Here is a 63636-nt window from a genome sequence, read left to right as displayed (position 1 = left end):
ATTTATTTTGCAATTATATCAGTATTGATACCTTAAAAATATTCTATAAAATAACCTAACACAGTAAAACTCATTATTTACCTTTTGTAGATAAAAGACTCAGGAAATTTTCCAGGATCTTGCTATTTTCATCTAGATTTCTCAATATAGCTTAGAAATCCTACAATTCGACTGTAACTAACTTACATTTCAATTCTTATATAGTTCTCAATATATCCATTTTCAATACCTATATCCCATGATGATACTCTTCACTTTCAAATGTTTCAAAGGCCATAAATATTTCTATTATGAATTTCCTGAATAATTTACTCCAAATTCAGCAATGATATTACTACCTATTACTTCCTTGCATGTAATCTCTATCAAAACTTACTCCTTTTTTTCTTATGCCCTTTCTACTTTTCATTATAAATTCCTAAGAAGTGTTCTTAATTCCTTCACTTCTTTTCTACATTGTAGCCATGCTACAGTAATTAATCTTCAGTAAGCAAACTAGCCCTCTCCCTTATTATACCAATATACAATAGTTTATCCACCATTCAACTTCATTATCCTTTCAGAGTAATTTCTCCTTGAATTTACCACCATACTCTAAGCAAAAAGTATAATTATTTACTCCTCTTCCTTGTCTCCCACTTTTCCTCCAGTTTATACTGTCTTCATCATTAATCCTAAATCAATTCAACAAAGTTTTAGCAATGATTTCTTTTACATGCAAAATACTGTTATCTTTTAAGTTCTTACATTACTCAAATTCTGCGTCTGATATCAGAGAGTTGACCAATCTGTCCTTGGTACATTTTGTTGCCTTGTGTGAATGACGCTGATTTGATTCTCTTTCCCTTTTCTATCAATTTGGTCTTAATCGGACTTCCTGTTTTACTCCCTTTCTCTATCTATGCCTTAAGTGTATGATTCTTTAAAAGCTATTTCCCTGTCTCTCTTTGCTCTCCTTAAAGAACACATTCCTTCTGAAATCTAATTTACTTCCATTTCTTTAATTATAGCTGCTTTGATAGTGGGATTAAAATTTATCCTTTTGCCCAACCACTCACTGGTGCTTCAGGCATGAATTCCATTTGTTTGCATGATTTTACGCTGTATTCTCTTGCTTGTTCCTCAAACACAGTATTCCAAAATGAGTTCCTTATTTCCAAATAAGTTCCTATGCCACCCCAGATACTGCCTTTTCTTGGCTTCTGCTTAGTGACAGTCCACTATAGCTTAAAGTCACACTCAGGTATTTATTCCTCAGTAAATGTTTTCTCCCAGGTATTAATAAATGGATCATGAATGTACATGAAGGAAAAGATACTTAATGTTTATCAAGATAAAAACTGCAATAATTAATTGTAATAAACTCTATGCTCTAGAGTAGATGCATGAACAAAGAACTACTGCAATAAAGCAAAGTATTCTGAATACGTTCATGTGAAGTAGAAACAGACTCTCTTCTATTCAATTGTGCTAGACATGCTATCTTACCAGCCATATAGTCCTTATCTTGCATTTAAGAAATATTAGCTTATTAACATAAATATTGATGATTAATGCACTCTATTTAGTATTCACTAAATGACAGGACACTGATAACTGCTTTACAAATAATCTAATTTAATACTCAAAACAACCTGTGGAATAGGTACCATCATTTCTAGTCTATAGATGAGGATTTGGGAAATAGAAATATTAGGTAACATGTTTTAAGATCTCCCAGGTTTTTATTAGTAAAGTTATTAAAAAATCCAAATTAGTCTGACCTCAAACCTATGATCTAGTAGACTAATTTGCCTTCTTAAGTAAATTGTTTCACAGGTTGTTTTTAAAGACTAAATTATAGATATATGTCAAAGAAAAATTCTTTATGCCTTAACTTATAATAAATAAAACAGATTAATATACATAGAAGTTAAATAAAAATAAAGAATATTATTCAAATCACTCGTATAAAAATATATTAAAATGCCATCTGAATTCAGTTCAAAATATTTAAATGAATAAATGTCTGGAAATGCACTGTTAAATATTTATGATTTTAAAATGTTCCATATTGAGACAAGAGCAACTATCAGCAATTGCTGAGTATTGAAAAATTATTTGTACCACACAAGCTGTAAGATGCATTGAAGTCAAAACAAAGGTTTTTCCACTTCATGCTTTTAATATTTCACAAGGGATGTCAGGAAATATACAAGTAAATATGCAAGAAATTATTTGGAAAATAGAGGCTATGTTGATAGTTTTCAAATCTGTAGGAGGATAAAACAGAGTGAAAATTTCTATTTTCACTTAGGGTAAAGAAAATTTCATTGACCATGATCATAGAAATAGTGAAAGAAACACTACTTGGTGAGAGATAACAGTGATCTATATGATTTGGACATAACTGCTAAATATAAAGCATACTGTGTGTTTAATATGGAATTTTATGATAGTTTAGGAAGGATTCTCAAAGTTTAATACAATCAAATGGATTAATATTATTTTATTTACAAATTTAGGACATAAAAAATCAGCTGCCCCAATTAGATTGGTAGAGGTAATACGATCCTAAGTTAGAAAAATTCTAGAAAACCAAGACAACCAACTAACTATAGTATTGATTTTATGTATCAATGTATAACTTCTAGTAAAAAAAAAGAAAAAGAAAAAACTTCTAGTAGAAAATACAAGAATGGATAAATTTGGGCAGCCCAGATGGCCCAGCGGTTTGGCGCCGCCTTCAGCCTAGGGTATGATCCTGGAGACCAGGAATTGAGTCCCACGTCGGGCTCCCTGCATGGAGCCTGCTTCTCCCTATGCCTGTGTCTCTGCCTCTCTCTATGTCTCTCATGAATAAATAAATAAAATCTTAAAAAATAATGGATAAATTGAGTGTAGAATTAAGAGCAAACAAATAAAATCTCAAAAATTATTACACCTCAAAAAAAAAAAGAATATCTTTGAATCAGGCAGGTTTTGTGCAAAGTAGTTAATTTTAATACTTCAGAGAAATTGTTTTTATTGCCTTCTTCTACAAAGGCACAACATTTTCAACACATGTATTCACTAAAAATAGTATATATATTATTTTCCCTTTGATCAATCAATTACCTAAGATCATGTGATTAGAAATCATATTACACTGATAAAGTTCCAGGTTTGTTTTGTTTATTTATTTTATTTTATTTTATTTATTTTATTTTATTTTATTTTATTTTATTTTATTTTATTTTATTATTATTTTATTTTTTTATTATTTTATTTTATTTTTTTATTATTTTATTTTATGGGTAAGTTCTAGTTTTAAATACTGAGACTTATTATGCTCTTAGAAGACATTAAAATATGAAAAATAACTCAATTCTCAGTACAATGTCAACTTCTAAAAGGACAAGCTTGGGCACCTGGGTAGCTCAGTGGTTAAGCATCTGCCTTTGGCTCAGGGTGTGATCCTGGGGTACTGGATCCAGTCCAACATTGGGTTCCCCACAGGGACCCTGCTTCTCCCTCTGCCTATGTCTCTGCCTCTCTCTGTGTCTCTCATGAATAAATAAATAAAATCTTTAAACAAAACAAAACAAAACAAAAAAAGGATGAGCTTTGCAGATGAACAGACTAGTTAAACCAAAGCGCTCAAATTATAAATAAAAAAACAAAGACTTAAAAAAAAAAAAACAAAAAACAAAAAACAAAAAACAAAAAAAAAAAAAAAAAAACCAAAGACTCAAAAATTCTAAATAAACTTTCAAGGTCATGTGGTTAATTTGCTATTGTATTTGTATTGGAGCTTAAACTTTTGAACTCTTAGTAGATTGATCATTACATTATACAACAGTACTCTCTCTTAATGCCTGAGAATCTGAGGGTTTAGGAAGGCATAGTTACACATATCTATGACAAACTTGGGAGGCTTTTCTCTCATAAAAGGCATTTATCATTTGTATGGTAAGAACATTAAATAGAGTAACATATGAGCTTTAATACTAACTCTATTCAAATGCAATGAAAAATTTCTGTACTTGATCTCTCTTGGTACCCATTTTGTTAAGCATACATTGCTTCATCCATTCCATACACTTGAATTTTAATAGGTCTTTCTTTTTTATTTACAGTAAGTTACCCTAGAGATGCCTGGGTGGCTCAGCAGTTTAGTGCCTGCCTTCAGCCCAGGGTGTGATCCTGGAGTTTGGGGATCAAGTCCCACATCAGGCTCCCTGCATGGAGCCTGCTTCTCCCTCTGCCTAAGTCTCTGTCTCTCTCTCTAGGTCTCTTAATAAATAAATAATATGAATAAATAAAATCTTAAAGAAAAAAAATAAAGTAACTACCTTAATGTGTGGCTTTGCTGATAATTATTTCAAAGTGTATCAAGAGTAAAAGATTAGAAAAAAATAAAATACACTGAATATTTACTAAAGATAATATCCAGTTTTTAATTATTATTGTTGTAAGACATATTATTACGTTCAATTTATTGAAAAATGTGTCTTTTATAATGGAGAGGATTTTTTTTTTGTATAGTAGTTTGTAATGAGATTATGAATAGCTACCAAGTCCTCTGCCTAATTTTTCCTTTTATTGTGTCCTCTTCATTGAGAATGAACACTACTGATTTTGTAGATACTGGCATAACTTGCAAAAACAAATGCTATCATGAGGAATTTCCCCTTTGACCTTCAAGAACTTCTCTCACCCCTGCTGTGATATACAGGTCTTGCTTTAAAAAGTTCAAAATTAGGGATGCCTGTGTGGCTCAGCGGTTGAGCATCTGCCTTGGCTCTGGGCCTGATCCTGGTTCAGGGATCAAGTCCCACATTGGGCTTCCTGCGTGGAGCCTGTTTCTCCCTCTGCCTGTGTCTCTGCCTCTCTCTTCTCTCTGTGTCTGTCATGAATAAATAAGATCTAAAAAAAAAGAATGTTCAAAATTACATTTTTGTATCAATCTGAAAAATATATTCATCAAAAGTATAATAGTTGATGAAGCAGCCACCTTACAGAAAGAGACAAATTTATTTCCTAATGCAGGTGGTTAAAGAGAAGTTATTTTTCTCATGTCCAAAACGTCATACTACTTACAAATCTTTGGCTAAATTTCTTTTTAATATATTAACATCATAGTTTATATTCTTTTATATTATTTTTTTAATTCTATATTCTCTTTCCTTCCTCTTCCTTGTTTATCTTTTGTTGGCTGGATTTTTGTTTCTTCATAAAGCCTGTTAATCACCACGGTAACAAAATTTTGAAAGTTTCTTGCTCTTCTTATTTTTAACAATTAGAAGTAAAGGAAAATTTGGGGATCCCTGGGTGGCGCAGCAGTTTGGTGCCTGCCTTTGGCCCAGGGCGTGATCCTGGAGACCCGGGATCTAGTCCCACGTCGGGCTCCCGGTGCATGGAGCCTGCTTCTCCCTCTGCCTGTGTCTCTGCCCCCCTCTCTCTCTCTCTCTGTGACTATCATAAATAAATAAATAAATAAAAATTAAAAAAAAAAGAAGTAAAGGAAAACTATTCACAGTGTCAAGTATAATTACATGAAAACTTCATGACATTCAGAAGAGATCAGGGAATAACTTTAGGTGACGGCACCCCTAAATGAGTTTGCTAGAATTGTTCTGGAGAGGTAATTGGTTTATTCTCAAAATTTGAAAAAAATAATTTCCATCAAAAGTAATACCAAATTGAAATACTGGTCAAAACATGGTGATTCCTGTAAATAAGAAACATTAATGGGGACTGCACAGATAATGAATGTACAAAGGATATTTTTTATTAAAATGAATCTTGAATAAATACATTATGTGTTAGATATTAGGAGAGTTAAACTCATCCATATACTCTACCCCTTTTTAAAATTTAGTTTTAGTTTTTATTTATTTCATTTTCACTTTTGCACTTTAATATTTAGTAGATTTATGTCTGTACATGGTGAGGATGGAAGAGAAATTGCTAATTCAGTTTGTTAACTCTTACTGGTATCTAAAAGAAATAATTAAAAAAAAATTGTTTTCCTGTACTGTCTAAAACTCTTTCAGGTATTCTTTTAGAAGAAAAAAGCTTGAAAACCATAGGGACTTTGCCCTACAATGTCAATTTTCCATTAGATAGAATTAAACATAATAAATGTGTACAATGAATAATGAAATGTCTAAAATTTTGATTGATGATGGAAGCCAGAGCAAATCAGAATGCAAATGGAAATATATATTGTATATATACATGTTTAAATATGTTCATATACATGAGTTTATATATATGTCTATATAGGTATATGTATATAAATAAATTGTATTTACTTACAAAACATCTACACTAAAGTTGGATATTAGAAGCACAACTCATTGTCGTCAAACAGAAATGTTTAGTACTATCGACAACTTATCCTTTCTGTCGGTAACATCCTAGGACTCTTTTATGACCACTCAAATGTCATTATTTGGTGATAACATTTTGATGATTTCCTCCTAACTTTTCTCTCACAAATTATGTCTTTCCTTGACATATTCTGCACCTTGTCTATTAAAATATCAAGCCACATTGTAAACATTTATTTGTGTGCCCATCTCCTCCAAAGCAGTATGGATTATTTCAGTTCTCAGACAGTAATGGTATTCTAGAACATATAAGTAAGAATGCTCTTTATGTAGAGTGGAAAAATAAATATTAGCTAATTAATGATTAAGAAAATAAAAAAATGACTATATAACAAATCAGTTTGCTGGTGAGAAGTTGTACTCAGCCTCCACAAACCCTAATTCCCTGTCCAGTGACCTTTTCCTCTGCATTCAGATGATTAAAATGATTGGAGGAATAAAAGTTCGCTGGTATGAAGGAAAGTGTATCATGCTTTGGACTATGAAAAATTATATGGCTCTTAGATCATTATTTCATACTGGTGAAATTTTGTAAAGAAAAAAATTTCATCTATATTTCTGTTTTTTGTTGATTTCTTTTTTCCTAAATATTTTAATATGTCCTGGTAGCTCATTTTTTAATCTTATCAATTTTCATCATCTTCACACTCTCATTTCTGAAATTAACACTTTCAAATTCATTTTACATATCTTTAACTTTTAAAAACTAGAAAATATTAATTTGGGCAAAATAATATGTAACATATATAGGTTATAACAATGATAAAACAAGTGTAGCATTACAATTTTACCTATGAATCAGCTTTAGGAATACAACATTACAATTCTGATAAATCCCTAGAAAGATCTCCCAGATTGCATTTCTCTCATACATTCACAAAATAATCATCAATCTAGGATCTGAAGGAAAATTCTGCATAGGATTTATACTCATATGTAAACAAATCTGCTTTAGCAGAGTCTTAAATTTTGTAGATTTAAAGTGCGCATGTCTAAGTAACATTAACCTTTTCATAATTTAGTGTTTCAATCAGTTCTCTGCCTTCTGATTTCTCTTTAATTCTCCATTTATAATCTTTCAATCCCAACTAACTGACCCTTTGAAATTAAAATTGTCTGAATATTACTCTTTATTAGTTCACTGACATATTTCACTTAAAAATTGTAATTTGATGTCATTTAACAGTATTTCTCTCTCCCATCTACAAATCATTATCCCACATTACTCAATTTCACTTAATTTTCTAAGCAATCCTATATACTATTATATATTTTTCTCATATCATCATTATCAAAACCATTATTCAACTCTGAAAATTTTACTACTAGAATTTTTTCTATTGTTATTTCTCTGGTCTATATTTCTCCATATTTCCTAAACATGTATTTTAGGGGCACCTGGGTGGCTCGTGGTTGAATGTCTGACTTTGACTCAGGTCGTGACCCTGGGGTCCTCGGATGGAGTCCCACATCAGGCTCCCTGCAAGAAGCCTGCTTCTCCTTCGGCCTATGTCTCTGCCTCTCTGTGTCTCACATAAATAAATAAATAAAATCTTAAAAATAGAATAAATAAAAATAAAGATACATTATAAGAAATAGATTTATCAGAATGAAAAATCCAGATGATAACAAAGAATTTCATGGGGGTAAATTTTTCACATGTGTGGATTATGTATCACATATGTCTGTGTTCATATATGATGCTAGGAAAGCCACTGCTTAAGGAATTCACAAGTAGAGGTACATAAAAATTCTATGAAGATGCAGAAACTTTTGAAACCTCCAAAATTTTATGAGGGAACTCTGACAACTCTTACCAGCACCTAGGGACACCCCAGCTGTGAGCAAATAGAAAATTTAGGATTTGAGTTTCAATAACAGTCCCCTTAATATCACAAGTACAAAATACACATCATCTCCAAAGAAAACCGCCCCATATGGTCTTCATTTAATTTGTGCATCAGAACTTCCAAGGTCAATAAATTAATACCAGCAGTCATTGAATTTCATTAAAAGGTGTAGTTTCAGAAGCAACAGAAAATTTTAAAAAGAAACGCTTTGGCTCTACCCAGTAAGAGATAAAGCAAGACTTGATTTAATGTTCCCATTTAATTAAACACCCTCCATTTGATTTCCCAGGATCAAATTAGAAGAATAATTTGGTTTATGTTAAAATAACTGAAATTAATTGGAATATAAACACTTTCACCCTATATTTAGGGGATAAAATCAAAGTCCAAGCCCAATGCTTCATTCCGCCTTTCAATGTTCTTAATAATATAGCTTAATATAATGGTTTTAGCTTTTCTTTCCACCTTCTCTTCCGTTATTGTCCAGTATTAAACTCTCAGTCTTATCAAACAGAATTCCATATAGTAATTCTAAATTTGGGATTGGCACGCTATGGTCTATTGGCCAAATCTGTCCCACTGACTACTTATGTACAATCCTCCAGGAAACAATCTTTTTTTTCTTTTCCTCTTCTTTTTTTTTTTTTTTCTTCTTCTCTTCTTCTTTTTGTTTTAACTTCTTTGATGGTTGGAGGGAAATATATGACAGAGGCTATATAAGGCAGCCTACAAACCTAACATACATATTCTCTGGCACTTTACCTAACATGCATATCTCTTTACCTTCTTTATTATAGTCCCTAGGAAATCATGGTTCTCTCCCACATCTGCCATGCTCTAATCACAGTCATCCTTTAAGACCAGTCTCCACTCTTATCTTTAATGTTGCATAAAGGGTAAACTATATACATTTGACTCCTCTTGTACCAGTTGCTAGCACTAAAAATAGCCCTTAAGTGTCTCTCCACCATTCAAATATATTAGTCTTGATTCTCAAATAAAATATAAGGTCTACATGAGTTAAGACTGTTCCTGCACCCAGGAAAGCGGCAAGAATTTCTTGAAATTTTACTGATGAGTACTCACTGCCTTTTAAAACCATGCCTTTGGGCAGCCCGGGTGGCTCAGCGGTTTGGTGCCGCCTTCAGCCCAGGGCCTGATCCTGGAGACCTGGGATCGAGTCCCGTGTCGGGCCCCTGCATGGAGCCTGCTTCTCCCTCTGCCTGTGTCTCTGCCCCTCTGTGCCTCTCATGAATAAACAAATAAATAAATAAAATAAAAAAATAAAACCATGCCTTTGCAATCATCATATAGGCTTACTTTATATAGGTTTATCCTGTCTTGTCTACTGAAAAACTAAAAACATCCTCCTTTCTAGCTAGGGGCCCAGAACAGGCCACCCCAAATTGTGCTACAACAGCATATTGATTACTTTTAATCGAAGCTACTTGGGAAAAGCTAGTACAAGGATACTCAGATCCTACTCTGCCCCTCTGAAAACAAGAAATAAATCTTCCATATGAAAAGTACTCTCCTTGTACTAAGAAGTACAGACATCCTTATTACCAGAGATAAGGACTTTAAAGCTGAGAAAGCTGTAGAAACAAACCTTGTTACTTTTGACTAATCTAGGACGTCAGCTCAGATTCTGCTTAGAATTCCTTACTAATATAAGCTCCCAAAGATCTGTTTTCCTTATCTTATCAATTCCTCACAAATTTATTATCTCTTTGTCTAAAATATATAAAAATTGCCTGCCTTGGGAGGTGGGGGGCTGGATTAACTAGGTGATGGGGATTAAGGGCTGCACTTTTGATGAGCACCAGGTGACGTATGGAAGTTAAATTACTATATTGTGCACCCGAAACTAATATAACACTGTGTGTTAACTGGAATCAAATTGAAAGCATTCTGCCCCTCTCTCTCTGTGTGACTATCATGAATAAATAAAAAATTAAAAAAAAAAAAACAAAAAAAAACAAATTGAAAGCATTACCAAAAAGAAAAAAAAAAGGCAAAGAAAAAACATTTTTTATGAGGAAAAAAAATTATTCTAATGCAATGTAGTTTTTTTTTTTAAATCATGAAACTATGCTTAAATACCTTACATTTAAATGATTAAAGCTATTATATAATTGGAAAAAAAAATACCTTCCTTGATCATTTCTTGGTCTCAATTCCGTATTCAGGGAGTGGACAAAGGCTCCCCAGACGGGCCCAGCAGGCCCTGAGGGGACAGTGGCCACGGGCCTCGGCCTGTCCTCAGTCACTGCCAAGAACATTGACCCACTTTGCCCCTGCATCAGCGGGGCCTCCTTCCCTGTCCCTGACCTAGGTCAGTCCTGGGAGGAGTGGAGCCCCAGGAACCCAGCTCTGCGTCCCTGCATTGGTCCCCTGGGGGGCCGAGGTGGTCTACTCTTTGCCAGTAATGCCGGCTTTTAAAGAGTATGCAGTTATGGAAGCCTCGCCGGGCTCTCCCTGTTTTCCCTCACCTCTTATTTATACTAAAATTCTCTGTATTGGAATTCTTAAAAAATATATATATAATATAATATAATGTAATATAATATAATATAATAATAAATATAAAATAAAATAAAATAAATATAAATATAATATAATATATATTTATTTGTCTATTAGAGAGAGAGAGAGGGAGAGGGAAAGCTCAGCTGAGGGAGAGTGAGAGGGGCTCAGCAGAGAGGCAGACCTGAGGCTGGATCCAGGACCCTGGGGTCATGACCTGAGCCTAAGGCAGTTGTTTCACCAACTGAGCTCCCCCAGGCGCCTCCTTGAAATTGTAGTCTTGATATGACTTCCCCCTGGCTCTGCAGGAGAATGTGTCCTATTCCCTTATGCATCAGTCTCTCCCACACGCTCGCAATTTTAAGCACTTGCCAAGAGATTAAGTGATTGATACAGCTTTAGATGACCTCACAGAAGAGTTTGGCTATTGAGAATACCTTCTTTTCAGCCAAAGAGAAGTTTGATGGGCACAGAGCATGTGCATATTAATATTTCAGAGGCGTTCTCCTAGACTAGCTCCACAGGACAGGTATCCTAACACCCTCTCCCCATTCTCTATACCAGTGGATTATAGGGAAAAGGGGAGGGGGATAAAATGAAAAAAAAACAAAACAAAACTGTGGTATTCTAGAACTCTTCTTAAAACTCCTTTCCCTCTGGTCTACAGATATTACTTACGGATGACAAATATGTATATTCATCCTGAGCCTCACTCTTATCTATAATCCTGACATAGGACTGTTTGCTAATCTGCCCCGATCTCTCAGCACCTCTCACTGCTATCAATATATAAATCCTGTATTAGTGTCCCCCTCAATAACAACAGTCCTCCACCCCCAACCCTGCCACCTGTTCTCCTGGCCTCTGCTTATGTCCTTCTCCAATTTGTTCTCTACATCAAGGACAAAATATATTCACCTAAACTATAAAACCATATATGTCATTTATTTGTTGAATATTGGCCCACTTAGTAACCTAGTAAACTAATAAAAATAGCACAGGAATGAAAAACTGCTATCAATCCAGTCTCATCTCTTCTTCCTAAGTAACTGATGGGTACCTATTTACACATAAGGTTCACTCATCTGTTATGTATGTACACTATTTACACTAGAGTGATAAAGCCAAGAGAGGGATGGGTTTGAGGTATTGAGTTCTGTAATCTCCATTAATACAACCATTACAACACCTGAGAATATACAATCTATGTAAATACAGAGTAATTGCTTTGCTTAATCAACCTCAAGACAAATTTTATAATCTGGTCCTTCAAACCAGATCGCCAACCTCAGAAATGGCAACCTGGGATTATTAAATCTCACAAAAATTGGAACTCTTAGCCAATTCCAAGGTTTACCAGTGATTTCAATATTTCAAAAGTAGCAGTAAATTTGAAACATAGGCGAAGAAATGTGGAGAAGTGCAAAACTCTCCACAGGCTCCCCAGATTGTTTTTTGCTATATTAAGATGTTTTGTGGTTTGATTTTAACATCTGTGATCTCAAAATGTTGCACATAGGTCATCATTTACACGAAAGGGAACTGTTTCGCTAATGTAACGTATACAAGTTATACTCTGCTATTACAGTTTATATTGCATTTCTTAAGTTTCACAATAGATCCTAAGGTAACATGTTTATTCTCCACAAACAGTTCTGAACAGACTAGGCACATCTTGGAAAAGCTTTTCAAATCTAAAGATTCTCCCATTACCATGCACCACACATGTGTGATTACCAGAGGGATGTAATGAGCATGTTTGCAAAGGGTTTGCAGCAGGTCATCTATCTTTTCTTTTTCTTTTCTTTTCTTTTCTTTTCTTTTTTTCTTTTCTTTTCTTTTCTTTTCTTTTCTTTTCTTTTCTTTTCTTTTCTTTTCTTTCTCTTCTCTTCTCTTCTCTTCTCTTCTCTTCTCTTCTCTTCTCTTTTCTTTCTTTTCTTTTCTTTTTCTTTTTTTTTCATTTTCTTTCTTCAGAATCCCTGCAGGTAGAAAGACGATGCACTCTTTTTTCCAACATTTTGTTTTCCATACACTATCTTCTAATATGTAGAGGTTGATTGTAGTGATTGTTTACCTGTCCATCTCACTGCCATTAATTATGATACACGTAAATTCTACAGCATATAGTTTTGTATAGGTGCTTTATAAATGTATAATTGAATGATCATTAGGATCACAAAATTTAACTAGCTGAAGTAGCAGAGGATTGTAGACCCTGGTATTTCTGATTTTTACAGCACTATCTCCTTTTATTTCAAGACTACTTTGGGATTTATGTAACATATAGTGATAATAGAAATTATTAAGTGCACAGATCATTTATTTGTCAGTTATATTCAAATATTTTATTTTATTTTATTTTTTATTTTTTTATTTTTATTTTTTATTTATTTATTTTTTTTTATTGGTGTTCAATTTACTAACATACAGAATAACCCCCAGTGCCCGTCACCCATTCACTCCCACCCCCCGCCCTCCTCCCCTTCCAACACCCCTAGTTCGTTTCCCAGAGTTAGCAGTCTTTACGTTCTGTCTCCCTTTCTGATATTTCCCACACATTTCTTCCCCCTTCCCTTATATTCCCTTTCACTATTATTTATATTCCCCAAATGAATGAGAACATATAATGTTTGTCCTTCTCCGACTGGCTTACTTCACTCAGCATAATACCCTCCAGTTCCATCCACGTTGAAGCAAATTGTGGGTATTTGTCATTTCTAATAGCTGAGTAATATTCCATTGTATACATAAACCACATCTTCTTTATCCATTCATCTTTCGTTGGACGAACTCCTGCATTTAGAGAGGGCAGTTGCCTTAAAAATGGTATATTTATTATAGAGGCGCCTGTGTGCTCAGTCAGTTAAGCATCTGATTCTTGATTTCGGCTCAGGTCCTGATCTCAGGTTCTTCAATTGAACCCCCTCTAAGGCTCTGTGGTGGCCCTGGAGCATGGAGTCTGCTTAAGGTTCTCTCTTTCCACTCCCTCTGACCCCTACCCCCTACTCCCTATATGTATATTCTTTCCCTCACTCTCTCTCTAAAACAAACAAAAAACAACCAAATAGAAAAACAACCAAATTAAAAAAAAAACACATAAAATGCTTTATTCATAGGAAAAATCCTCTACATTTTAATATGAAGTTTTTTTTTTTTTTTAAATAATACCTCTTTGCCCTGTGTTCTAAGGCTGTGTTTCTAATTAATCATGTAAAATGGACAGGAATGATTTCTTTGTACTAAGAGGAATACCTATGTAGATCTTTTCCATTTCCATCTTTTTTGTCTTTGATCAAAACAAAACTCCTGATATTTGAATTCAACTATTTTGACTGAGAGAATTGACTGTTTCAAAAAACCTCATGCTCCAGTAAAACATTACTATGAGAAAGGAAACTTCAGTTGATTTGACAAGTTCCTTGTTAATATAAAATCATTTAAAATTTCTTTTTCTTAAAAAAAGCTTCAAATTACTGCTTTGATTTACTACCACTTTTTGAATAATACATTTGCAAAACACTTGTGATACTTGTCAAAATTATAATATTCTGTGATGTTTATTAAGATTATATCCCACTTTACATAAGTACTCTGTAAACTTCTATTTTTTTTCTGCTGACATCTTGGTTCACAACTTTTCATTAAATTATTTTGGAAAGATATCTATATACATGTACATATGTATGTATATATGTGTATTCATTACATATTAGCATATATGTTGATACTGAAATACAGATTTTACACTTTTGAAACTTATTGTAAAATGAACTTATAAACAAAACCATTTTATTGAGCAGGAAACCATCCCTGGATTTTAATATGAAATCCATAATTCTGTCAAATTGAGTAGGATAGTCTTTGGCAAGTGTTCATTAAGAAATGTTTTCAGTTAGAGATGTTATTTTGTTTCGATAGTAGTTTAGAATATATAGTTTTACTTTTGGTTTTCTTTGATTCTTTGTTAAGTTTTCTTCTCTTTTTAAAATGAGGGACTTTGGTTAACTTACAGAGACACTTGTGCTTACTTTGATTCTCAAATATTGATTTATTTTATTTTTCTAGTCACAATTTGATAGAGTTTAATGTATGTGCCTTTTTATCATTAATCTATGTGCCTCTTTAGGCCCAAAGAACACTTCCTGGAAGATAACTAAGATTTGTTTTGAAGGGATACCTGGGTAGCTCAGTTGTTTAAGCATCTAACTCGATTTAGCCTCAGGTCATGATCTCAGGGTTGTGAGATGGAGTTAGTGTCAGGCTGAATGCTCAGCACAGAGCCTGCTTAAGACTCTTTCTCTTTCTCTTTTTCTCCGCATCCCCCAACTCTCTCTCTCTTTCATAAATAAATAAATAAATAAATAAATAAATAAAATCTTTTTTTTTAAATAAAATCTTTTAAAAAGATTTGTTTTGAAGCTTACACTTAAGTACTATGGCTTGTCAAACTTATAGAGATCTGAGTCTTCTTAATATTACAAATTAATAAGCCAACTAATTAAATAAACAATCAAGAGCTCTTTTGTTAGGTGTCATTAACAGGGTGGAGAGAAGACAAGGGACAGAGAGAGGAAAGGTGATAGGGGGAAAGAGGAGATAAGATGGGAAGGGAGGAGAGGAGAGGGAAGATTAGACAGGAAATAAGACAAATGAGTATGAGTAAGAACAGGAGAAAGATGAAAGTTTCCTACATAATTAGTAAATAAAATCAAACTAAACTATGACTGAAATCTCAGAAGAAAACGAAATTCAAGGCATAATGACAAGCAAGTTTCCTCTTGTCATGACTAATTGTCCTTGCTAAGCTGATGGAGAGAAATATATTTCCATGCAGAAGGCATAGAGTAAAAAAAGTAAGTGTTGTATTTAATTGTTACATCTAAGATTTTCAATATGGAGTATATAAAAGCACTAATGGATCCCCAATGCCTTCACATGGATGATGGATGATATCCCTTGAATCAACAAAACAGATGCACCCATCCATGTCAAAACTTAATGCAGCTTTAAAAAATGTAAGAAAATCTAACTCCTGGTAATTTAGCAGCTTAGCACACCTTGGAGACAAGACAAAATGAATGAGAAGGGAAAGTAAATTATACAAATATTTTTTTCACTTAAAAATTTATTTATTTATTTTTTAAGATTTATTTATTTATTCATGGAGACAGACAGAGAGAGGGGCAGAGACACAGGCAGAGGGAGAAGTAGACTCTGCAAGGAAGCCCGATGTGGGACTCGATCCCATGACCCCGGGACCACATTCTGAGCCAAAGGCAGATGCTTAACTGCTGAGCCACCCAGGCATCACCCCACCCAAATATAATTTGTTATTTAAGTATAGTTGACATACAATGTTATCTTAGTTTCAAGTGCACAACAGTAATTTATGAGTCTACACATTATAAAATGCTCATCGCAATAAGTGTAGTTACCATCCATCACCATACAATGTTATTACAATATTATTGACTATATTCCTTATGCTATACTCTTCATCTCCATGACTTATTTATTTTATAACCAAAGTTTGTACCTGTTAGTTGCCTTCACCTATTGCCCAACCCCCTACCAACCCCCTATCCTCTCTCCTCTCTGGCGATATCAGTTCTCTGTATTTATGTGCCTATTTCTGTTTTTTGTTTGTTCATTTGTTTTGTTTTTTTAGATTCACCATATAAGTGAAATCATATGGTATTTCTCTTCCTCTATTGTATTAGCATAATATATATGATAATACGTTTTACAAGGCTCTTTGTTGCTTTTGTTTTCAATCTCCTAATCATGCATTATAACAAATTTATATTTATGATAAGCTTTAAGATATTCCAGAATCTTTCATCTAAACGAATCAGGTGATGTTTTGTAAGTGACAGGAAGTTTGCCTTAACCAGCCCTCAAGTAAAGTTATCCTCAGGTTGTACAATGTAGATTTCTTTGCCAACGACATTTCAGCACTTTGAAGATTATCCTGCCAGTTTGAAATCACAACAGGACTTTTGCTGGATAGAATGTTATCATCACTCTTGAAGTGCAGCCAGAGCACTGAAATTGAAATTATTTTATATACTAACAATAGTTAGTATATAACTAAAGGATTATAATTAAATACTCACTATTTCATTAATTATCAACCAAACTAGCATATTCTGAGAAGAGATAAATAGATATATTACCCACTATTACAGGAGGCACATCTGCATCTTTTGGTTTTTGATTGTACCTAACCATTTTTTTTCCTTAGACATTCTTAAAACACATTTTTGTGATTGTAACCTGTAGATAGCTTTTCTCATAACAAGTATATAAAACTATTTGTTATCTTTTCTGAACCAGTAGACAAGTTGTTAAAGATAATGCTCAGATTTTGTAGCATAAAGACCATGGCAAATTATTGAGTTTTTTTGTTTACTCTTTTGCAACTTGTGCCAACAAATGAAAACCTGGTCATCTAACATTCAGAGTTATTTCAAACTTACAGTTTACCTTATAAACTAACTAGAAAGTAGTACAATTATGATGTTTTTGTCATCATGGTTTACTTTCTCTCCAAGAAACTTTTTATTGAAGTCTTAATGAGACCTGTTTTCTTTACATTTGTAGATCACTAGAACCTCGATATGTAATGAGTGTGCAACATAGAAAGGTGTATCTGAAAAATATAGAAGATTAACTAAATTAACAGATATTGAATCCAACTTCTTTTTATCTCCATTTATTAAATATCATGTTTTCTTTCACTTATATTAAGCCTTTTAACATTTCAGCACCAGTAATCCACTGACATCTTTCCCATGAAGTTATCTAGAACATTTTTGGATACATACCCATTAAGATTACCTCCCTCCCTACCTAGGCGATTAAAATGAACATTTTTCTGGTGATGAGATTTTTACTCCTATGATGTTGGAATACAGTTTGATATTTATTATCCTTGAAACCAGAATGAGTTTTAAACTAGATAAAACATGTTCATCTCTTCTTAATTTAAAATAATTTTTTTCAGTTTTGTATTTCCTATCTCAATACATACTGCAGAATGTATACCAAACCACATGCTATTCAGTTATGATTACTAGATTCCTCCATTAAGTTGATTTCCTCAATATATATTATAATGTGATCACAGCAGGTCGTCATGGTATTTTCAGATTATATAACAATCAGTTAATGAAATATTCTGATTTCCCAAAGTTGACAGAATGCTTCTGATAGTATCACACTCACTCCAAACCAGTAGAAAGCCACATATATGCTGTTCCCATAGAAGCTGTGTCATTTTTGCTAGTTCTTACAGAGACATTAGACATTTCTGCCCATAATGAACTAGGGACAGGAGTTGGTGATTGCTCATTGACATGAATGAGACAGCCCTCCCAGAAGCCATTTTGGTTTTCTTGCTTCCTTTTGTGTGGACAGAAAAATCTAATTTAAGACCTAGAAGTAAATGAGTCCTTGTCATTTTATTTCCTGATTCATCATCTTATATTAGATAGACTTGGAGTTATATTCAAAATGATATTATGTAACTCAATGAAGCACAGCATAACCTGTCATATCCTAATATAATAAGAGATGATGTATTGGAAATCATTTAAAGCAATCACTTCATTTCAGGTTGGGTACCTACTATTGATTCATGTGGATTCTTATCCTGAATTAATTTTGATAAGAGTGAAACAATGCTATTAGGATAAAAACTCATCTCAAGTTTTTGTAAGTTGACTGAATGTTTTTATGTATTTGCTACAGCTTTATTAGTCCCTTGAGTGGATGTAAACACCCACTTTAATAATACAAATATCTTGTATACATCCTTCCTTGTCACCTTTTCTTTTTGTTTGCTGTACATCTTTATTTTAGTTTTGTCCATAGACAGTTGAGTGAACTTGAAAAGTCAGTAAAGAGAACAATGAGGACATACCACATGTAAATATTCGGGGATTTTTTTTTAAACTACTGCAATAATATTGGACTTTGGATGATATGCTGAAGCATATTAAATCCATAGTTATGGCTACGTTGTGATAAATAGTAAATCCCTTTTAAAAAGAGCTGGTCCAATGCAATTCTACAGCTAGATTTAAGTATATACATTATAAACAATTTAGTATTGCATTTTATTAAAAATTATATAAGCTATTAAATTCTTTGATTATATGAATGAAATTCAGCAACTTTTAAGACATGGCATTTTCCATGTGGAACAAAAGTGCAAAAGCGTGCTTAAAGGATAGCGATATTTTTCAAAGATTTTTTTTTTTTTGGTTTGATTTTGGTTTAGTTTGTTCATTTTTCTTTTTTCTTCCTGAAGGGAAAATACGTGAGACTCTTCTTATGCATATGGCATATTTCTGTATGAAGATAGGTATTTCCTGAATTTCTAGAAGTAACCATGAAATGTAGTAGATCCATGTCAATTATAGTCTTGTAGTCTTATTCCTGCTTTTCAGTTGTTTTCTTCTGAAGTCTTTGAAGATAAACTTGTATGCTGAAAAAGCATGAAGCCTAAATTAGCACTGTGTCTATTTGGGAATATGTACTTAGAATATAAACTTTATCAAGTTTCTTAAAAAGTAGAAACAGTATGAAGTATTTTTGTTTGTTTTTTGGACACATAAACAGATGCTGCAGTCTTTATACATTGTTCTTTATCCAATTAAGTGATATTATGAAAATAGATATATGGTCTCAGATAAATTTTAACTCCTCCTAAGTGATCTCATATAAGCATAAACTATATAGGGGCTCACCATAGGCCAGCTTTTTAGCATAAACTATTGAGTATGGTCATTGGGGGCCCAATGAATAACAAAGATGACTCTGGAAATTTCTGAAAATTTCATTCCATTTCATACTGGAAATTTCAGGGGTTTAGAGGGTTTGTCCCAGAAGCAAAGGACAAAGACTACTCTTTTTTTTTCTTTTTAATTGTACAGCAAATATTTACTAGCTTCTATAAATTGGGAAAGATTTAACTATTGTTCCTCAGTTTCATTACTTTCAATATGGTGATAATAGTACTTCTATCAGGAATCTATTGTACAAATTAGAAAAGTTAATATGTATAATATATAGTTAACATATGTAAAACATTTAGAATGGTACCTGGCACATATATAAGCACTATTAAAATGTTAATAATTATCCTAATAATTACATTCATTTAATAATAATGAATATTATTTCCTGGATGATTTGTCTCCATAGTCAAATCCCATGCAAATAGGATATTATCAAAAGTTCTCTTTTATTTTATTCTTTTTTAAGATTGTATTTATTTACATGAGAGACACACACAGAGAGAGAGACAGAGACACAGGCAGAGGGAGAAGCAGGCTCCATGCAGGGAGCCGGACATGGGATTCGATCCCGGGTCTCCAGGATCAGGTCTTGGGCTGAAGGTGGCACTAAACCGCTGATCTCCCCGGCTGCCCCAAAGTTCTCTTTTAAAGCAAGTAAATTTGGTTAAATAAAATATCCTGTTGAGGCACAGTTGGTTAAGCATGGGATTCTTGATTTCAGCCCAGGTTGTGATCTTTGGGTCCTGGAGCCTTGCCTTGGGCTCATGCTTAGGGAAGAGTCTGCTTAGAATTCTCTTTCTCCATCTCCCTCTCCCCTCTGTGCCCACCGTCATGCTTTCTCTCTAACTATATAAATTCTTTAAAAAAGAAAAAACACCTTTTAAGAAAAAGAAGAAATATCCTTAAAACACTTAAAATATGTATTCATTACAAAAAGTAATCAATATAAGCCCTTTAAACAGGGGGTTAATACATATATTTGTATTAACATATACATTAATATTATCCATCTCTATGAATGCACATTTAAGCATGCACATCCATATTATCTATCTGTGTGATTATAACGATATAAAAATCCCATCCCAGATGCAAAATATCCTCATAAATTGTATGAGAGAGGAAAAGCATCTAGATCAGGTGACTGGTTTTGAAGACTGTTTAAAGCTATCACTTTATGCTATTTTTTTATGGCTTTCGTTAGAGGTAAATGGTAAGAATATTATCAATTCTTGCATTTTTGACTGAGGTAAGTATTTAATTGTCATCAAATTTACAGTCAATTACAGTTCATTAAAAAGGTACTATTTTATGATCTTTGTTGTATAAAGCAACATTTTATTTTTCTTTCATTTTTAAATTACATACCTTTTGATACAATTAATTTCAATGATGCTGTATAAATATGAAAATATTTTTGTCAACGAATGACTAGATGACAATGCTGAAAATTAGAAATACTGTTTACGTCTTGACAATGAAAAACACAGTATCAAAAAGAATTTTCTTGCCATTGCAATTTCCTCAGCCTCGATTTCGTGAGGGTCAGAGTTCTATAGGTGGGGCTAGTAAAGAGGTTGTTAACTCTACAAACCAGGGAAAATAATTTACAGTCTTATTTTTAAGTTACATGGAGATGTTCAAGAAGATTCACTCTGGTAAGATTTCTTAACTTCATTATATTTTTTCCATTTCCCAACTTATGCTCTCCTAAATCAAATTCAACAACTTACTTACCATACTTTTGTTTTTCATAACACACAAATTTCTATCAACCCTATTAGAGTTCCTCAAAATTTGTAGTACTTCTATATTTTATCTTTTTAAAACTATCAGAAGAAATTGTTTTCATTCCTTAAGAGAAAACAAAGTCTTATTAACCTGTGCAAGACAACATGAGTAATGTACATTGCAACAAATTTAAGAGGTGAAGGTTATCAAGAGCAGAGTTTGGGGGCTGCAATTTATCAGAGAAACTTATTTTTTTAATAAGCTATGTGGTTTTGTTGCTTGTAATCTAAGTTATCAGTATAACATTTTCTATTTATTTTTGTCTGAACGTTTTTAAAAGGATATGGAGGCTTCCAATATATGTTATAATAACTGATTTCTTATATTTATACCATCTTGTTAAAAATACTCATGAATACACATAGATTTGAGAGAATTAACTGCCCAGGAATATAGGTTTATCAGTCAATTATATGTCAGAAATCATGAGGAAATTTTATTCAGCGAAGTGGAAGCTGTGGACTCTGGTAGAAAAGTGACATAACAAAAAAAAAAAAAAAAAGAAAGAAAAAGAAAAAAGAAAAGTGATGTAACCCAAGCAATATTTTTTAGAAAATTTAAGTCTTCCCACTTTCATATATCATCATTATATGAGAGATGGTGCTTTTCTTACTGAAAGGAGGTGAGGCTTTTCACTAATGTTCACAGCTAGCTTCCCAGGTAATTAAGGTTTTTTCACCCTGCACTATAATCCATTATTACCTTTCTTCTACAACAAATATGTAAGTGTAAATCTTAGACATGTTATCCAAGCAATTATGGAAGTGAATAATGAGTGAAGTTGTATATTGGGAGAAGTTAGCAAAAGAAAGTACTAACCTTCAAAGAGCCATTAGATTATTAGAGGGGCATATTTAGCCCTACATTCATTTTCTAACATATTGAAATGCTGGGCACAAGCTACTTCAAATTATAGGCCTTATAATATCATGCAAATGGAAAGTAAGTATCTGCTTAAGTCATCACATTTATGGAGCTAAGTGATTTAAAACAAAACAAAACAAAAAAACCCCAAGAAACTTGGCTAGAGGATATGCATAACATTGAGCCTTCTAGCGGAAGATGTGAGAGGGAGAGTCTAATGATAAATAAGTAAACAGGAAAGAAAGAAAATTCCACTTCATTTTTAGCACTAAATTGCAGACCTGAATAAATGTACTCTCGTTTAAGGACCAGTAACACCCATGAAATATTCGTAACTTAAAAAGTTGAACACAGCACAACTTCCAACCAGAGATAAAGAGCTTCCTTTCCACAAATGTATCATGCAGAAATTAGCCTTAATGTGTATTTGGAGGCTAAATAACAGTGAAGCATATTGGAGCACATACTGGAGTTAAAAACCTCTGTAACCGATGTTATAGAGCACTACCAGACTGCCCCTTCAGGAGGGAGGTACTCATTACCCCCACCTTCCAGGAATGTCTTCTACCCACAGCCCACAGCCAAGTCTTTCCCCAGGATCTGGCCCAAAGAATCTGCTTCTCAGTAAGATGCATCACCTGCAAGGAGGCAGCCCACATTTAATGACTGATCCACACAAGAGTACAAAGATTCATCCTGTTTGCCACGGTTGCAACAATTCTGAAGAGACCTCTTAGCTTCACAACTTTCTGTGGGATCAAATGAGGGCTTTAAGCAACTCCTCCCTTGCCTTTTGGCTTCTCTGACTTCATTACAGATGTTGTTTCTGAGTTCCTTCATCATTAAACTTCATGGACACAGATCTCCCTCTCACAGTCTGGTTTCCAGGTAACCAGACCTCTAACAGTTGGTGTCAGAAGTGGTCTGAGAAAGTACACTGGAAAATGGGGTTTTGAAGCTGAATTACCTCCAGGTTGCATGGCACGGAGGCAATGAAGTTGTTAGAAGCTTTAAAGGTGTTAGGTTGAAGCGGCATACTAGTGAAAGGGAATGTGCCTGGGAGGTGAAATGTATCCGACTCCAGAATTATGGAGGAAAGTTATTATAGGGTTTGCAGAATTAATTTATTATTGCTAGCACTCTTGTGCTATTAGTTTATTATTATTGCTAAATAGATGCTTTAGTAAAAGAAAATGAAAGTCTGAGGGTGATTATTCAGCAATTAAAGTCTAAGTGTGAAGTTGCTTTAGCAAGACCCACTAAATGCAACAGAGAAAAAAGTTACTTCTGATACACAGGAGAAATAGTTTTGAAAATCTCTTTTTGAGGTTTTTGTGAATAAAGTAAGTTGAACATACTTAGAGGCTAACAGTGTCATTCACAATATACTTGATTTATGTTTATGAATAATTTGCATATTTTAAACTGAAAATATGACATCTTTGAACACAACTGCATTTAGAAAATTTTTCCTAAAACACTAAATATGGATTTATTGAAAAATAGTTCATGTATTTAATAATTTTGCTTGAGTTAGAAATAATTTTAATTATACTAATAACCATGTTTGGGACACCTGGGTGGCTCAGCAGTTGAGCGTCTGCCTTTGGCTCAGGGCGGGATCCTGGGGTCCTGGGATAGAGTCCCGCATTGGGCTCCCTGCATGGAGCCTGCTTCTCCCTCTGCCTGTGTCTCTGCCTCTCTCTCTCTCTCTCTCTCTCTCTCTGTGTGTGTCTCACGAATAAATAAATAAAATATTTTTTAAAATTATTATACTAATAACCATGTTCTAAATTTTTCAAATGCTGGCTTATAGGGAAAATTAATTAGTTAATTCACCTGTATCCTGTTTATGCCGGGGCAAACTCTTCGACCACATTCCATACACCACAATCCCATGGGATGGGATAGGGTGTTGCTCCTACTGCATATATAGTTGGAAGAATTTCTGTCATGAACCTAAATAATATATTGTTGTCGTAATTTTTATTTCAAATATCCTGATAAAAATGTTACATTTGCTTTGTTGCCTCCTATTCTTTGCAATTGTTTTGAGAACATATGTGATGATGATATCAGACTAAAGTATGCTAGTGAATAATGTGGAAATAGTGTCTGCTCATTTTCCCTAAATATTACTGAATTTGGTAAGTGGATGAGCCTCTTTTTTAATAAACTGTTGATAATTTTGCAAATGATTCTGGCCATAAAAATAAATGTAATTATCTGCAAATCCAAACCCAGCAGTGAATTTTAAGACTTGTAAAAGGTAGTCTAGTAATTATCCAAGTTTTTTTCTTTTGAATATGTCTTTGCTCAAATGCCAAATAAAGAAATTATTCTATGTGGAAAAAGATAAAGCAATCTATAAAAAAACAAAAAACAAAAAAACCTGAGAAGAAGACTAACTAGGTGTCTGGTTTATCAAACAAACAGATGACCAGGAGTGACAGGGATGCATGTAACTTTAGGGAAGATATAAATTATGTGAAACATAATAATTGCTCAGGGTATTTGAATGAAGCAGAAATGAGGATATCAATCCAAACAGAGGAAGAAATCTAAAAAATGAAGGATTTAGTCAATGATATTAAAGTCAAATATCTCTCCTGTAAAATTCCCAAATAATTGCATGCTATAAAACACGGACATTGAAAATCAGAGACATATCCTTTTATCAATAATAGACAATAAAAGACAGCCCAAAGAGAGATGCAGGCTTTTGAATATATATTTCTGGGTTTATATCCAACACTATGGAAATATCATGTACAACGCATAGTGGAAAGGGATCATTTCGCTGTAATATTAATCTGTTGTTTCCCAGAATATCATTTTGTGGTTTTTAAAGAAATAAGATTATCTTTCTAAGTTAAATCACTAATTATATGCTGGTAAAGAAATGTTTTCCCTAGGAGGTAATATAAAGTCTTATTGGATGGGACACCATAATGTGTCAAAAGTCATGGGGCTCTTTAAGGTATTAATTTGTTTACTGTTTCTATAAAAAGATTTTTGCTGGCAGGTGTCCTGTGAACCATATGTTATGTTGATTGCTCCAATGCAATTCCAAAACCACCTACAAAGGAAGTGTAATTATTTATTTTATTGAGAAAAAAAATGATCTTCAGTGTTTCCATTTTAAATTGAACTGTCAAAAATATAGTTTGACATTTTAATTAATTGAAATTTATTTACTAAAATAAATACAATATTTAAAGTAATATATTAAATCTACCCTTATAATAAATATCTGTAAGAAAATACCCTTATTTGACGATGTAAGGCTGCAATTTCTGAATATACAGGATACAAATCTATAGTTGAATTTAGATTTTTTTTTAGTTTTGATTTGCATAAATATGAACAAAACTTTTATTTAACTTTCTAAGTTCTTTTTTTTTTTTTTTTTTTTAAGTTCCAGTTAGTGGGACACCTGGGTAGCTCAGTGGTTGCGCATCTGCCTTTGGCTCAGAGCATGATCCTACATTCCCGGGATCCTGTCCCACATCAGGCTCCCTGCATGGAGCCTGCTTCTCCCTCTGCCTGTGTTTCTGCCTCTCTCTGAGTCTCTCAAGAATAAATAAATAAAATATATTTTTAAAAAAGTTCCAGTTAACATAAAGTGTAATATTAGTTTCAGGTGTACAATATAGTGAACATAACTCTTAAATATATATGATATTTAGACCATTAATATGGTTTGTAAGATATGGTATATTTATCAAACTTGGAGTCTTTAAATATATGTTACATTGGATTTGCATTACACTTGTATTTAAATGAATCAAATTTAAGAATATTTTTTCTGCCAAAATACATAGAAAAATGGAAAGATAGGAGGGAGAGCTTAAAAAACAGTTGTCAGTCTATTTTAAGGAGTTTATGTCTATAGCAATAGATAGATTAATTTAGCTTGAAATAGTCAATACAGAAAGCTAAAACTTTATTGACTTGATTAAATGTTTCTAAAATATTGACTAAGAAGAGAAATGCATTGTTCAGATCCCTATGCAAATATGAAGTGATAGCATCTTTGACTTTGTTGAAGAAAAAATAAATATTAATTGAAAGCCAATGAAGAACAATAACAAGGAATTGAAAGGTTGATAATATATATCAACAGACTTGAATGCAAAACTCACCCAGATCTAAAATATGTTTGTGGGATCCCTGAGTGGCGCAGCGGTTTAGCGCCTGCCTTTGGCCCAGGGCGTGATCCTGAAGAACCGGGATCGAATCCCACGTTGGGCTCCCGGTGCATGGAGTTTGCTTCTCCCTCTGCCTGTGTCTCTGCCTCTCTCTCTCTCTCTCTCTGTGACTATCATAAATAAATAAAAATTAAAAAAAAAGAATTACTCATGTCAAAAAAATAAAAAATAAAATATGTTTGTTTCACTATTAATAAATTAGCATCCTATTTATAATGTCAGCCTTTCACTTTAAACAACTAGCCACAAGGTGTTGCCTGGTGCTTAGGGGTATGGTACTATAAAAAAGAATTCATGCTTTTTTGCTGCTGCTCTTAAGATGAAACAAAAGTATAATTTAAATCCTTCCCACCATTGTTACATAACAAAAATTCACCTGAGTAAATCTTAAAGATCTGATTGGCTCTATTAAAGATTCATAAACTGAGCAGCATCCCATCTAACAAATTGTAAGGAGCTCCACTGAGTTGCAGAAAAGGAAAGATTTTTACAGGCAGAGAGTGAGTGGGAGAAAAGGAAACTGTTAGCAGAGAATGCATTGTTTTAGGCAAAGTCACCCTCCTAACAGGAACAGAAAGGGTCTATCAGCCAGCACATACTTTCTAGTGCTAACCAGGAAATTCTAGGTTGGCTCATTTCTTTTTCTTTTTTCTTTTCTTTCTTTTCTTTTCTTTTCTTTTCTTTTCTTTTCTTTTCTTTTCTTTTCTTTTCTTTCTTTTCTTTCTTTTCTTTCTTCTTTCTTTTCTTTTCTCTTTCTTTCTTTTTCTTTTCTTTCTTTTCTTTTTTCTTTTCTTTCTTCTTTTCTTTCTTCTTTTCTTTTCTTTTCTTTCTTTCTTTCTTTCTTTTCTTTTCTTTTCTTTTTTTTCTTTTTTTAGAGCTTTTATATTTTGGTTTATTCTTCATTTAACTTCTAAAACACTACTATAGTTGAATATTAAAACAAAAGCAATAGCAAGTAGTGAGCTATGATTATAGTCCTTCACTCATTCACTACTGCATATAAAATGCCAGCAGTGTTATTCACTGGCCCCATTAAAAAAGAGGTCAGACACTGAACACCACCCCTAGGATGATGTTCATCATCCTCATGCTTCCTCATTGTAATGGCGCTGTCTTTCCTGATTGGGATCAAAGTCCACCAGTGCTACCTGGTCCATTTCATCAGTCTCTCCTACTTCCTTCCTCTCAGATAAGAGTTTTTCCAGCAAAGAAAGTTTATCAGGAGAGAGAAAGCCATTCTTGGGGAAGTTTAACGTAAATTAGATAATTAGGCAATGTTTCTCTTTTGGCCTACGATAAATTGGCATGCCTTCCTTTTGATATTCCCATGCTTGACAATTCGACCTGGATGAGAGGTGATGATGATGGATCGATTGTCAAGAATAGACACTGGCTTTTGAAAGCCACACAGGGCTTCAACCAGCTGTATATCCATACACATGAAAAGATCTCTTCGAGTAAAAACAGCATGGTCCTTCTGATCCGAAACAATGATAATACCTCCTGGTTCCAGTCCCGGTTCTTGGTCTCCCTCACCATGGAACGTTATCTTCTGGCCATCTTTCATGCCTTTGTCAATATGCACTTCTAGAATCTTCTCTTGAAATATCTTCCTTCCATTGCAACTTTTACATGTATCTTTAGGACTGATCCATTCCCCATGGCCGTGGCACTCCTTGCACACAGATTGAATTTGCTGAACCATTCCAGATCCAATCTGATGAATTCTTACTTGCGTTCCAGTACCTCGGCAATCGGGACAACATTCAACTGCTCCTTTCTTACCACCTCAGCCTTCACATTTATCACAAATCACATTCTTTTGCAGAGCTAGTTTTCCTGTTGCACCATTATGTAAACCTTCTAAGGTTACTGAGAGCTGATGTACAACATTTTTACCTTTCCTTTCTCTCTGTATCCTTCCTCCTCCTCCAAAACACATGTCAAAGATGTCCATGGGGGAGCCAAAACCACCAGCAGCTCCACCCTCTTTAATTGCCTGTTCTCCTCCTTTGTCATATAATAACCTTTTCTTTGCATCAGAGAGCACTTCATAAGCTTGAGAAATCTGCTTAAACTTCTCTCCTTCATTTGGATTCTTATTAGTGTGGTACTCCAAGGCCAGTTTCAAGTAAGCCTTTTTCAGTTCCTCCTGGGTGGCACTGAGTTTGACCCCCAAAACATCACAGTAAGTGGTTTCTTTCACCACTTTCTACAGCAGGTGAGAAGGCCAAGGCCTGTGTGGGGGAGTGGGAAGGAGCGCAATGCTGGGCACAGCTTGGGCAGCCACCACTCCTCCATGTTTCACTGAGTTCTCTGGAAAGTTCCCTAGAGGTCACATTTCTGAGAGAAGCTGAAGCTGCAGTTAGGTTACATATTAAGTCTTGGTAGAGTTTAGCATAAGTGACTCCATTTTGAGCCTACTATCTCCTTTTAAACATCATGAACAGTTTATCTGTTAACTCCATGAGGATAAAACAGGCTTGCTGTGAAAAAAGGATAAACGATGTTTCAAGTATACAATATTATCTGCTTGATTAGGTTTCAGTTATATGTAAATAGGGGAAAAAAACCACTTTAAAATACTGCCATGTCCCCAAGTCCCCAAATGATCAATATTTTGACAGTCATATTTCATCTAGTCCTTTGAACAAAAATTATTTATATATATATATATATATTAGAACTTTTGAAGCAAAACAAACTATGTTGGTTTAACATTTGAAAATCTGTCCATATAATTCAATACATTAACAGAACAAAGGAGAAAAGTAGTAAGATCATCTCAATGGATACAGAAATATGTGTTTGTAAAATTTAATGCCCTATTGAATCCAGGCAAAGAAAATAACCATGGAGCCCCAAACAACAAAATGAGATGGAATAATAACAGAAGATCTAGAATCAATGATTAGATAAAAGAAGAAGAACAGCTGGTAAACTAAGATAAACTAATTTCTGAAAAGACTAATAAAGAAGAAAATTGAGAGGGAAATAGCACAATGAACAAAATATAGAAGAGAAAAAAAATGTCATTATAGTATTGAAATTATTTTATTTTTATTTTTTAATTGTTTTAAAAATACTACATAATGTACCTAAAAATCCAAATTATGATAAGGTAGAAAAATATATTACAAAGTTGGTCCAAGATGAAATGTAAATCATAAATAGAAAATAAAAACATTAAAATGATTGACATGGCAATTTTTTAAACTACCCATACAAAGTCCATGTCCAGGCAGTTTAGCCAACTGTACCAAACATTTAAGGATAGATAATTGTCATGAGCACACTGTGGAGGCACACACACGAGTTGTTTTTCCACAATGTCAGCTTTATTCTATCATAAAGCAAAGTTAAATCACAATTATAAACCAGGATTCCAAACTGAACAACATTTCATCATGTGATTGAACTTGACTTCTTACACAACACAGAAAGCAGGACAGAAGACAAACCACACACCAAAGAAGATAACAGAAGTGAGCAGAAAGTTAACGAACCAATGCAAAGTCAATCTGTGGGCGCGCAGTTGAAATAAGGCCTTGGTCTGGTCCAGGTCAGGTCTTGGCACTACTGCTCCTTATGTTCAAGCAGTGAAGAATCTCGGTTCTGTTCGAAGATCAATCAGTAGAGCCTTGGCAGCAGTTGCCTTTCTTAAGTGGTCAGACAGAGAAGGGTCAAGTCTGAAGAGTCTGACAGTTTCTGCCAAAATCCTTCACTTTTTAAAGGGATTTAATCAGTTTTGGATCCCTGCAAATCTCTTCTAGTCTTGCTAGTTATCAGTTCTGGGGTGTCACCTGACATTGGTCCGAGATATCTCCTGGCTGCAGTACCTTAACTGCTTGAGTCGTTGCTTGACACAGGCTCTTTCTTGACACAGGCTCCTGCTTGACACGAGAGACTCCATTTTGCTCTCTACAATAATTCTATTCCATACTTTCTGGAAATAAAAACAGAAAGAAAAATGCTGAAAAATTGTAAGTATAATCTTGATAACAAACTGGAGAAGTGGAATCCAAAAAAAAATGAATTTACAATTAATTTCAAATATGACATAAATGTAAAAATTCTAAATAAAATAGTTGAGTTCACTTGCATATAAAAAATGACCATATATCATATAAAGTAGTGTTTGTCACAGTATAACATGAGAAAATCTCTCATTTCAATTTATCACAACATTGGTCCTAATGAATTGTGATACCTGAATATTTATAAACTCTTAACTCTGACACTCATTTAAAGCAAAAGCTCCAAAAAGTGCTTCAAAGGAAAACGGAATATCTTCATGAACCCAGGATAGGCAAGACTTATTAAGCAGGGCAGAAAAAGGGAAAAAACTATTAGCTTATTTTAAGAGTAAACTAAATAAACATCATAAGACTTTACTAAAAGAGTGAAAAGCAAGAAAAGCACAAAGAACTAAATAGAGCTATAGAGAGAGAACTATAAATCAATAAGGAACTATATAGAGAGAACTATAAATCAATAAGAAAAAAAGCAGACAATAAAACAAAGTGGTCAAGTGATCTAAAACAACAGTTTTAAAGAGAATATATATATGGCTAGAAAATGTATAATAAGGAATTCAATTATTTAGGAATGTAAATTAAAATCACAATATGAAATTACTGTTCTATTTGCAGAAGTGCTAAAATAAAAAATACACAAAACTATTAGAACTATCAAATAACCAACTTGACAAATACAAGACTAACATGAAAAAAGTTGGCATCCATTATGAGAAAAATAAATATTAGAAAATATAAGAAATTATATTCTTAATAGCAACAGTCCCATATAGAAATTACTAACAGGTGCTAGTGTGGCTCAGTGGGTTGAGCAGTTGACTCTTGGTTCTTAGAGGTCCTGTTCTCAGGGTTGTGAGATCAAGCCCCTTGTCCAGCTCTACGCTCAGCAAAGAGTCTGCTTAAGACTGTCTCTGCTCCATCCCCAGCTCTGTCTCTGCTCCATCCCCAGCTCACAAGTTCTTTCCTGCTTTCCATAAATAAATAAATAAATAAATAAATAAATAAATCTTTCAAAAAATTACATAACAAATTTAATGTGTAAGACCATTATTGAAAAGCAAAGTAAGCTCTATTAAAATACTTAACACATGGATAGAGAGATGAATCATTAGTATCAATACATTCTAATTTTAAAACTTAAAGCAAAAGTTGACCTAATGATTATAAAATACAGCTGAACATATGCAGTCAATGGGTATCTAAGGCAGTTTTATTATTTTTTTTAAAGATTTTATTTATTTATTCATGAGAGAGAGAGAGAGAGAGAGGCAGAGACACAGGCAGAGGGAGAAGCAGGCTCCATGCAGGGAGCCCAATGTGGGACTGGATCCCAGGACTCTAGGATCACACTCTGGGCTGAGGACAGGCACTAGACCGCTGAGCCACCCAGGGATCCCCAAGGCAGTTTTATTAAAAGAATAACAATACGACACATTACTAAGATGTATTAATTAAAATACTGGATTATCAACAGACCCGGAACTTGTTATAATAGTTACACACATATACTAATTATGTAATCATTCTCAGTATATGGTTTCCAGAGCAGCTATCTCTGGAGAGTTTGTTATATGTGCAAAGAGTTGAGTCTCACCCAGATCTGGTGAGTCAGAAAGTTTAATGTTGCACCTCAACAACCTACATTTAACCAGCCGTGGTGCCTTTGTAATGTGTGAACGTCACTAGGTTGAAGTAATTTCCCAGAATACTCCTTTCTTTATGTTTGTGATTAGGGAAGGCCAAAACAGATTTTTGCATGAGATTGGTAGGGTGGAATTGGAGCAGCAGCCATTCTGTAGCTCACAATTTTTGTGGCTTCCCTGTCACAGTTTAATCAGGCTCACCTTATTGGCCTGAAGCACTACCTGTACCTACAACTGCTCTCCCTCTCCCTTCCTTGGATCATCCTTCCACTTCAACTCCTAGGCAAGGTATATGTGTACTTTTAGAGCCCATCACAGTGAAAGGCAACAAAAGTTGTTAAGGTTTTCACCACTTGTGATCCCCAGTTTGTGCTTGGGGGATCCTTTGTTCTTACCTCTTTTACTTTACATATAACTTTATTTCTGATCACATGCTCTGTGGACTTCAAGCTTCCACATCAGACACAGAGAAAATAGTCTTCCAAGATGCTTAACCAGCTTCCACAATTATATAAGGTCAAGTTCCTGTGACAAATCCCTGCTTTTCTACTGAACCCTAGCTAATACACAAACACTGGTGATTGTGATGCATGCTGAGATTGAGAACTCCTAGTATAGTAATTTTACAAAGTATGAGATTATTTCATAAAATGTGTTCAAGGGAATTGGCTCATGTTTAGGGTGAAAAGCAACATCATACCACAAGCAACAAACTTTGGATAGTTTAAAGATTTAATGTGAAAAGTGAAATTACTACCAATGTGGATAATATGAGTATTTCTTCATGACAATGGACTGTTTAATTTTTTTTTTAAAGAAGAACCTAAAAGCACACATTTTAAAAGAATAAATAGTGGCTTTGAATTTATAAGACTTAAAAATTTTGTTCAGTGAAGGGCACAATAGACAAAAATTAGCAGACAGATGAAAGACTATTTTTAGTGTTTCTAGTTGCTGAAAATTATACAAAAATAAGGACATGAGAAATTCTTACAAATGCATATGATAAAGACAGAAAAATCCCATTGGCTTTTCATACATGAACCAGTCATTTATAGAGGTGAAATATGAATGTGTAATTATTTGAATTTATTCACAACCTCAGAAATAGAATTAAAATTAAAAGCAATAATGGTATATTATTTGAATTGGCATTTTATTGCTCTCATAATAAAATACCACAAACTTCATAGGTTACAGCAACAAATACCACCTCACAGTTTATATCAGCCAAAATTGGGGGTTGGCTCAACTCGCTTTTCTGCTCTGGGTTTCACAGGTCAAAATCAAGGTGTTGGCAGCCTGGGATTTTATGTGGAAGGCTGTGGTAAACATCAGCCTTCAAGTTCCTTCAGATTATTGGCTGAGATCAGTTACTTGTGATTGAGGAACCGAGGTCCCCCTTTCCTTGCTGGCTGTCAGTCAACCAGGGAGCTACTTTCAGCTTCAGGAGGCCACGCGCATTCCTTGGCTCCTCATTCTCTTCTTCTGTCTTCAAAACCAGCCACAACAGATGGAGACCTTCTGATGCTTTGAATCTCTATGATTTCACTTCTGCCTCTTTTCTCTGTACCCTACCTCTCAGTCTCAAACTTTTGCCTCCTTCTGCTGCTATGAAGAGTTCATGTGATTACATTAACTCTGTCCAGATAATCCAGGATAATTTCCCTACTTTAAAGCCAACTATTAGCAACCTTAATTTTATCTGAAAAGTCACTGAACAGCAGTACCTAGGTTACTGTTTGAATAACATGGAGAACTTGGGAAGGGACATATTTATAATTCTGCCAAACCATATCTTTTGTATCTATAATATTAGCAGGAATTAAGAAGTAAAGGCTAGCAATAATGTACTATAGCATGAGTCTTGAAAGTGTTTCTGGTGGTAATGTAAATTCTTGTATCTATATTATATTATTTTGTTTGTTTAGAAAGAGGAAGAGAAGGCAGCCTGGGTGGCTCAGTGGTTTAGCACTGCCTTCAGCCCAGAGGATGATCCTGGGGTCCTGGGATTGAGTCCCATGTTGGGATCCCTGCATGGAGCCTGCTCCTCCCTCTGTCCGTGTCTCTGCCTCTCTCTCTGTGTCTCTCATGAATAAATAAATAAAATCAGAAAGAAGAAAGAAAGAAAGAAAGAAAGAAAGAAAGAAAGAAAGAAAGAAAGAAAGAAGAAGAAAGAAGGAAGGAAGGAAGGAAGGAAGGAAGGAAGGAAGGAAGGAAGGAAGAAAGGAAGGAAGAGAAGGAGGGAGGGGCAGAGGGAGAGAGAATCTTAAGTAGACTCTATATCCAGTGCGGGGCTGATGCCAGGCTCAGTTTCACAATCCTGAGATGATGGCCTAAGCCAAAATCAAGAGTCAGAACTTTAACTGACTGAACCACCCAGGTGCTCCAATCTTGCATCTATTTTAAAAAGCATTTAAATATCTTGTGTTTTTCTTGTATGCATACATATATAGTGTGCGTGTATCTGTGCATATTGAAAGTAAATTTGGAAGACATACATTAAATATATAATGTATACAGTGAATGAAGGAGGAAAATTAAATAAATAAATAAAACATAATAAATGAAATAAAATATTAAGGACATAAAATGATTATAAAATATGACTTAAACTGAGAACTATAGTCAAAATGATCCTGTGCACATAAAGGAAACAATCACATAAAAACAAAAAAAAGAGCATTAACAAACATTTTTGTTGTAAAATTTTACCTCTATTGTTTGTCCTTCCTTTTTCTTTTTCCCCAATTCAAACATATATTTAATGTTGTGCTCAGAACATTAAACAGGTATGAAACAGATGGGAATTGGAAATATATAGCAAACTATTCTTTTCTTTTCTTAAGATTTTATGTATTTATTTGAGAAACAGAGACAGGCAGAGACACAGGCAGAGGGAGAAGCAGGCTCCATGACAGGACCCTGACATGGGACTCGATCCCGGGACTCCAGGATCACACCCTGGGCCGAAGGTGGCACTAAACCGCTGAGCCACCCGGGCTGCCCACTATTTTGTCTTTTGTCTTTCAAATGCCAAAGCATAAATGAGGGTGGGGCCAGGTATCAAAGGAGGTCCTAGTTGGGGGATCTCTGGGCGTAGACTGAATTCCTTGAAAAAATAGAAAGGAGGGGTTATTTTCTATTAACCTTCAAGGTTCTCCCCCCACCCTATAGGTTTGCAGGAGGGAAAAGGGGAAAGAAAATAGAAATCATTGGGGCAGAGAGTTCCCAAGATATTTCATAGCAGTATCAAAGGTAATAAGGGCCCAGGTACATATTGTAACCAGTCACGTGAGAATTTCAATAGCCTTACAAACTGAGATAGAAAAATCAGAGACACTAGAGTTGAAAGAGCCCTGTAAACATGGACTAAGTCCATCACAGAAACAACCTACATGGATTGTTATTAAAGAGTAGTTGGGGCGTCAAATCCCCCAAATGACTTATCATTGCATGAGATCACACAATTCACAATTCAAGGGTGTAGAGACCCTCGTAAAGGATAACAGTGGTTACATTTTCCACTGGCATGCTGAAATGAGGTTCAGAAATCAAGCAAAGGTGCCATTAATAGAAAATAAGGTTACATAATTATTCATATAGATTTTTAAATTGGTATTCATCACCACCAGAGATGTTTTAAGAACAACAGTGTGACCAAAAGTGTCAAACTCAATATTCATTGAATTTTGCAATGCGGTCATTGGTTATTTTGGTGACAGCTAAAATAGAATGCACTGTAAAGCAAGAAGGAGGTGAGAAAATGAAATTCGTGATAACTATCTCTCTAAACAATATTGTGTCCAAAGCACAGCAGAGAGATTAGACAATGGCTGCAGAATGATGGATGACTGAACTATCAGATCTCATCTACAACTAATGTACATCAATGTTAAATCCTAAATCTCTTTCAAACCTACTTATTTTTCTCACTTGCTTCCATATCAAGGAAAGCCTTATAAAAGCTACAATATTCTATCATCTAGAGTATAAGCAATATCTTCCCAACTTATTCTAAAATTTCTTTCAAAATATAAAACAAGAGAAGGTAAAGATGGGAGATTCAGACTCTGATTGCGATTTATTGCATAGGAAATAGTGCACAAAGTTCTCTTCCCAAAATATTACCCACTCTTAAATACCTAATAAAATCACTTTATATCCTATTTTACAAATATGAAGAACATATATATGCGGCTCTCAAGAACCTCCAGCTTTGCAATGAATGTGAAACAAATGCATAACGTCAGGGGGATTAGCCAGGGAAAAGAAAGGAGGGAATCTGAAGTAAATGAATTCTTTATGGGGAAGCAAGAAGACCAGAAAGTGAGTGCAGCATTCAGAAAGCAACAATATATTAGACAAAGGTAAAATAAATGCAAGAGAGTATAATAAGGATAGCTGGACATGGGGTTTCATCATAAATTTTGGAGAAACTTGCAAGAGGTGGAGAAACCTGTACTTAATTTTGTTAGAAATAATGTAGTATCAAAGATTATTACAGGGAGAAGCCATGAAAGTATTACACATGGGCAAGATCATTCTGGCATTACGCTATATGATTACCCTACTGGATGATCACTGGAAAATTATAGCAAAAGCCCAGCTATACCATAAATACATATAAATTAGGGTCAAAGGACTTAAGGGAAGAATTGGATTCAAGAAAACAAAAAATGTTGAAAATAAGTGATGACATCTGGAGGAAAAGGATACAAACAGTTAAGTAAAATAATAAGTAGAATGTGAAGTTTAAACCCTTTCTGATGACAAAAATTTATTTGACCAAGACATGTAATGAATGATGTACAAATAAAATAGTTTATATGTATCAATCACGTTTATTAATCACGTTATCCAGATTATAATCTCGTTAACCAGATAATAATCATTATTATCAATCACGTTATTAATGATGTCATTATGTCTTATATGACGTTAGGGTTTTGTTTGTTTTACCATTGGATTAGTCATGAGCTGGGGAAGATAAATTTGTCTCCATAATATGTTTTCTGCAATTCTCCTTGCATCTCATTCAATTTCTGTTTTATGATAGTTGCTGCTAGGATAATTTGTGCATGAATATTCACAACTGTTATATCTTCATTTTATGATAAACCCTTTAGCATTCTGAAGTGGCCTTCTTTGTTTTATTCAATGCTTTTCATTTGATTTCCATTTTGCCAGTATAATTTTGTTGTACAAATCTTGGTTTTGTCTTTAATTTCATACTTTTGTATACTTTCAAATTAGATTTGCTTCTTGTACACAAACTACTGTTAGATCTTGCTTTGTGATTTAATGTGAAAAGAAAATAATTTTCTGTTAATAAAGGTTAAACTATTTACATTTGAAATGACATATACTTGGTTTTAGGTCTCTTAGAATATTTATTTTGTCTCTTTACAGTATTTTAAAAGTCTAGTTTCTGTGTTTGTATATGTGTTGTGTTGATATTTGGAAGAGCATCCATTTTTGTTGTAGTAATTGCTCTTATAATTATAAGGGTCTTTAATCCTATATTTTCTTAATTCCTTCTGTAAGTCAGTGGCAAATGAACACATCTCTCTCCTCCAAGCCCTCCTCCTGTTTTATGATATATAACATTAACCAATAATGTAATCATTTGGTGATAAACTTAGTACTGCTAAATATGATTATTCTTCTACGACATTTGCTCTCATTTAATGTTATGGTTTGACACTTAACTATTACAATGCAATCAGGAAATTTATTCTACCTGTCACCATCTTTTTTCTTTATCTCACAAAATTTGTAATAATTGAAACATTACCATGCTCTTATCCTATTATAGAATTCCCTCATTTTTTAGGAATCCAAACTTTCACTTATTATTTACTGTTCGCTGCCAGTCGTTTTTTCCCTGTTTCCTTAGGAAAATTCTATTTACCTGAAGTTCATTCTTTAATAATTTCATTTTTTTATCTTCATGGTTCTTGGTGTAATCTTCTGTTATGTGATTTTAGTATATAAATATGCATTTGATATATAAATTGTTTAACAAAATAAAATCCACTTGAGTTGTATCTTTAATATTAAATTAGTTTCATTGTCAAATAATAGTTTCAAGTACATTTTTTTATTTTCTAGAGACTACTGTTTGTGGATTTTGGGTGTCCTTTGCTTTCTCTGAATTTTCTCAATGATTTTTTTTCAATTTCTACTTCATTTAATTTATTCATTTTCCTGATATCTTTAATGGCTTTGTCTCTATTTGACCTTTCCATGTTTGTTATTTGTCTTTATTTTTGTGTTTTGGGGGGTTTTCTTCTCATTCAAATTTGGATAACTCAAGTTTTACCTCTTCCTTTTTCTGTGTAACTATCTTTCATAAGTTACTGCATTGTTTTTTTATAGTTTTGCTTTATAAAGGCATGTGTGCCATATTTTTTGGTTTTTAACTCATTATAAAATATTCAGTCACCATTTGACTCTCTGGAGGCAGCATTTTTTTAAGGTTTATATTTTTCTTTTATTTATGAGAGACACACAGAGAGAGTCAGAGACATAGGTAGAGGGTGAGGGAGGCTCCCAGCTGGAAGCCTGATGCAGGACTCAATCACAGGATCCCCCATTACAACCTGAGCCAAAGGCAGATGCTCAATCACTGAGCCAACCCAAGTGCCCCTGGAGGCAGGATTTTTTAATGATGATCTGTAGTGTGAGCAAGTTGGGCTGAGTTCCCTTATTGTTTTTTCATATAGCACCTTTGTATCGGTATTACACGTGTACATCTTATTGTTAACCACTTAATAATTTGCACTTTCTCCAAGCAAGCAGATTTTTATTCGGAGTGAAGCTTAGAAAGGCTTGGGAGTGCAAAGGTTTTGGAGAAAGTAACATCTGTGAAAGAAGAGGGGAGGAAGCAGGATTGGGCAGGGGAGCATTCAAATCCCAATGCAGACTTAAATCTGCCTGCCCGTCAGGGAGCTCCAGAGCAAAGACCATCTATTAGAGGAATTCTGTGTGTGGTAGTAAATTCTGTGTGGGGGGTAAAGGGTAGTAGGTGAGATAGCTAGATCCTTATACCATCCCCTTGCTGAAGCAAGGTTGAAGCCTGTTAACATTTAACTGCAGTTGCATAGTGAGCTCTTTATTGCAGGGCCCCTGGTCAGTGTCTGCCACGTTGAACCAGAACCAGATATTTATTTGTAAGAGCTCCCTGGCATGCATGCAATGTACTCTTCCTGGTTCAGAAACCAAAATACTTTGTTTGAGTTCCAGAGACATTGGTTCTCAGTATAGTCCCTCTCCGCCCTATCCTGATTTCTAGCAAATATTGTTGCAAAACAATGATAAATTTCGCACTTCAAAATTAACCATTCCTTTTTGTTTGTTTGTTTGTTTGTTTTGCTGGTGTCTTTTAAAAATTACCACCACTACTCCTTTTGCATTTGTCTACTTCTTTACTTTATCCACTGTGGCTTCTTAAGACGTAAGCTATTTTGGGCAACCTTAATAGGTATTGCAGTCTGACAATTATGTTTATCTTTCAGAAGTGATTTAAAAAAAGGAATTTGACTTTTTTTTTCTTCCTGCTGTATTTCTTTATGGTATACAAGAGGAGAAGAGACCACAACAAAACATAAAAAGAAATGCCAACTTATGTGTCTATATTTTAAAATATATTTTTGAATATTGTTTTGGAGTATTTTCTATTATTTTTCATTATAGTCCTGCCTTTAAATAAAAACAAGGCATGGGGATTTTGGAAGCAAATATAGATGACTTGTTACCAACAGTTAAATGTAGAAGAGAAAGGAGTTAGAATGAGGTTGCTGAAGAAGGAAACCATGAGAAAGGATCTTTTTGATCTTGAGAAAAGTTTATCATCAAACAGGGTAAATCCAACAGTAGCGCAGATCAAATCTCACATATATCAATATGTCATCAGACCCTAGGGGTAGGACAATGTAACTAATCAGATATTTAACACAAGTGGCTAATTATTTGGTGAATGGTAGTTACTTAAACAAATTTGTTATTGTTAAGACACTTGACTAAGATTTTCTGAGCAGAAAACAGGCATTTATGGTTAGAAGTGCTTAGGTACTTGAATTATATTTATAAGTAAACCATTCTTATTAGAGTATTGTGTCTCTTTGAATGGGTAGCTGCAACTGTGATGCACACCATTGAAATAAAGTACAAATGAAAGTTTGATCAAGTAGTGCATTACTCAAAGATGTGCTACCCAAAAAAGTGGTGTTTAAAGCTTTATAAGCCACTTTTAGCAATATATTTTTACATTTATAAAAAATTAAATTATTACTTCTTTGTGTTCTCAAATACCAGGTAGAAAAAAAAAATAAATCCAACTTACTTTAAATTGAATCTGAGTATTGTTCAAGTAAATTTGAACACTCACACTTTTTGTGCCCTATTCAACTTAATCATTACTAACAATTATTCATGATTTGGGGAATTTTTTCAGTTTAACCTTGAGACACTTTTTATTCCACTTTTTAAGAAGTAAGTGTTTTACTGTTTTCTGTCTAGAATAATGGCTTAGTTCTTCCTAAAATACATAGGTATTTTATTGAGCAGTCATTATTCTGCAACACCAGAGTTAATTTATAATTTTCTTTTTAAAAATATCATAATTTTAAAATATAATTTTAGTAAAGTTTGCTATATCTATGCAACTACCAGTGTTTCCCTTTCCTAGTATAATTTTTCATTTTTTTCAGTACTGATTTGTTGTTATTTGTTAAAGTGTCAATTCTATTTTTTCATATTAATGCATTGCCTTGATGAGAGTAAGATACATTTCTTTTGAGTTGAAGACTGAGAACTACATAGAAAAATTGTATATATACATATACACACATATCATATATGTTATATGATATATATGCTATATGATATAATATGTGTATATCTGTGTGTATATGTATAAAAATACATAACAAAAATAAATGCTGTGATAGTTGTTTTTTGTGACTGTGGCCCGAGCCATTAAGTTGTGTCTTAGGCTGCTTTAAGGCAACACTGTAGGGTACAGAATAAAGGGTGAGAGTTTAATCCATTGTAATCTCATAATTATAAGAGAGAAGAAAATTGAGATACTAAGTTGAATTAAGGAGTTGTTGATTTTTCTCTTTACTTACTTTCAATCACATTTTCTCTGTATAGTTTTATTCTTATCTTCGTTCGATGGCTTATTAAAAAAAGTCTAAACATACATTTCTAACTGGCACAGGTTAGGAAGCCTCCTTTTATTCTGACACTTAACAGATTCGCTGAGGATTCCTACCTAATTAGTTTTTTGTCACCATCTCCAATGGCCTTCTTCAAAGATGTGACATCTTTCATCGGGGTGTTATTTTTGCCTCTTCACTTAATGTGTGGAAGCTCATGTGGTATAGAACTGTAGTTACTTTAAGTGCTTCCTAGTTTATGAATCATACATATGATCTTCACTATTACTCCCTATCCATCAAGCAATGAAGTAAAGAAAGTGGGTGTGTCTTCCAATGACATTATTGAAATTTATATGGCTAAGTAGTTCTCTAGTTAATAAGATGGGCACCACAGAGCTGCCAGATGAAATAAAATTGAAATAATACAGTGTACCTATCCTATTTCCAGTTGCTGGCTGGGCCTGGCAATGGAATTAAATCGTATTAAAGGAATCTGTATCCTACAAGCTGAGACCAGAACTCAGGCAGTCTGACCTTGGTACTACTTACCAGTTGACCTATTGATTTATTTTTTACCTTGACCCAGGTGAACGACAAGAATGACCATGGAGAAACAGAATCAAAAAAAAACAAAACAATATAGTGTTGAGTGACAAAGAGACAAAGGCTTTTTAAAATAAATATTTGTTTAAATTCATTGACTTTAAATTTACACATTCACAACAATGAAAATATTTCTATGCCATTATAACTGTTATCATCTTACATTGTACTGGCGAGAAGGGAGAGCTGTATTTTTCTTTTTTTACAGGAGAACATACAAAACATTCTAAGTTTCCTTCTGCTCTTATTTTCCCCTTTACAATGGGAAAAACTATGTCATTTTTTTTTTAGGATTTTATTTATTTATTCATGAGAGACAGAGAGAGAGAGAGAGAGAGAGGCAGAGACACAGGCAGAGGGAGAAGCAGTCTCAATGCAGGGAGCCTGATGTGGGACTCGATCCTGGAACTCCAGAATCACCCCCCTGGCCGAAGGCAGGCGCTAAACCGCTGAGCCACCCAGGGATCCCAAACTATGTCATTCTTTAGGAAAATGTCAAATAAAAAAGAAGACACAACATTGGTTTTTGAAGCCTTAGCACCAGTATCTTTAGTCATTCATTCTCTAAAAATATTTCAATGTCATAATAAGTCTTGAACCATGTCAATCTAACAGAACTTTCATGTAGCAAGTTATAAATATTTTAATTATTTGAGAAGTAACACCCATGTCTTTTTTAATCTTACTGACAAGATCCACCTAGGCATTTTAAATAATATAAAACAGTATTATTTGTGCATTCAGAGCTAAAAAGCATAGAACAGGAGCCAGAGAAGTCTAGTAGTTTAAATTACCTTAGACCCCCTAAATATTTTCTCCCCTATTCACTTCCACATGATGACCTTGTTCCTGGTTTTATCTAGAAAATAGAAGCAACTGGAAAAGAAGTTCTACTTGTTCTTCCAAATACATCTACCAGTCTCTATTTATTCCCATATATGCTACATTCTGGCTTCATAAATTTTCTTTCAATTTTATGACTGACTCTTCTAATTTTGTGCTGTGACTCATTCACTCTTTTTCTTCTAGGTTATCATTTTCAGTATCATCAAAATCTTCCTCTCTTTTTCATCTGCATAAACATATAATGTCTCACACTTTTAAGAGCAACTTCAGTATAATAATTCCCTTCATTTAGCAAACAATTTCATTGCCTTATTTTGCAGCACAACTCCCAAAGCAGATGCCTTCACTTCCTCTCCCACCCCTTTCTTTTAAAGCTGTTTATCATGACCATTGTGCTAAAAACACCCTAAGTTACCAGTGGTGTCCTTATTATTTAACTCAATGGAGAATTTTCAGTCCTTGGTATATTAGACCACCATTATTTCACACACTTGATTACACATTTCATTTAGTTCAAAACATTTTAAAATTCCTTTAGATTTCTCCTTTGACTCATGTGTTATTTAGAAGAATTTCTTTAATCTCCAAGTACTGGGAAGTTTTCCAGTTATCTTTCTTTTACTGATTTTTAGTTTAATTCTGTTGCGAAATGAGACCAAACATTGTGTGATTTCTTTCCACTTAAATTTGTTAATGTGTGTTTTGTGGCCCATAATGTGGTCCATTTTAGTGACTGTTCCACGTGAGCTTGAGAAGGACGTGCATTCTGCTGTTGTGGATTGAAGTAGTTTATAGGTGTCCATTATATACAGATGATTGATGGTGGTGTTGAGTTCAACTGTATACATAGTGCTCTTCTGCCCATTGCATTTATTCATTTCTGCTAGAAAGGTGTTGAGGTCTTCAACTAGGTAGTGGATTTCCCCTTCTGGTTCTTTCAGTTTGTGCAACACAGATTTTGACATTCTGTGTTTAGGCACATATACGTCAAGGATTGTTACATCTTCCTGGAGTAGTGACCCATTCATCGTTACCTAATGCATGCTCTCTTTACCCTTGATAACTTGAATTCTGAAATGAGCTCTATCAGAACTTAACATAGCAACTCTTGCCGTCTTTTGATTAGTGTTAAGAATGGATTATCTGTTTCTGTCCAGTTATTTTTAAAATATGTTTTCTTTGTTTAAAGTGAGTTTCTTTTAGACAATATCCTGTTGGGTCTGTTCTTTCATGCACTTTGACAGTCTCTCTCTTTTAATTAATATATTTAGACCATTGATGTTTAAAGTGATATTGACATAGTTGGATCAATACTTGCCATATTGGTTACTGTTTTTCATTCATTGTTCTTAGATACTATTCTATTTTTCGGTCTTTTTTTGCCCTTTTTTGGAGGGGTTTCAGAATTAAGCATTTTATATGATCTCATTTTCCTTTATTAGCGTATCAATTATAGTTATACTTTTTACTTTTCTTAGTGGTTTTCTCTAGAATTTGCAATGTACACAACAAATAGAAGTCTGCTTTCAAATAATCTATACTGCTTCATAGGTAGTGTACATTTCTTACAATAAAAAATATTGCTAATTCCTCCCTCCTGTTTCTTGTATCATTACTGTCATTCATTTCACTTATCTATAAGCATATGTAAGCGTGTGTGTGTGTGTGTGGTGTATAAAATAGAATATATTGTTGCTATTATTTTGAATAAACTTCTTTTGAATCAATTAATAATAAGAAAAATAAAATGTAAAATTTTACCTCACTTAATTTCTTCTCCAATGTGCTTTCCATTCTTTATGTCAATCTGGCTTTCTACACCTATATCGTTTTACTTCTCTTTGAAAGACTTCTTTTAACATTTCTTGTAAGGCAGGTCTACTGGCAACAGATTTCCTTAATTTTTTTTGAGGAAATCTTTATTTTTTTCCTCTACTTTTGAGGCATAGTTTCACAGGGTGCAGAATTCTAGGTTGGTGTTTTGTTTTCTTTCTCTTAACACTTTACGTGTTTCATTACCTTCTCTTCTTCCTTTCATTGTTTCTGAGAAGTAGAACATATATCTTTCTTAGTCCTTTAAGTGAATATTGTTTTCCTTTTATTTCTTTCAAGATTTTTTCTTTATCTTTGAGTTTTGGCAGTTTCACTATATGTCTGGGCGTAGTTTTTTGGCATTTATCCTGCTTGATTTCCTCTGAGCTTCCTGGATCTCTGGTTGGGTGTCTGACAAGATCCCCTCTGACATTAACTTGCAGAAATTCTCATTCATGACTACTTCAAATATTTCTTTTGTTCCTTTCTCTTTCTTACCCTTCTGAAATTCCCATTATGTGTATATTACAACTTTTGTAGTTCTTCCTCAATTTTTGGATATTCTGTTCTTTATTTTTTAGTCTCTTTCTCTTTTAGTTTTGTTAGTGTCTATTGGCATATCCTTAAACTCAGAAAGTCTTCCCTTAGTTATATCCAGTCTACTAATGAATCCATCAAAGACTTTCATTTTATTACAGTGTTTTTTGATCTCTAGAATTTTTTTCTTTAGAATTTCCATCTTTCTGCTTACCTTACACATCTATTCTGTATATTGTCCCATTTTTTGATTAGAACCCTTAGCAAGCTAGTCACAGTTTTTAAAATTTCCCTGTCTGGTAATTCCAACATTCTTGCCATATCTGAGTCTGATTCTAATGTTTGCTCAATTATTTCAAACTGTAGGTGTTTTTATTTTTTGTTTTTATATTTGTTTTGTTATGCCTTCTAATATGCTTTGTTATTTTTATTCAAGAGCTAGATATAGTCTACTGGGCAAGTGAAGGACCATAAGTAGGCCCCATTGCTAAATTGTTGGTAAGGTGTTGGGAGAGAGGAAGTATTATATAGTTCTTTAATTAGGTTTTAATCTTTTAGTGATCCTGGGCTCCTAGTTTGTTAACTTCACAAGTGAATATCAATTCCTCCCCATTTAAGGCAGGACAGGATGTCTGGGCGTGGACGGGGGTAGGTAGGTGGACAGTGTGTCTCTTCCTTTACATAGAAAGAGGGAGCTAGAGTTGAGTATCTTCCTTCCCCTCCCCATGTCACTATGGCTCTGATAAAATCTCATAAGGTTAGTCTCTGATAAAATAGTTTCTCTTGAGGGCCTTATAAAGAACCTTGAGGCCTTATAAAGAACAAAATACGCAGGATCATTTTGACTATAGTTCTCAGTTTAAATCATACTTTTATAATCATTTCATGTCCTTTCTATTTTGTTTTATTTCATTTATTTTATTTTATTTATTTATTTCAGAATGTTTTCTTTTCCTCTCTTCCTCCTAGAAGCCTAAAGAGATGGAATTTTTCTCTGACCTTCAGTGTGGGAACCTGACTGAGCTTCTGGGAGTAAAACTCAAAAAAAAAAAAAAAAAAAAAAAAGTGAGAATCTCCTATAATTAAGACCCTCTAGAGTTTTAAAATCTAACTGTCCACAAAATCTCAGACTTGTCCACACTGAGTCTCCAGCAATTCATCAGTTAAAGCTCAGGTTTTCCTACCTCAGAACTAGTTTCCTTGGAGGTTTCTGCTTCAGTAAGTTGTGTTTCTCTGACTCTACCTGTCTGTCTCTCCAGTTTGAGGGACAGTGGTTTGCCCTATGATCTGATCTCACTTCTCTGACAAATTAAGAGGTCTTTTTGATTTTTCAGTTTCTTCAGGTTTTTTTGTTTGTTAGTTTGTTTGTTTTATTTTGTTTTACTTATTGTTAGGATGGAGTGACAATTTCCAACCTCTTTATACGCCATACTGGAAACTGGAAGTTCTACCTTAATTTTTTTAAAGTGTACTTTGACCTTTGAAGTAATGCTTCTTTGAGTAATATGAATAGATCTGTCTGCATTTCAATGCCAAGTAGCATACAAAATACATGACTTGAATATTTAAAACAATCTTGTATTTGGGAACTATATATTAAAGGATTCTGCTTAAAATAACTATGTTTACATCTTCTTTTAAAAGACTACTTCTCAGGCACCTGGGTGGCTCAGTGGTTGAACCTCTGCTTTCGGCTTAGGTTGTGATCCTGAGGTCTTAGGATGGAGTCCCACATCGGGCTCCCCATAGGGAGACTGCTTCTCCCTCTGCCTATGTCTCTGTTGTGTATGTGAAAAGTAACTTAAAATATGTGTCATCTGGATGGTTGTGGCAAGTAAAATTTATCTAGTATGTTTTTTTTTTTTTTTTTGCCAAAATTGTCAGCTAATTCAAGTATATGGCTATTATAAATCAACAACAGTTAGATATAATAATAATGCTCTTTCTCATACTTACCAATTCAGGGTGCCTTAGCTTTCTAAAATCTAGTGACTGCCACCAAATTTTAAGAGTTTGAAGCAAATCTAATGTCATTCTTTCCATTCTTAATATTGATTTGTTTCAGTCTATGCTAGGCATTTTCATTGTCAATAATATGTGATGACTTTTCTATGATTCCATGAGAGAGACAAAATCTTCTAATTGCTTCTTGATTAAAAAAAACAAAACAAGGGGGATCCCTGGGTGGCTCAGCGGTTTGGCACCACCTTGAGCCCAGGGTGTGATCCTGGAGTCCCAGGATCAAGTCCCATGTTGGGCTCCCTGCATGGAGCCTGCTCTCCCTCTGCCTGTGTCTCTGTCTCTCTTTCTCTCTGTGTGTCTCTCATGAATAAATAAATTAAATCTTTAAAAACAAACAACAAACAAACAAACAAACAAAAAAGAACAGATTTTGGCACCACATAAATTGTCCAGAATTTACATAAAGGCCAGAAGCAATTGTTTTGTTGGATTTGGGGAAGTTGTAAGGTCAATATTTAATCCACTTTTCTTATTCTTTGTATGCCAATACCATACCATTAGAAATAGCTCTCAAGTGCAATGTTGGTGCAGCTTACCACTACCAATAATTCAGAATTGTAATGTTTTGACTTCTTGCCATGCTGGTCTTCAAATGTGAGTGGAACATAAATGATAGTTTGACTTTCCATAAATAATCTGAAATTGTTCATGGAATTATGAATAGTCAGATGCATGAAGAAATTTAGGAAAATATTTTTAAAAACATATTTCCCATAACCAACTATTTCTAGTTTTCTAATAGGAATATCATCCTCCCAACATACAGAAAAAAAAACCTCTTATGCTGTTTATTGGGTTGATTAGAATCATGGAAAGAATGGCAATTCAAAGGGGTGTATCATGAGAGAAAACATATCTGTATATGTTGGTTTGTTTCATTGCTATAGGAGCTCATAGATATTTTCTACAGAGAGCAAAGAGTTGAGGATGGAACCAAGCTCAAGTTGAATACTAACCCCAAGAAACAGTTTCCTCACATTGTAAACCTCATGATATTGAAAGCTACACTTAAAAAAAAAATCCATATACAGATTCACTGTGTGTGTTTTCCATTGTTACTTTCTGGAAAGGATTGATGAATAAAATTACTGGTGAGACTGATTGTATAATTTTCTTATCAGTCATTTACCCAGCTTGGAAGGGATAATGTATTGTTTCACATTATTATATTTTAGTTATAAAAATATATTACATAATCTGGGCTAAATACATGACTTCAAAATATATTAAGACTGTCATTCACCAAGAAAATTGTTCAATACTGTACAGCAAAACAGATGTACACTAAACTTTGGGAGGTACTGATTTGTGCTTAGAGGACTAATTTAAAACTGTCAGGTCTTGGCATTGGCAGTTTTCCTTTGAAAATATTTAGTATTTTTGAAACAAAGATCTTTGAAGACAGCGTCAATTCTGTCAAAAGTATATAAAATCCCTAGATATTAGGTGAATATTTATACACAACACATATGTATGCAGATTTCCTTTTCCAGTGATACTCATTACATGCTTGTTAAATAGGTGTTCATTATATGATCAGCCAAGGAGAGAATTAATGTTTGGATTGACTCATTTTCCCAATTCCCAGGTTGTTGGGAAGAATTTAACATATGTTTCCTCTCTGAACAAAAGCATAACTGAGGGAGGGAGAATAAGACCCCAATAGGGACTTAGATAAGCAGAACTTCAGCTATTATAGTATTGGTGAGGGTGCTTCTAATTGCAATAAAAAGAAACCCTACCCAAAGTGGCAGAAAAAATAAATGTATTAACTAAGAGAGGTGAAGCAACCAATCTTAGAAGCTTGTTGCTTCAGCAGTGGCTCCATCATATCATCAAGAAGCCATGCACTTTACCTGACTCTTCTTGGCCTTCCTAGATGAGAAGATTGGTTTCCGTGTACAGTGAACAGAATCAATACTGCATGCTTCCTTTATCAAAATTAATAGAGAAAAAATAGGGACTTCCTAATGTCCCTTTGAATAGCAAAATGATAACTTTTCCTGAAGCTATATAATAACTGTTTCTTCATATCTTATTGGTCATCTGTATCTTGTGGACATCCTTTAACCGATACCTGGCTAATTGCATGAAACTACCTTTAGAGACTCCATAAACTGAGACTGGTTGTTCAGATTGCATTGGTACTATTCCAATAGGTGAGAAATTGAATGAATAAGAGGAAACCAATGCTGTTGTTACCTGCAAGTTCATTCCTCCATCATTACTATTTGCAGAAGTTTTCTGTCCTGATTAGAATATCATTGCAGCCAGACTACAAGGGGAATCCTCTTACATTGTTTTTATTGGGTAGAGTGTAATTGTGTAAAGAATGACAGTCTGAAGGGATGCATCAGAACTGCTTTCTCAGGTCACCCCATCAGCCATGTAGTATACGTGGTTTCCCATATGTATCTTTGAGTTAGAAATATTGCAGCTACACTAGTTTGAAAATTGTCACTTCTGTTACAGTTTTGTAGTTCTGCAAGCCACTGTTTCAAAAGACCTCAATTCTGGTTGTCTGGCTCTTATGCCATATTCCCTACCTCCCTCAGTCTGTATTATTAAAAAAAAAAAAAAAAGTCCTACTACTTCCTTTCTTGAAGTTCTTTGAAGCCCTCCATTTGCTTTCAAGCAAGATTGAAGACCCCCTGTTGTATGGCATATAGCTGTTTCATGTCAAGCTGACACTGGTTACATGAATCTTATTACATGATATGAAAAAAGAAAGATAACACTGATATTGTCAATGCTGTTCTTCAATACAATGAGGTGAGATGGAGCTTCAAAATATAAATTCAATTAGGTTTGAGTAATAAATATGCATCAGCAGAATCTATACCTATGTGTTTACAGACATTGATGAAGAAAATTTTACTTTCAGGTGATCAAACAAGTATATCATGATGACTTCCTCAATAGTCTTGAGAGAAATAACTGAAGAATTAGCTTATGAACTATGAAAACTTAGAAGCATAGATTTGTCTACATAAGCAAATATAAGTCCAAAATAGGAAAAGACAGTTATTTGGAATCTTTAGTTGAAAGATTTTGTTTCAATCTTTTGTTGAAATATTCCAAGGGATAAAACACTTGAAGTTCTTAATTTCAACATATCCTCCCATGAAACTGTATCATCTAATAACTCAATTCATTATATAGGTATTATACAGGTTTACTACATGTTACTCTGTTGGACTACCTAAAACAATGGGCTATGTATTTTATGGTTCATTGGAGAGATTTTTAAAAGGAAGTCTGGACTACATTCTATTTTCTCTTTATCTGTTACCTATAAGAACAAATTACCCATGAAAGAAGCAAACTCAATATTCAAAGCCTTTTCAGAATCAGTCTTTCCTTGCCTCTTCTTTATCATATACTGGGTCCCTCTGCCTTGTTTTGCATATTTTTTAAAAGACTGAAACTCTCAATGTAAATTACTCTATATGTAATTTCTCCTTGAAAAGATTGTGGGTCTTCTGGGACTAAGGCTAGCCTAGGTAAACATATTTGGAATCCATTTCTCTCCAATTCTTACTGAAAGCACAGTGCATCTGTTAAAAAAGAATAAACCCATAACTATGTGGAGAACCTAGGAAAGAGAACAGCAAAGAAATAATGCTAATAAAATTTGTTACAGTAGTGATAAATTAGTATTTTTCATTGGAAAAAAGCTCTAAGCTCAGAATAAAGAATGTGAATATAAATCAGTATAGCAGTCGCTTTCTAAAAATTTATTATTCAACACTATTGCTTTTTTAATGTGTCCCTTCTGAAAAAATATGTATGTGTAATATAAAGGTGTTTTTAAAAAATGATATTAAAATTAAATAATCTGATACTTTTTCTAAACGCTAATTAATCATTTACTGTTAAACCCAGGATTATGAGCCTTATTTTGTAGATCATAGGATTTTGGAGAACAGTTAGGAATAGTTAACTCAAGGACTATGATTTGGTGTTTAGTTTATTTCTCTGTTCCCTATCTGCAGCTGATGTTGCCAATTAGTATGATTTCATCATTCTTACATAACTTCAATCCTAAGGGAAGGCCTCTTTGGGAAGAAACCTACACAATAACAAAGGAATCTCAGGCCTGTATTTACAAACCTAGTTTAGACTCCCATTTACACGTGTAATCGTACTGACAGGTACACAGAACATTTGAAGAAAATCAACAGAAAGACAGTGCAAGATGAAAACATGTAATAGATCTCAGAATACTGAAGTGGAAATCAAGGAAGGGGAGATAATCTTCTAAAATTATATTACTGGAATTTGAAGAAAAAAGAGGGAAGTCATTCAAAATACAAGAAAAGACTGCTATAAATATGAGACCCATATAATAGAGTTGTTAGCAGTAAAAAATATAATTGCTGTATTGAAAAAAAAATAAATGAAAGACTAAAAAATGGAGTTAAGGAAATGATCTAAGACATGTGATTCCTACAATGATAGCATGAAAGGATATCCATTATCTCTCAAAAGGAAGAGAAAGTAATTAGAAATCAGTAAAGGACCAAATAAAAAGAAAGTAAAATAAGTTCTGATTTAGAACAACTGTTGAATTGTTCATGAGAAATGCATTTACTTTAATACTTGGAAATGTTATTTTCCATAACACAATAGTTTAAGGATTTCTCTTTTATTCCCATACACATTACTTGGTTCTGATCTTTAAAAAACTTAATCATATTGTTTCTAGTTTTACAGTTACAGTTAAAACATAGGTGGTATGCTTCAACAAAATGGGTATGTATGTGCATATGTCTTGGCTATGAGAATGTTCTAATATAATGGACAGAAGATGGAATGCAGAAGCAGCAAAAACTGGGTGAGAGTGACATGATTGACATGCTTGTTCTAGTACACAGAATCAAGATTTAGAGTAATGTGTTTATAATTAAAGGATAAAATGGAGATTTAATATATATTTTAGAATCATAAAAACAAAAGGTCTGAAAACTAGGTATAATTTTAAAATACTGGGAAGTGAATAAGAAATAAATGTAAGGCATAAGATTAATTAAATAAATTCTCAAACTTCAGATAGGAGATTTCATAAATAATATATAAAATTAGTAAATCAGGGTGCCTGGGTGGGTCAGCCAGTTAAGCATCTGCCTTCAGCTCAGGTCATGATCCTGGGATCGAGTCCTGTGTCGGGCTCTCTGCTCAGCCAGGGGCCTGCTTCTCCCTCTCCCACTCCCCCTACTTGTGCTCTCTCTCTCTAATAAATAAATACATTTTTTATAGTAAATCAATAAAGGGAAGTATCCACTTGAAAGATTCAAAGCAAAAAGGGTTAAAGTGTTTAATTTGTGGATTAGGACTAAGAGTCAGAGATGAAGTGTTTGATAGTAGAAATGGCTACTTTTACATTTTTATTTTATCACTCCGCTGAAACACTTTAAAATGTTTGTAAAATGCATTCTTGTATTGCTTTCATAATAATTTTTAAATTTAAAAATGCGTGATCCCTGACTTGAGAACAGGGGCATGTAGAGGAGCATGAGAGAAGGATAATTTTCCATTCCATTTTGTTTACATTGTTTTAATTAAGGGGGAAAAAAAAGAGGGAATTCATAAAATAATATTTTCAGCATTTAAAATACAATATTCCATATCAATATATTTAAGATTGCTTCTTCCTTGCTATTTCACAATTTCTCTGTTTTCCACTCTCACTTCCAATATCAATATCAATACTCCTGTGTGTCTTCAACTACCACCATGCTTGGCATTTCATTTCTAGGACAAATAGCCACCCAATAGCTCTTTAAAGAACACAGTGCACAAGAGGAAGACAATAATATTGCAGCAGTGAGAGAAGCAGGAAATGTTCTATGTTTAAATCCTACTGTGTGCAATTTCCTAGGAGGTGGTTAGTAACAATTTCAGAAATAGTGCTGCCCTCTTCCTTGTCACTTTTTTTTCTTGCAGAATAAATTCTACACTCAAAAATGTGCCCTTTTGGGAAACTACATAAAGTTTGATCAAAAGTCATTATGAGGAAAACCACTCTCCATTTTATTAGCTGAGCCAGTGTCACCCCAAGTAAATAGCTCTTACTTTTACAGAGAATTGCTTTTGCTGCTCCAATTACACTATCACAGATGCTTCTGGTGTTTGAAACCAAAACTGTTATTATTTAAACATTTGAAAAAGTAGTAATATTTTCAGCTTAAAATGATTGATTTAAACACAGAGAAGGGGAAAAAAACAAAAGCTTGGGAATTAAAGTAGGATGATCATTTGAGAGCAAGCATATTTTGTAAAAACTCAAGTTAAGGATAATTTTTTATATAGAAATTTTTTGAAACTTGGAGTATGACTTATGAAACATATACAAGTTTGAGATTCAGGTCCCATGTATGTCATCACCATGTAATACAACCTTACACTCTTGCTTCTTTATGTCCCTCTGTTTACTTTTCTGAAAAAAAAAAAAAAGAAACTAATCAAAATGCATGATTTTAGAAAATAATTATATAAAATGGTAGGAATTCTTTTCTGTGCAAAGAAGTCCCAGGCCCACTCTAATTTCCCAGATAAAATCATGGTTAAAATGTTCAAGTTTAATTTTTCTGATAGGTACCACTATTTTAAGGTGAAATGATGCATTTTTATTTCTATTTATAGTACATCAACAATAAAAGTACTGGTAGGCCAGACTAAAAGCACAGAATAGGGCGCATGTACGTTTCTTCCAATTTTTCCCGTCTACCCAACTCTTTTTTATTATATATTTTAGTTCTCTTAAGATTGTTTTCATTACTAGAAGTCACTTTTCCTTCTTTATAACTTTTGATTTTCATTAGTTATATTTTTACATTGTTGTGATTTATAATACTTGCATTAACTTTTAGTTTTAAGGGTAAATGTGGCCCTTCATCTAAATGTGTAATATGTGTTGCAAATTCCCAGCCCTGTGCAAATCCCTTTACCATCTGGAAATTCACTTGTTGCTTCAGTGGGAATTTTCTGTGTACGCTGAAGGAGTGTGCATTTCTTTGCTCCTCTTCCTGGGAGCTTTCTCCTCCACGGAGGCTCAGTCAGCCCTTTGAGACAGTAGCACTGGAGGCTGGGATTTAACATCCCTGGGAGCAAGTCTGTCAATAAAATTGAGAGTTGGTGGATAAATTATTCAAGGAGTTTCTCCTTAAGCAAATAAATCTGAAATGTGTTCCACATCATTCCTCTGCAGGTTTCTGGAGGGATTACACTTCCAGATGTAAGTGAGGCTTCCTTGAATGTCTTTTCTCCTATTACTGTCTCACTTTTCCAATTCTTCCATTTGCTCTTTTGGGATCATCTCCCACATAAACTACCTTCAATCAGTTTTGTGTCAGGGTCTCTTTTCCAAGATAGTTAAATGAGGAAGAATGTTTTAAATAAAAGCTTTGCCTCTACAATTAATTCTAAATATTGAAAACAAAATGCATATACACACAGAAATTCACACTTAGTATAAGACCAAATATTACTTATTGCTTATTATTGGAATTGTAGATTAAGAAATAAAATTGTTTTAAAAAATTGAAAACAGTTTTTAACACTGAAAGTGCCATGAATCCCATTTAAAAAATACCTCATTTCCTTCAAGTTGCAACATTCGAATAATCCTTTGTATGACATTTTTAAAATAAGGAGAATCTGAAAAAAAAAAAATAAAAAAAATAAAAAAAATAAAAAAAAAAGGAGAATCTGTTCTACTAAATACTTTGCTTAAAGTCATTTAAAGGTAACTAATGAAATCATGAAATAGGATACACCAAAGTCTCTGAGGACTTGTCCAGAGTGGTTTACATTTTTTCTTTTCTTTTCTTTTCCTTTCCTTTCCTTTCTTTTTTTTTTTTTTTTTTAGTTTTGGTTCTTGGCTTTTATTTAACTTATTTTGAGACACAAAGTTATAGTAATTTATAATTCTGTATTTTAAGTAGTTTATGATTCTGTGGAAGAATATATGTAGTCAGTTATGAATTCTTTAAATTCACTATTTAAATTAGATTTAGGAACAACTTGCTGACCTGTTCCAAATGAATGTAATTTTGCTTTTTATTAGGAAAACCCCAAGATGTAAGGAGAAGGAGGAAAAGAAATTCAGATATAAAATATGATGGACAGCTATAGACAGAGTTCTGCTTTCACAGTATATATCGCTGCACATTTTGTTAAACCATTTGCTGCAAAAGCAGAGAAAAGTAGCAGGTTGCATACGGGTTGATCATCTGTCCCAGAAAGGAGCTTTAATCTGGACAGATTTTACCAGTGGAAGAAGTACCTGGAGCCTTATATTTTGTTTCTTGAGGAAAGTTAAGTGGCCTGGCTTTTGTGCTTATTCTTTCTGCTAGATTTTCTATATGACAGTAAAATATACTTATAGAAAGATGTATAGATCTGGTAAAAAAAAAAAAAAGAAAGGTAATATACTTTATAGCTCTATTACTTAGTAAAAGTCAATTTAAAAATAACTTTAATTGCATTTTCTTTGTATTTTTATAAGTTGCAAGGCAGCAATAGATGGCACTGTATCTTTTTTTTTTTTTTAAATATTGATGTGTAGTTGACATACCGCAGTATATTAGTTTTAGGTATACAACATAGTGGTTTGAGAATTCTGTGCATCACTTGGTACCCACCATGGTTAAGTGTAGTTACCAGCTGTTATATCACATAAAGTTATTACAATATTATTGATTATATTCCCTGTGCTGTACTTTTAATCTCTATGACTTATTTATTTTATAGCTGGAAGTTTTTGCCCCTAATCTCTTTCACCTATTTTGCCTACCTCCACCCCCTCACCCTTCTGGCCAACTACCAGTTTGGTCTCCATATTTAAGAATCTGTTTGTTTTTCTGTTTGTTCATTCGTTGTTATATATTCCATACACAAGTGAAATCATATGGTATTTGTCTTTCTCTGACTGGTTTCACTTAGCGTAGTGCCTCTTCATGTTGTCACAAAGGGAAAGATACACCATTAATTTTTTTCAGAAAAATTTATATTATTAAGATATCCATATTACCTAGAGCAATGTTACAGATTTAATGCAATCATGATAAAAATACCAGTTCTTCACAGAATTGAATAATCCAAAAATTTGCTTGGAACCACAAAAGATATTGAATAGCCAAAACAATCTTAAACATTTTTCAAAGATATTTGTTTGTCTGTTTATCTATTTCTCCATGGTGAGCACAGAGCCCACTCTGGGGATCGATCCCAGACCCCAGGATCACTCTCAAAGCCAAAATGAAGAGTCAGATGTTTAATTGCCTAAGCCACCCTAGGTGCCCCAGTAGCCAAAACTGGCTTGAGAAAGAATGTCACTACATTTCAAACCATACTAGGGCTGGGAACTTAGTACACTAGAGTTGACCTTTCTTTTCTCAAGGACAACAGTAACCACATGTAGCATCCTCCTTTGAATAATAATGGCTTTTGGAATCAACAGCATATACTACCTAAGTCTTTTTCTTTTTCTTTTTAAGATTTGATTTATTATTCACGAGAGACACAGAGAGAGAAGCAGAGACATAGGCAGAAGAAGAAGCAGGCTTCCTGTGGGAAGCCTGATGTGGGACTCGAACCCAGGACCCCGGGATCACACCCTGAGCCAAAGGCAGAAGCTCAACCACTGAGCCACCCAGGTGCCCCTCTAAGTCTTTTTATTGTAAACACTTATGTGCTTGTTTCATACACTTATAAGATAAAGTATTGGGGGCCAGCCATCAGGCTAGCTTGCGTTTCTATGAGCCTAAACACATTTGCCTTAAATATAGGTGGTGCTTAATATTTGTTGACTAGAGTTGAATTTACCAATTCAGATTATCGCAGTTGATTATTATAATCAAAGCTTCCAACCTTCATCTTTTATTATTCATCTTCTTTGACCTGTTTTTTCCCCTATGGTTGGTAATATTCTCCCCAGATTCAGAGACTTTAGTAATTTCTTCCCACCAGAATCAGTTAAGAAGCTTTAAAAATACACTAGTGTACTGATTCTAATCTAGACTGATTAAAATAGAAGTATTTCTTGAAAATGTATTTTTTTTTCAGAGCTTCACAGCTCATTGCAATCGACAGAGTTAGGGAGCTATGATATAGATTGTTAGACATGGTCCACCCATCTCCCAGTTCTAGTTCCATCAAAAAAGTCTTCAGTCTGTTTTTATGGTACACTGTTGCTCTTGAAATTTTCGTCTTCTTTGCTAGACATACTTTTTTTTAAGAGCTTCATATGGGTGCTCACTGCACAAAAATTATGTATATGTGTTATTCCATTTTAGAGGTATTTTTTGTAATGTACAGGAAGTGTAGAGTCTTCGGGAGGCTAACTTACTCAAGGTAAAACAACTAATTATTATATTATGCTTTGAGGATTTTTTTGTTTTCTTTCTTCTTTTATGATTGTGTCTTAAGGGTCTCTTTCATAAATAATTATTGAGCCTTTCCTCCACTAATAGTGGAAAATCTTCACATTGCCTTTTTTCTCTCTCATACCTAATGGAAAAATAACTGAAGCAATTGTTGATTTACTCTCATTTTGATTTTAACTATATTATGGAGATACTGACAGTTAAATCTAGAATACTCCATTTGACTCTGAGTTATCTCAGTTTTTTGGAACATAGAAATAAGAAGAAAGTAAGGCACAGTGAGAATTAATGACTTGTCTAAAGTCACAAAGCTTGGCAGAGGCAGAATTGAAACTGTCTTCTTTGTTTTTCTTATGAAATACCTCACACATATGTACAGTGAAATATATAAAAATAAACTAGTCATATTCCTACTGTGATTTTAATAAGACATAGCATTTTTGGCCACATTTGATTCAATTTTTAAAGAAATGCTGGGGCGCCTGGGTTGGTTAAGCTTCTGCCTTTGGCTCAGGTCATGATCCCAGGGTCCCAAGATTGAGTCTCCCATCCGGTTCCTTGCTCAATGGGAAGCCTGCTTCTCCCTCTCCCTCTTCCTGCTGCTCCCCCTGCTTGTGCTCTCTATCAAATAAACAAATAAAATCTTAAGAAAAGAAAAAAAGAAATGCTATATTATAAATGGCATTAAAGCCTGGTAGGAAGCTCTACTAGATTCCGTTCGTATTCCTTTCTTCCTCCGTGCCCACTAGTACCAGATTTCTTAAATTTGGTGTTTATTATCAGGACATATTGCTGTTAAAATAATTAATATTCTTTTAAATAATACTAATTTCCGCATTCTTTTTCATTTTCCTTCTGATTTTATTTATACACTTAACACTATAGAACTTCACCAAATTTAACTCCCTACTAAACAACACTGTTTGCTTTTTCTTTTGCTTAGCCAGAAAATTAATCTCATATGTAATGTTCAATTAAATTTGCTCCGTAACACTTTCAGTAAAAGCTAAATATTAAATTACTGTTGTATTGGACTCTAGCAATTCTTGGTTTTCTTACTTCAACTATTTCAATGACAGTAAACGTTATTTTTTTATATCATGCTATCATTTAGGACATACTGGTATATCCCACTCCCCACACTTCTGTTGATAACTATATCCAACTGAATCATGCTTTCATCTTACCTTTGATTAGAAATTCTTCCATCCATTGCTGTTATTTTAAGAAAAAAAAATTACAAATAACCAAATAATTTGGGAACTCAGGGTCTGATTTTACATTTGGAAGAATATTTGTTTAAACTGATCTTGGGATGACTGGGTGGCTCAGTGGTTGAAGCTAGTTCTGCATGGGGCTCCCAGAAGAGCCTGCTTCTCCCTCTGCGTATGTCTCTGCCTCTCTCTTTCTGTGTCTCGCATGAAAAAAATAAATAAAATCTTAAAAAAAAAAAAAAAAGATCTTTCAGGTGCCTGGGTGGCTCAGTCATTAAGCATCTGCCTTCAGCTCTCAGATTGTGATCCCAGGGTCCTGGGATCTTAGTCCCACGTTGGGCTCTTTGCTCAGTGGGGAGCCTGCTTCTCCCTCTTCTCTGCCTGCTGTGCCCCCTGCTTGTGCGCTCTCTCTCTCTCTCTCTCTCTCTCTCTCTGTCAAATGAAATCTTTAAAATATAAACTGATCTTTCAAAGAATTGTAGTGGGCTACATTAGCGAGCTTTTGGTGACACACCACCTATTCCACTAGAAATGCTCTGTCCTGTGATTTGACTTACTTGCTAGAATTTTACCCAAAGATGTATTTCCTTTTCCTGAAAAATGGAGACCTTCTATAAATTCACTAATTCTTGGAGCACTTTTGAATGATCTTTCAGCAACTGAAAACAGTCTCCTTTCAAGACCACTGCACATGCATTAAATGACAAAGTATCGAAATATATACCCTGACCTCTAAGTACTTAACCTAACATTCATGATATTTAATTTTTCTCTTCAGTTATACTCAGTGTAAAACAGTAGAAAGATGATAGATAACATAGGTATTAATTAAAGAAATCTGAATGACAATCATATCCTAAGTTACTTTTGCTACATGATTGTGTTCTAGTTATAGAATGAAAAATCTGAAAAATAAAGTATAAATGTAATGACTATCATCAGTGAATATTAGCTGTCCTGAATTTCTGGATTCCTCTAGGCAAATGTTTATTGAATTATTTTATTGCTTTATTAGAAAAGCAGAAACATTACTTTAGCTGGTGATATATGGTTTATAGACATTCTAAACAAACTAAAAACCAAACCAAACAAACAAAACTAGGTTTTTCTAGTCCTGAGGCTTTTCTGTTAATGGTCGCACTTACTTTGTAGAAATCAAAAGTAAAATTATTTTTAAAAATCGAAACTATATATCAGAGGAAAGCCCTGATCCTATCTTTGTGGTAATGTGTTGAGGTTAGATGGGAAAGGAGTGTAAAAGCTATGTGATGAGACTTATTTGCAGAATGAAGATCTACATACTGCGCTGATGATACTAAGTGAGAAATAGTATCCTGAGTCATTAGAGTCTCAGTTGACATGGGAAAACAGCTGTGTCTTATTTGTTAAGAAATTAGATTACAGATGTTAAAAATAATAACACTGAGGCAGTTGTCAGCATTGGGTTGGGTCACATTTTCTTCTGCTCCCTTTGTCAAATTAGCCAGGAGGCCACCTCCAGCACCAGGCCGCCAGATGATATTGTACATACCTCAAAAAGGAGACTGGAGACAAGGAAGCCTCTGTGGTATTTGGCTAAGCAGCATTCATGTAATTGGATCGGGGGGCTGACAACACTAATACACTCAACGTCAGGAGGTTTGGGAGGCCCATCTGTGCTGGCCTACTGAATTGATCAGATCAAGGAAACTGCTGGTCAGTTTTCTGAGAGTGACTCAGAGCCAAAAATTAGGTTGTTGAAAATTTCTTTCCATCTAATATGAAGACAGAAGGAAATCTGCTGCTGTGTAAATGAAAATAAGTGTATTAAGTATGTTTAGAGGCTGTCTTAAATTACATATAATGTTTAACTCATTGTTTTGTCAAAAATATATCCTCTACCTAAAATTTTTGAAATGTACTTATTGGTCCACTATTGGACTTTTTTTTTTTCATTTTCTGATCCCCTACTCTTTTGTCTTTTCAGTGAGAGAGCATAGCAAAGTTACAGCATAAGGTCATAACCAGACAGCCTAGACTTAACATCACTTAAGTAGCTCCTGTGTCCTTTTGAATTTGTTTAGCTTTTCTGTGCCACAGTGACATCTTTAAAAGAGGGTTCATATTTTTTTTTGCATTAAATACTCTATGTGCATGTCCTATTAAATACTTTGTAGCATTTCAAGCACATATTACAAGATTTGTTCACACAAATGCAGACATTGCTATTTGTTTAGCAGTGTTAGGAAAAAAGAAAATGTCAGATCTGATTTTGCTCCATCTTGCTTATATGATCTTTCTGATGAAGTTAAAGAAATAAGGGCCATATCCTCATGATCTTCTTCATGCAAATAAATGGGTCCAGTGGCATTTCTCTGAACTCTTGTGATCATCAGGAATAATTGTCATTAGCTAAGGATCAGTGTTAATTCTTCATACTCTCTTCTCTGTATAACTTTTTTTATCCTGTTAGTGTTACTGCCTTATATACCTTTACATTAATCTTAAGTTCTCAAGCTGTTTTTCTTCTTCATCTTTCCTTGAAACCTACTCTCAGAACTTTAAGTGATCCTAAATTAGATATGACCAATGATAGTTTAAATGTCACAAGTTTACTGACCCTGTACGGGTATATAAAAGTTCCAATTGAAAGGATGCAATTGAGAGGATGGAGCCAGGTGTCTGTTATGGGATGTCACAAATTCTTCAGTGTATAGGACTGCTCTCCCTCCACTGCTTGCCTCTGATTGACCAACCACTGGTCAGGCAGCTTTGTATGAACAGATTAGAAGCTTCTCCTTTCCTAAGGGCTGTATGGTTGGCTAACTCTTAAGAGTAATAAAGGGAAAAAGATATAAGAGAAATTGTTTCTTTACTCCTTTTTTAGTGATGTGCTTGCTAACTCCTTCAGAGATCTGAGGGGATATTTATAATTATATACCACATCTCTCATTTAATTCCCTTTTGTATCCTTTTGTATAGTAGCTGTTTGAGAGGTAAGGCTTATTATTTTCCACAGGTTAATTTATTTTCACTGTCATTCCCGAGCACGACTTGATAAAGCTCCCTTCATTCAGAATATCTGTTTTCTTACCAGTGAATAAAAATAATTCAATAAATGGGAATAGATATCTGTGGATCCTCTTCTATCTGCTTATCAACTTTCCTCTGAAAAACTCTCATTATAAGCTCAGACCGATGTGGAAGTTTCTTCATGCTCAGGCTATCTGGATGGAAGTTTAACCCCATCAGTTATTTTATGTTGCTCAGAGCACTCTGCCCTACACTTAGCAGACATTAAGATATCTTGATATTGCCATACCCCAGAAATCACTTATGTGAATTAGTATAGATTTTGTTAACCAATTAGAAAGTACAAAATCAAGAAGAGTGTCTTTCATCTAGTTACCATTTTAAATAAATGATACATAGCGCAAAAAAATGACAAAGGAAAAAATTTGTTGATCATTTCACCTAATCACCTTTTTCATATGAGCAAATTGAGGCTCAGACTCCTTAAAATTAAGGATCTTTTTGTTTTTTTAAACCTACACATGCACACACACACACACACACACACACACACAAGAAACCTACAGCAAGAGAATGCTTTGGAAAAAAAATAGTAAATGAGTAGAAGAATGAATGAATACCAGTTATGTTGCACAATTATATTCCTTTAGGAGTTTGAATTAGATCATCTCCTTCTTTTTGATTATTTTGTCTTAATCAGTACATTCCTCTTTTCCAAATGGGTTTCATTAGGAATAAATTATCCATGGAACTCATGTGTATATAGTAGCTAAATCTCTATTCAGTTAATTCAGATGACTTCTTCCCAGACATCGGATGTCAAATTAGGTCAGGTGAGTAATAATTGGATCTAATTAGAGTTCCCACAAGCTATTAATTCCCTTACCTAGAGCCAAATAGAAGACTGGTGATAGTTTAACTGCCTCTGTCAATGTATAGTCAGCATGAGGAGCAACAATCTTCTTTGCTACTGAAAAATGAAAATATAAAATTTGTTTTTTTTTTTTTTTTTGGCCAAATAACATTGAAACAACCAACCTGGATTTGACTTCTTGATACTAGTAACAAAAATATATGTGACAGTTTCTGTACCATATTCCCCTTTAAAGAATAATATATAAAAATAAAACTTTGAGTATTTTATAATCAAGGGTTAATTTTTCTAGACACAATGATTTTTTAATGTAAAAAGCAATAGGGCTTATAAGTGATATAAATGAGACAACCATCATTTAGAACATATTCAGTGTTAAGGAACTAATCCCAGTTGCACTTGTCAGAAAAAAAAATAACCTTTTGACAAAACCTGCTGTATTACTTTGCATGTATTATCACATATTCCCAACTGGATTTAAAAAAAGAAAAATAGAAAACGTAGAGGGTGTGGAACTTTAGAAAGAAGATAAGAATCTTGATTAATTTATATAGGGGAAAGGCTTACCAACTAACCATACATGATTTCATCTAACTGCTAGTTCCTTAGCTTTTTATTCCAAATTTTAAATTCAGCTTGGTTTAGGTCAAAGATATAATCCTGAAAAAACATCTAGGAAAAAAAATGCAGAGCTGTGATCATTAGGATCCTATCACTGTAAAGGCTATTCCCAGACAAGGGAGCTTATTTTGAAGTAGATAGCTGGCCCCAAGGGAAGTCTATCTCAGCTGCCCTGGTTATATTTAATTGTGGTAGGAAGGGCAACATCTGGAAACAAAATGTAAGCTGGGATAATTAGGAGTCATTGCAGAACTAGTTTTGGTCTATGTTTTCCCTCAGATCAAATCTGAAACCAAATCTGGACAACCTTTTATTAAATTTTAATGATGTGATTTTATATTAAAAATATGTTGCCAATCTTATCTCTGATAATGTGTATAATTGAGAGTAAGATTCTGTATTGAAGGACTCTATTAGGTAGTGTTGTGATTATACCAAAGAGCAAAAATCCTTATATA

At 33.9% G+C, this 63636-nt stretch overlaps 1 pseudogene; it reads right to left on the bottom strand.

The window, feature by feature from the left end:
* Positions 1-27381: 27381 nt before the first annotated feature.
* Positions 27382-43726, bottom strand: LOC112641622 (dnaJ homolog subfamily A member 1-like; annotated as a pseudogene).
* Positions 43727-63636: the final 19910 nt, after the last annotated feature.

The sequence above is a fragment of the Canis lupus genome, chromosome 33 (assembly GCF_003254725.2).
Source record: "Canis lupus dingo isolate Sandy chromosome 33, ASM325472v2, whole genome shotgun sequence".
Classification (NCBI taxonomy): domain Eukaryota; kingdom Metazoa; phylum Chordata; class Mammalia; order Carnivora; family Canidae; genus Canis; species Canis lupus.
This window is presented reverse-complemented; position numbering and strand designations above follow the sequence as displayed.